This window comes from Coloeus monedula (genome assembly GCF_965178545.1).
Source record: "Coloeus monedula genome assembly, chromosome: 38".
NCBI classification, from domain to species: Eukaryota; Metazoa; Chordata; class Aves; order Passeriformes; family Corvidae; genus Coloeus; species Coloeus monedula.
In genome coordinates this window covers 637114-709202 of record NC_138818.1, presented here as the reverse complement: position 1 = coordinate 709202, position 72089 = coordinate 637114, and the positions used below count along the sequence as shown (strand labels likewise).

The window sequence follows — 72089 nt, the reverse complement described above, 5'->3', positions numbered from 1 at the left end:
GGCGGCCACCCCCCTGCTAGCTACGGGTGCTACCGCTCCCCCAGCCGCGCCGGTTATGGCCGTAGCTGCCATTATAGCCGGCCCCCTGCAAAGCCAAGCGGCGACCCTTCTTCCAGCCCCCCAGGTCCCCCTTGCCGCCACCGACACGGCGCCGGTGGTAGCTGATAGCCCATCCGCGTCCGTCGCTGCTGCGTCTTCACAGTCTCCTGCCGCTCCCGAACCACCAGTACCGACAGCGCCTGTCACGACCGCGCTGGGGCCCCCGGTGCCCCCTGTGCACGTTGCCGCGGGAACCCTGCCCCCTCACCCTACCGTTCAAGCGCACACAGCACGCCCCGAGCTGTCCCCCGGCCCCGCGGCAGCACAGACGCCTATGTCTACTCCCGTCCCTGCCGGCGTCCCTGCGCAATCCCCCGATCCCGGCACACCATCGCTCGCGCTGGAACGCGGAGCGCCCCAGCCCCGCGAGCCACTTGGTGCCGGTGCCGCAGCGTCTGCACGGATGACTGGAGCCCCCTCCGTGCCTGCCGCTGCCCCAGCCCCGTCTCCCGGCTCCGCCGCTCCGGCAGCGTCGTTCCTGCCCGCCGCACCACCACCCACCCCAGCCCAGCCTACAAGCTCCCAGCGGCAGCACGCCGTGATCCAGCCGCCGGCCCTCCTGCCTCCCGCCGCCCCGAGATCATCTCCTGCCGACAGAGCAGCTCTGCCGCCGCCGCCCGCCTCCGTGGCCCCAGACCGCACCCTGCTGTATCCACCGCAGCCTCCCGCTTCTCAGCTGCCAAATAGTGCAGTCCCACCGCCACCGGCATCCATGATCGTCCCATCGCCCCCTCCCTCGACCGCGGCCGCAGCCCCAGCCCCTGGTTCTGCAGTCCTGCCATCTCCCGCTCTGCCCGAACCGCCCGCCACACGGACTGCCGCCATCACAGCCTGCCACGTTGCCCTGATGACGCAACCCACGCATGCGCAATTGCTGCAACCCCCGGACCAGCGATATCACTCCGCTCACACTCCTCCAGTCGCAGCACCGCTCCCGGGACCAGCCGCACATCTTCCCGCGGCTCCGCCGCCTGCCCCCCTGCCTCCGCCGCCGCATCCCGGAGCCAACCCAAGCAGCACCGAATCACGCCCGCACTCCCTCGAACACCCAGCCGCGCTATCGCCCTCCGCGCTCCTGGCACCGAATGGGACTACTTTGTATCACCAATCGATCGCACTGCCGCGGCCAGGCACACAAGCCGTGCAACGAGGAGGGGGAGGGTGGAATATGACACCTGCTTTTATAAATACAGGACAGACTGAGAACTATTTTGCCCCTGCAAATGCCAACACCTTAATCCCAATACAAAACAATTCCGAAAAAGAATTAAGTCTGTTCCCAAACAGGTTCACTGTCCCCCCAGTGTTTGGGACAGACTCCTCAACCCAAAAAGAGACACTAAACCCTGAAAATTCGCCTGCGTTAATCCCAAAAGTAGAAAACTCCCAAAAATGTTTTAATAATTTTCAATTAACAGATTGGCATGAAATAAGACTCCAAATCTATAAAGATGGAAGTCTTAGTCTATTAGCTAAGCCTGTGATAGCTAGCCAACAGCCTAACAGTCCTAAAACGTGGGCTCCCATCCCCACTCTCGAAATTAAAGAACTAAAAAAGGCTGTAAGATACAGTGGCATTTGCTCACCGTATCTTAAACAACTGCTAAAAAGTACCCTAAAAGGAACACATCAAACTTTAAAACGCATTTTAAATCAACAGAAAGGGGGAAAAGCCCAGGCTACACCTCAAAGAAGGTTGAATAAAGCCTTGTATGTTTTTAATTTCTTGAACAGCTCTGCAGAAGAGCCTGATCCCCCCATTTTCAGATATTTCTTGAACAATAAAAAAGCAAAACTGAAAAAACACCCCCCAGTTTTAATTAAGATTCTAGAATCAGGAAAAATAGAAAGACCATACAATCTCATAATGTGGGGAAAGGGATTTGCATGTCTCTCCACAGGTGAAGGAACCAAGTGGATTCCAGCAAAGAACGTGAAGCCGTACCATGCATCAAAGCCTGCTGTCGGTTCCACTTCAGCCAGTGACCCCGTGAGTGGAAGCCGAGAAGCCGTCACCCAAATGTGAACTAGGCAGAACCACTGAGAGAAGATCATCTGCCAGAAACAGCTCAAGAAAAAAATGGAGTTCTAGTATTATTTGTGTAGATGCATGTTATTTTTAACCTTTTGTTTTTGTTTTTGCAGTGAAGCTTTACCTGTAAATCAACCAAAGACAAATGTTTGGGTTGCTTTAGCCAAATCTGCAGGCTCCGATACCATCTGTCTGTCTGACACAAGCCCTGACAAACCTTTCTCAACTTATAGAGTGCCTTTCCCAGAAGGTTTTAGTACAGTTACAAAACCTAAGGGACCTAGCTAACCAAATTACAACAGATAACCCATCTTGGCTAGACAGCTTGTTTAATGGTTGGAGCTTTGCACCCTGGCTAAGGGAACTCTGTAAAATAGGCTTGATTATTCTAGTAGTAATAATTATAGTTCTAGTAGCAGTACCTTGTATACTTCAGTGTGTGCAAAAAATGATGAGTAGGACTGTGTCTAATATCTTAGTTGTTCATCGGAACGGGGGAGATGTTGGGAAAGATGAAACAGGAAAACCTTATAAATATGATTGCCTGACAAAAGATTTTGGGAATATGAAAACTATAAGCGACATCGAAATGAAAGCCACCTTTGAGATACCAAGTCTTAGTTACTGAACAACTGGAAAACAATGGTATGGCCGACTGAAGGTAATCCCCTCTTGATTGAACAATACCCTCTGCTTGCAGGCAGGTCCAAGGGTCAGAGCAGACCCTACTAGCTCAGCAGAAGGGGTCCAAAGAGTAGTTTTTAGAAGTTAAGATGTAACACTCTATGGTAATATAAGAACTCTTATAGGCTGTATGTAAATGCTATAGGATTTGTATCTTGTATTAGATTGGTTAGTGACAATTAGAATATTCAGTACAGAAGATGATTTATTGTATTGTAACCAGGACTTCAGACACTTTTTACTACACTCTTACTATACACTCTTACTGTAGACTCTTACTATTCTCTCTTTGCTTACCCGCTTACTCTCTTGCTCTCTTGGGCCTGCTCAGAGCTGCCAGCTGCAGCTCTAAGCAGTGCCTCTGTACCCACGCCCTTTGCAATAAACCGCATGTTCCAAGATCTGACTACAGAGATCTCTCGTCTCCATCCGTCACCATCCGTCCGTCTACACCCGGTCCAGACCGAGCACCCCCCTGCACCTACATTGCCTCACTTAAATTTTTATGGACACGAACACATCTAGACAAATGGTAAAAACATCTACCTTTACTAAATCTAGATTAATCCCAGAATGCTTACAAACTGGTGAGCAGTAGTCCAGTAGTCCAAAATCTGTTCTATTCTTGCTCCTCCTTGCAGAGAAATCAAAATAATCTCAATTTAATAAACATTTTTTCTAAAAATGTTAACATTATGCGGTTCCAGTTGGCAAGTTCCAAAAAGGAGGATTAAGTACATAAATGAAAATTTAGCACTGCACTTTCAAACTTGAATGCTTGGGGGAAGGCATATAATAAGATACCTAATAGTTAGAATTGTTATATCTGAGTTACTTTAACTGAAGAATTTGGGTCCCAGTTTTTCACATTAAGATACTGGAAATATTGTACATTATACTTGTGTCACTGACAACAAATATAAAAGGAATTAGGAAATATAGTGGAGCTAGGGCAAGGAATACCTGGAGAAGCTCAGAACTTCCTGAAGTCAAGATCATTCATTCTCCCAGAATTGCCCTCAATGTCAATGATCTCCTACTAATCTATGAAGAAGGATTCCCACAAACATGCTCCCTGCATGTCAGCAACCCGTGGGTACAGATGGGTCCTGCAGAAAGAAAGACTGGAGAACATTCCTTTCCCACCTGAACATATTTTCTTAGGAGGGTTAACAAAAAATATGCATTAAACAGTACCTGAAAATAAGGCTCCTGGAGATTGGAAGTACTTCATTCATACAAAGAAAACACATTGCTCTAAACTAAAGCTATAAAAGCACAAATGCTTCTTTTGCCCTTACATCAGCTTTGCTTCAATTTGGTTCAGGCTTTAGCTCAGTCACACCAAGGACATGGTGAACAAATGTGTGATGAAGGCCTGAGCTTTATAAACTCTTTACCACCAGCTCCACATTAGCACCCTCAGCTGCACACACTGTCAGCCTCCTCCCTGGGATGGGAATGCACCCTCTGAATTTCACTGAAAAGTGAGACAAAGCGCCTTAAACGACAGGTGATTAACCTGATAAATTAACACATTTTATTCTGCACTGAACAAATGAGGAATGTTTACACACAAAATTCCAACATCTCAAGTGAGAAGGCTGCAAGTCCCAGATGGGGAGCAATAACAAACAGCAGGATAGCGTTTTAAAGTCAGATTATCTTAATTCCCCATCTTTATGGTATTCACAGAAAAGTTTACATTTGTTAAACTAATTAAACATTAAGCTTCAATATATGTTACTGTGCCGGTTTGGCCAAATTTAGAAATATATCCTCTGAGAGAAGGCAGGTTACAAACCACCCCTCCCCCACCAGGTTTGGGAAAAAATAAATTTTCCTCGAAGGAAAGTGAAAGAGATAAAAGCTATTTATTTAACAAACACATTGGGAAAGGAAAATAATGCTAAATAATAAAATCTCTTGCTGTGGAGAAAAACCTGGGAAAGTGTCAGAGTCCTCCCTTTGGTCTCCTCGGAGCTGGGGCTTGGCCCAGGGCCAGGCCCTCTGCGCTCGATGGAAAGTCCTCCTGATGTGTTCTGATATTGAAGCAGTCCAGTAGAAAAGAGAGAAAATCATAAATTCCAGGGAAGGGAAAAAAATTCAGCTCCCAGTCTCTCTCCGGAGAAAAAGAAGCTGAAACTGGCCAAAAGCTGACTGGAAAGCAGCAAGCTGGGTGCTTCCTCGCTTCTCTGCCACAGCTGAAAAAAAAATCCCTATGTCCGTGTGACTTTGAACAAGCTGCAAACTGCTTTGAAAAAGTTTTGCTCAGTTTTCCTTCCCCCTCTCAGGCTCAGTTAAAAGGCATAGAAAGGCACAAAAATTAATTTCTGGGCATAGGCAGCAATATGGGATACACATCATAAAGTCACCCCAAGACAGTTACCTTAGTGGGTTTAGGATTTGGGGTGAGGTTTTTTCCCTTACATAACCTATATTAAGTATAATGGCTGAATGTGATAGTTATCTTGTCTTGTGTGGAAGAAAGAGCAATAAAAAAAGGTTTGCGGGTTTTTTAAATATTTGAGCAGATTTTTTCACAAGGATAGCCTCCTGAAAGTCTTTCTTTTATGGTACTTTCTAACACAAATTTTGAAATCTAGAAATAAAAAGAGTAGTTCATCCAAAACTTAATGACAAGGTACCTTCTGCAGAAAGAACAAACTAATTCTCTACAGAGAAATTACTCACTTCAAAGGCAAAAAGTGATCCCAAATGTTTTGTGCAACTCGGAGGAAAGAGGCTTTCAGGAGTCCCCTGCAGCACACCTTGTAAAAATAATGGTGGGAGCCACTGGCTCTAAGACATCCCGAGAGCAGAAATCAGTCATCTGCAGAGCACACGCTTAGGTGTTCTCTGGGTTTGTTACTCTGACTTTGGCTGGAAGGTTGAGAAAGACTCTGGAAACTGCAGACACCAATCTATTTTTTATTAAAAGTTTTGGCAGCAGGACGGGTGCGTGCTTTACAATAAGCGAAGGGTGGGGGAACAGAGCGCTGAAAAACCTCCAGTCACAGCACAGGGCTCCAGCACATCTGCTGGAGCAGCGAGGGCTGCGGTTTCTGAGAGGCTTGTGGTGAACCTCAGGGCACGGAATGAATGATCCCTCCAGCCCGGCCTTCGTTAAACCGCCCATCCTCGGAAGCGTGGGACGAAGCCGACACGTGGCCAGCCACCCACCGGCAAGGGGACGGTCCGTCCCCAGGATGCTTTCTTTCTGGCCAGGAGGGAACAGAGCTGTTCATCCCACAGAATTCTGAGCTGTTTCCACTGTGTGCTGCCCAGAGGTGTGAACAACTGCCGTGCCTTAATTCAGACAGCCCAAACACACACATCCTACGGGATGTCGTGCAACGCCTTGCGAGGGCGAGCTCTGCTCAGAGCCTGCAACTGCAGCCGCAAACACAAATCAGATACAAGGACTAAAGGTGTGCTCTTGGAAACGGCCGAAATGTCAAAGGGTAAGGGCAGCTTACAGTTAAATTCGCAAAACAAAACAGCCTTAACACACCATCTGGGCACCTCTGCATAAATTTCTGCAAGAGAGTCTTAGGACAGAAGTCATTGAAGACTGAAATATTTCGATATAAAAGCTTTTATGCCTCCTGTGTGGTTTATCTCTCTTGCGAGGGTCACTCATGGCATGAGTGATCATTAAGTGATTGCTACTATATGACACTCTGACTGGTAGAAAAACAGAGAAAGAAGGAGAGAAAATAGACATAATTGTAATTTTGACATATATTTGACAAATAAAAATGGCATGTGATGTTGGGCTACCATTTAAATTAAGGTTTTCCCAGATAGGATTATTTTAAAGTGTTCCTATGGTGAGGTCTGATTTGCTGGAGCACTTAGTTATTATTTGCAACAGGGATGAAGAAGACCTGGGCTGAGGTGCTATAAAACACTAAGTTCTGGGAGAAATCAGAAAGGCAACTCATCAGGCTCCTTCAGTCAGACACTTTGAGCACCAGAACCATCACATCTCCTTCCTCCAGAAGAGATCACATCATCATATTTTCTCACAGGGAGAATAGAACAAGAATAGAAACACCATGCCAATGAGGGAGCTGGAAAACCTCACAAGGAAATTGCTGAAACTGTTCTCAGAGCAACACTTGAATGGTATTAAATAAATAAGGCACGTGAGCTACAAGAAATAAAGCACAAGCTTAGTTAGCAGCACACTCAGTGAGCACAGACTCTCCTTGCAGTCTACTTGGAAACTGAGACAATCAAATCAGATAACCCTCTCACCAAGAGGCTGGCTGGAGAATCCAGGTAATCACCAGATCCAGAACTATCTCCATTATGGTTTAACCCTTTTTTGAAGTCTCAGAGCTCTTTTTTTTTCTCATACAGCATAATTTTACTCTTGATTCTGAAGAAGTCATGCTGTGTTGCTGCTGACTTAAGGAAAATAATTATGATTGTCTGAATGTTGGGGAACCTTCTTTGAGGGTCGCAGAAATTGGCAGTGGAGAAGAAATTTTAAAAGAAAAAGGAGAAAAAATAATTGGTGGAAGTCCAACAAGGATCAACAATTTCAGCAAAGAGTGGAATATTTTGCAAAACACATTAAGCGTTTGGTAAATACCTTTGTACAAGAGGTTGTTTCCCTCATACTGTTGGCAGGGGAGAACTGAACACATTTGTAGAACTTGAAGATTTATGGTTTGCACAATGCAGAGGGGAGATGGAATACAAAAGGGTATAATTGCTTAAAATAATTACGTGCCTAGTTCAAATTTTTTTTAAACAGAGCAATAGAAGCTTCAGGCATTTCAGAAGCCAACTACAAAGTACCTTAATTGCTGGCAAGACCAATAAGCTGTTACTCGCTGAGTTTGGAGTGGCGGGTGGTGGTGGTTTTTTTAAGCAGTAGTCACATTTTTTCCCTTTGTTTTTCCCCCAATCCTTAAACATAACTGTAGATTCAAAAATGCTGCTAGCAAGGATTTTCTTGCTATTTTCTAAGCCCGTGAGAGACTTTGCGCTCTCACAGAAGAGGTAGCAGAGTTATGTAAACAGCCAAACACCTGTAGCCTTGAAAAGTCTTGTTTATAGTACAGGAGAAAAATATTTTGACAATGGATGTTTTAGGATTTTGGCCAATCACCCCCAAGGGGTGGCTGATCCTTGTCCAATTAGACTATGAAGAAAAAAGTCTGTAAAAGAGTTTGTAAAATAATTAAATAAATCAATCTTGCTGCACAATTCCTGTCTGCTGGATCTTCTCTCCTCCTCCTCCCTACAGCTGTGGGACACGGTGATATATCCCAGGGTTGTGGTAATACATAACACCTAAAGGCTAAGAGAAAAGCCCTTCAGTGTTGTATGCAATGAATATATGGCACTAGAAGGAGCTACTATGATCTGACAAAATTTCAATCTGAAATCAATTTATTAGAAAATGAAGTTCCAAGCAACTTTAAATTCCATATATGCAGCAGTCAGGTTATCTATCACAACGAGGAGGTGCAGTCCTTGGCTGAGCTCTTATTTGAGCTTTCCTCCAGCCTTCTCCTTTATGCCCCCTACCCAGGTTTTTACAAACATGAGCTTGCATTACTGTAATATAAATAAAGGACTCCATTTCTTGACTTTTTTCAGTGTTAAACCTAACGCATAATAGATGGCTGAAAAGGTGTTTCAAAGGGACTAAACACCACTCTGAAGCTCAGGCCTGCTCATCTTTTTTTAATTTTGCACAGAAAAAACCCCAAAACACAAACATATATACATATATGGGGTGTGTGTGTGTGTGTGTGTGTATGTATTTATTTATTTATTTATATATAACAGCTCACATTTAAAATAATGCCCTGCATCCCCAATATCACCACTGGCTATTTGTCATGGCTTCAAATGCCTCTTGGTATGACTCCTCCTCTCAGTCAATAAAGGCAACCTATTGCAGTCCTGCATTGCCTCCCAGCTCTGTCTCAAATTTCAAGTTGCCAGAAAGAAGCTGTTCCCTCCTCCAGCTTCACAGATGCTAATCCTCAGTAATCACATCTCCTCTTCCCTTGCTTCACATTTATTACATAAGTCACTGGGCTAAAGGAGAGGCTGGTCAGGAAAAAATGGGGCGGTGTTATATTTAAAAAGAGCAGTAATGAACTCAAGAAGTGCACCCAGACGAACCTGAACATCATTATTATTGTAACCCTGACCCTTCCTCTCCCTGCTCTTTCCTGCCCCACACATGCACACAGGCTTCTCCTCTCATGCACTGACTTCTGTCTCCAGTAAGATCTTTGCTCCTAAGGACGGGGCCGTTGCTTTCACACAGTATGTAAAATCCTCAGCTCAAGTGCCCTCCAAGTAAAGAATAGTCTGACATCCAGGCAGATACCTGGATAAAATTAGTCTCATTCCCAGTAGGAAGGGATGCTCCTTAAGCAGTGCTTCAGTGAACACAGCCAAAAGGTTTTTCTTACTTATTTTGAGATGATCTTTCAAATAGAGACAGAGGTAGAGGAAACAGACTGATGAAGTGTGAATAAAACTGTAATATTGCTTCTGCTCATTACATATCCACTTCATAATGTATATGTAATGCATTATAAATTAAAATTCATAATCTACAATGTGCTAAAGCTCTCAGCTTTCCTAAGGACTATATATCACATGAACAAAACCTCCTTCTTATTTGACTTCTCTAAGACATGTCAAAATCATCCACTCATTAAAGAAAAAAAAAAATATATATGAATAAACAAATATGTTATTGTTGGCAGTCATTTCACAAAAAATATAAGCAAGTTGGTTCTTCCAATCTAACTGCTTCAAGGTAGTTATAAACTCAGTGAATTAACAAGCCCAATAAATTTTAAAAAATCAAACCCAAAAGTCACAAATTAAAATTTGTTTTGTATACTATGAAATACATCATCCTCATGTTGTTACTCAGGACCACGCAGGGATGACTTTGCTACCAATAAATAAACTAATGAACTAAGTCGTAGCTCCCCTAGAAAAAACAGACATATTTTTACACAGTTTGTCAGTGGGGATTATTTAGTTTGAGCAGAGCTCTGTGCTGATGTACCTGGATCTGGTCCTCTGAGAACTGAACTCTCTGAAACCACTGCCCTGCATCCAGTAAACCAACTTTCCTTCCATTTCCTTTAGCATTAATTTTTCCACATTTTTACTTTTTTTTTCCCCCTAAGCTACATCAAAATGAGAACTTCAGCTTCCAAGAGTTTCTTTGTTTCCAAACATTTTCAAAATTCAAGTATTTGTACACATTTTGCTTTATAGCAGATTACCTCAGTAGCTGAAGCTTTTCTGTGTTCAGGTGGTATCACTGAGTTTCCCTCAGCGGGTTCAAACTGAGTGGGCTGAGAGGGTGAAAGACTGAGACACAAAACAGCGGCCACAAAAGAATGATCTGGAATTGTTGTATTTGTACTTTTGCATTGCATTCAGCAACTTTAAGAGAGGCCCCACTCACCAGAAACAGTGCTAGGAGGGACAGAGAAAGCGTGGAGAGGAACAAGACTCTCCACTGCACGCAGAAATAAATCCTTTGGACATAAATTATAAAACATTTTTCTGCTGGGGTGAGAGTTTCTTCAGTGACACTGACCGTGCCGTACTTATGTCTCTCCTAATGGGAGAGAGTTTTTAAAGTTCTTGCCAGGAGTTTGAGAGACAAACGGGACTCTCAGTCTTCGCTGCTTCCAGACAGTTGTTTATTAAGTCTTATCAGAGAAATAGAGCCACTTAACGTGACCCAGACATAGCACAAAGCAGAGAATGCAGGAGAAAGCCAAATTATCAAGATTACACAGCCTTTTTAAAGGTAAATTAACCAATGGTTACTAAAAACGTACATTTTTTTTACTTTTCTACCAATTATCTAGTAACACAGCCAGGAACTGCGGAACTCTTTGTCCAATCATCCCAAACTACTTTTACTGCAGAATATGGAGGAGGAGTAGTAGAAGAAGAAGGTTTGGAGAACAACAATCCTCCATTTTGATGTTTTTTGCTTTTATCTATTTATTACATTAACAAACCCAAAACCACTAAATTTTTCACCCTGTGACAATCTTACATAGTATTCTATCATCTAGTTTACACCAGCGTAGATTCTAATTCTTCCCAGATAGATGGCAGTTTTTTCCAAGGACAAAGGTCAAAACAGTGTTGTTCAGGGGGGTAAAACCCTTCAAAAAAGGCAGAGAAATATTCTCTGCACTCTGGGTTCCTACATTCAGGGAGGTCTCACACCAGTTCATCTCACCAAAGACTGACACAACCACCTTCTCCTTTCTGTAGTCTCCATCTCTCACATTTATGGGCTCTGATGAGGCATCTGCCAAACTGTGAAGGGTGCATCCAGCCTGGTTGTGTATTATTCGGCATTACATTTCCTGCTTGCTAAACAGATGCATCAGGGGAAAAGATTACCTGTGACAGGCTGGAACTCCTTCAGAGGCAGGGGAGCATCTTCAGAAGAAAGAGACAGCAGCCTACAGCAGATGGGTGGTGACTGGGGCACTTCTGCAAGCAGCAGGGAAAAAAATCCAGACTCTGGGGCAGAGAGAAATTCAAGCTTTTTCTTTAACATCTTAGAGGGGACTTGTAGGTACAAAAATGCTGTTAGTGAGGATTTTCTTGTTATTTTTCTAAGTCCTTGAGAGACTTTTCTCTCTCACAGAAGAGGTAGCAGGGAATGTAAACAACCCAGCCACCTGCAACCTTGGAAAGTCTTGTTTATGGTATAGTAGAAAATATTTTGATAATGGATGTTTTAGGATTTTGGCCAATCACCCCCAAGGGGTGGCTAGTCCTTTGTCCAATTAGACTATGAAGAAAAAAGTCTATAAAAGAGTTTGTAAAATAATTAAATCAATCAATCTTGCTGCACAATTCCTGCCTGCTGGATCTTCTCCTCCTCATCCTCCTCCCTACGGCTGCGGGACACGGTGATATACCGTAGGAACCAGGCCTGCGGTAATATTTGGTGCTGCCCGAGGTGATTTGCACTCTCTGACGTGTCCTGCTGCTGCGAGCCAAGCCGAATTCCTGTAGAGGTACGCTGTTCCTTTTACCCCCCCGGGACCGGGAGGTCCGACAGGACTGAGAAATGGCGAACAGCGGCTCACAGAACGACGCTGTCGTACTGGTCTGGAAAGGTGTGTTTAGCATATTGCGCACCTCCATTCCTGAAAACTCAGTTCGGGAATTATTAGACTGGGCTGCTTTAGAAGGGATTTCCATGGACAGAGATACTGCCCTGGACTTTTCCTTATGGCAAGAGCTCGGATGCACTGTCCGACACGAGCTCCCGACTGGGGAGCCGGCAGCGTTAGAATTACACAAAACCTGGCGTTTGTTATTTATTCTGCTGACAGCCCTTGACTGTGACAGCAGGGCTGGATCGCCTGTCTCGGTGATGAGTGACGGAGGAATGTCCGAGGGGGGCCCCGCTGACTGGGCTTCCGGGGCAAGTGATGGTGGATTTGGAATAACCCCCCCGGCTCCACAGGCAGAGCCTGCGCCGGCTCACCCTGCACACTTGCAGGACTCCGCAGCCCCCAGGGACCCCGCGCCGCCAGAGGCCGGGGGGTCAGGGCAGAGGCAGGGCGCACAGCCTGCCTTGCCGTTCGGCTGGACGGCGGCCACGGCTTATCCAGGGCCGCAGATCAGCGGCTTAGCCAACTGGACCCCCTGAGTGGCTCCTAGTTCGGTTCCGTATGCACCTGGATCTAACTTAGCGGGCGTAGCGCCGGGCGTGCCCTTCCCGGGAATGCCTGGCTATGGCCCGCTGCCCTCCCTGGCGCTGGACTGTTCTGCGCAGTCGCAGAACCGAACCATGGACCTTTTTATGCAGCATTTGCCCTTTCTGGCAGAGCTACGAAACCTATCCCGTAGGATGGAGGACTTGCTCAGCCTGTTAGAGCGGCGAATGCCCGAGCCCGCGCCGCAAGCGGTGCCAGCGCCGGCCGTGCCCCCCCGCCAGAAGCGGGAGCCGCGGCTCCGAGCCGAGAAACGGCGCGGCCGGCGGCGAAACCGGGAACAGCGCTGCCACGGGAAAACCCGGAAGCGGCGGCGGCTGCTGAGCAGCGGGAGAGGCGGCGGCGCCGGGAGCGTCCGCAGAGAACGGGCCAGCAGCGGCGCCGGGAACGGCCGCAGAGAACGGACCGGCAGCGGCGCCGGGAACGGCCGCAGAGAACGGACCGGCAGCGGCGCCGGGAACGGCCGCAGAGCGCCGGCCAGAGACGGCGGCGCCGAGCGCGCCCGGGGAGCGCGAAACAGCAGCGGAAGCAGCGACTGCGCCGAACGCGGCTGCTGTGCGGGAGACGGCCGTGGCGCCGGGCGCAGCCGTAGCCCCAGAGTCGGCTGCAGCTTCAGTACCGGCTCGGTCGGATCTGGCCGAGACGGCCTCCCGTAAAGAGACTGCTGTAAAAACTGCCGCGCAGCCAGCTGCAGTCTGTCCTGTCTGTTCTGGCTCTGGCGAACTTAGCCAAGGTGCCCCCCCTCCCCGTACATTTCTGTTCTCTCCCAGCACCCCAAAGTTGCCTTTGCCTGATGATTCCTCGTCAGGCAGTGAGGCAGATGAGGTTCTGGCCCCAGGTCGTCAGGCGGCTGTAGCCGCGTGGCGAAGAAAGAGGCTGCGCCGGTCTCGGCCCTGGACCTTTCCGGACTGCACGGTAACAGTGCGTCCGACGCATCGTAATCGCTTCCTAGAGTCTCTTAAGATGCAAGCATTGGGGGAGGGTGACTGGAGGTTATTAGAAATCCTTGGCATGCCAAATAGATCTGAGGATTCTGGGGGTAACCGGGGAGCTGTTACACTCCATCCGCAGGCTGTGCCCGAAGTTCAGGATGGTACTGGTTCCCCAAAAGAGATCCAAGCTTTCCCAGTGTATAAGGCTCTCCCAGATTCAGGAGAGCATGACAAGCATGAGGTAATTGCTTGGAAAGTTGCCCAGGACCTCCAATCCAAGGTGGCACAATATGGGCTAGGTTCTGCTGAGGTGATGCAGATAATAAGGGTGATAAATACAGATTTGCTTTCTCCATTTGATATCAGACACTTAGGTCAAATTCTATTTCAACCTGTACAATTTGCAGTTTTTGAGACTACCTGGAGAAAGCTGGCCAACAAGGCTGCATTAACAAATTTGCAGCTCCCTGATGCCGATCCTAGATGGACAGCGGGAATGGATGCTTTGATGGGGACTGGTGCTTTCTCTGATCCCAGTCTAACAGGGTACCTTGTCCTCTAGCGTCCTGCAGCAAGCTCAGCAGGTCGGCATGGCTGCCCTGTTGAAAACCATAGAGTTGTCTGCGCCTAGAAAGCGATATACTGAAATAGTTCAAGGGAAAGCAGAGTCATTCCTCTCTTTTGTAGAGAAAGTCGCTGCTTCTCTCGAGAAGCAGGTTGAAGATGACGGGTTAAGGCAGTTGTTGTTGAGGCAGTTAGTGAGAGATAACGCAAACGAGGAGTGCAGAAAAATCATAGATGCCTTGCCAGGGGACGCTGAGGTAACAGACATGGTCAAAGCCTGTGCTAAGGTGGGATCTGGGAACCAGAAAAGATCAGCTTTGGCTGCGTTCCTGCAGCCTGTTCACACATCTTCTGGTCGTGAACCAAAGCAACCAAAACAGGCAAAAAAACGGAAGCGGCCTAAGCCGAGCCAAAAAGAGAACACACCGATCCCCCAGTGCAAGAGGTGTGGCAGGCCAGGGCATTGCTCGGACTATTGTAGATCCCTGACTCATGCCGATGGTCAGCCTTTGTCGGGAAACTTCCGCCGGGGTGCAAGGAGGGGGAATTGCTCTCCGATGCAGTCGCTCCCCCAGAGAGTGGCACAGGCACAGGCACAGGCCTACCCTGCCACCCTAGAGACAGCACCCAGGGATCAGATGGCACCCAGGGATCAGACGGGTTTGACGTCCACACCGCAGCCGCAGTCGTCTTAGACTCTAGCGGTATTTATAAGGTTCCCTTGGATGCATATGGACCCTTAGCCCAGGGATCCAGTGCGATGCTGGTGGGAAAACCTGATGCTGCCCATCAAGGAATCTTAGTGCACTCAGGAGTTATTGACACTGACTTTAAGGGTCAGATTTGTGCTATGGTCTCCACACAAAAACCCCCTGTAACTATTCCTGAAAAGACCTGCCTTGCTAAATTAGTGCCTTTTAAGTCTTGTGTCCCCAGGATAGAACAACAAACTCATGAAGATAACGGCAGTGGATCTATGGGACTTCCGCAGGCCTTCTGGACTGCAGACATCTCTGACCAAAGGCCACAGATGACATGTACCCTGATCCTGCCGAACGCCCGTCCACCCCGGACTCGGCTTTGAGGTTTGATTGATACGGGTGCAGATGTAACGATCATCTCCTTCTCTGCATGGCCTCCCTCATGGCCTTTAGCCCCTGTGGGATCGGCCATCGCAGGATTAGGAGGAACCACACAGAGCTATTTAAGCGAACGGCCTGTGATGGTGAAGGATTCAGAGGGGCACCCAGCTACGATTAGGCCTTATGTTACTACCACTTCCCTTAACCTTTGGGGACGGGATGTGTTGGCAGCTTGGGTGGTACGGATTGGGACAAATTTTTAGCAGGGGTCACTGTGCATAAGGGCGCACAGTATCCTACACTGCCCTTGAGGTGGTTGATTAACCTACCAATCCGAGTCAGACTCTGCTCAGTTGGTCGAATTAAGGGCTGTTACCATGGCTTTTCAGCGATTCTCACAGGAACCTTTGAATTTGGTTACTGACTCTGCTTATGTAGCAGATATCACCCAACGCTTAGATTGTTCACTTCTGAAGGAGGTGAACAATACAGCTCTGTTTTTGCTGTTGCAAACCTTGTGGTCTGCGATTCAGGCTCAATCCGTATTACATTCTGCACATTCGAAGCCACACCAATTTACCAGGGTTTCTAACAGAAGGCAATGCCAGGGCTGACATGCTGGCCAACCCTGCATGGGTAGGGCCTCAGCCTGACAAAATTGCACAAGCCAAGGCATCGCACGGTTTCTTCCACCAAAGTGCACATACCCTGCAGAAGCAGTTCCATTTAACGCCAACCGAGGCGCGCGACATTGTCAGCGCTTGTGCTGACTGTCACGGACTCGCTGCGCCTTTGCCAGCGGGGGTAAAACCCAGAGGGCTAAAAGCCTTGCAGATTTGGCAGACGGATGTAACTCACATCCCAGAATTTGGTCGGCTGAAATATGTGCACGTGTCTATTGACACTTTCTCCTCGGCTATGTGGGCTACTGCTCACACTGGAGAGAAGGGCCGTGATGTCATTGCCCATTGGAAATTGGCTTTCTCCGTCCTGGGCATGCCAGCTTCTGTGAAAACCGATAATGGTCCTGCCTACGCCTCGGAGAAGACGCGGCAGTTCTTACACCTATGGGGTGTAGACCATACCTTTGGTATCCCACATTCTCCTACTGGCCAAGCCATTGTCGAACACGCTCATGGTACCTTGAAGCGTGTTTTGGACAAACAGAAAAGGGGAATGCATGGAGAAACCCCACAGAACCGACTAGCAAAAGCTTTGTATACAATTAATCACCTTACAGTACCACAAAATTCAAATAATCCTGTTATTCTGAATCATTTTCTCTCATTGCAGTCTGCAGGCGACAGACAGCTGCCCCGGGCAAAAGTCTGGGTGCGGAATTTACTCACTAACCAGTGGGAAGGCCCTCATGAGCTTATCGTTTGGGGTCGTGGGTGTGCTTGCGTTTCCACAGATACTGGGATATGGTGGCTACCTTCAAAATGCGTTTGCCCTGACCTACGGCACCAGAGGCAGAACAGGCAACCTCCAAATGATGACCAGAACGCCAACCATCCAAATGGCGACCAGCATGTACATCATCAGCCTAATGACTCTTGTGATGAGGACCAGGATGTCGACCATCAGGCAGATGGTCCTTCTACAAGCAGAGACTGGGATGGTCCTTCCACAAGCAGAGACTGAGCTTTAAATTTCTTGTTATGGAGTCAGATAGTTAAAGCCTTAAGGACATATTTAGAATTAATAACTGATGTAGATTTCTATTTAGGATTAATAGTAGGGTTGTTATCTTATAAAACAAAAAGGGGGAATTGTAGGTACAAAAATGCTGTTAGTGAGGATCTTCTTGTTATTTTTCTAAGTCCGTGAGAGACTTTTCTCTCTCACAGAAGAGGTAGCAGAGTATGTAAACAACCAAGCCACCTGCAACCTTGGAAAGTCTTGTTTATGGTATAGTAGAAAATATTTTGATAATGGATGTTTTAGGATTTTGGCCAATCACCCCCAAGGGGTGGCTGGTCCTTTGTCCAATTAGACTATGAAGAAAAAAGTCTATAAAAGAGTTTGTAAAATAATTAAATCAATCAATCTTGCTGCACAATTCCTGCCTGCTGGATCTTCTCCTCCTCCTCTTCCCTATGGCTGCGGGACACGGTGATATACCCTAGGGCCCAGGCCTGCGGTAATAGGGACTGATTAGAGTTTATTATAATTCAGATAGCCATGAAAAATTGGTGGACAGAGAGCAAGGAGTGAACAATGCTTCTGCAAGGACAAGCGGGCAGAGAGAATATCTGTTCTCAGACTTTTTTACCTTTATTTTGACGTACCATGTAAACCCAAAGTTTTGAATTTCTGAAGCTTGTTGTTCTAGCCATCTAGAACGGAGAGATTCCAAGTCAAGCTGGTAGATATGTAGATACAAAAATGCTGCTAGCAAGGATTTTCTTGCTATTTTCTAAGCCCGTGAGAGACTTCTCTCTCTCACAGAAGAGGTAGCAGGGTATGTAAACAACCAAGCCACCTGCACCCTTGAAAAGTCTTGTTTATAGTACAGGAGAAAAATATTTTGACAATGGATGTTTTAGGATTTTAGCCAATCACCCCCAAGGGGTGGCTGATCCTTGTCCAATTAGACTATGAAGAAAAAAGTCTGTAAAAGAGTCTGTAAAATAATTAAATAAATCAATCTTGCTGCACAATTCCTGTCTGCTGGATCTTCTCTCCTCCTCCTCCCTACAGCTGTGGGACACGGTGATATACCCTAGGGCCTAGACCTGCGGTAATATCTGGTGTGGTAATATTTGGTGCTGCCTGACGTGATCTGCACTCTCTGACATGTCCTGCTGCTGAGAGTCAAGCCGGATTTTTCTAGAGGTACGCTGTTCCCCTTCCCCCCCAGGACCGGGAGGTCCGACAGGACTGAGAAATGGCGAACAGTGGCTCACAGAACGACGCTGTTGTACTGGTCTGGAAATGTGTGTTTAGCATATTGCACACGTCCATTCCTGAAAATTCAGTTCGGGAATTATTAGATTGGGCTACCTTAAAACGGATTTCCATGGACAGAGATACTGCCCTGGACTTTGCCTTATGGCAGGAACTTGGCTGTGCTGTCTGGCACGAGCTCCCGTTTGGGGAGCCGGCAGTGTTAGAATTATACAAAACTTGGCGTTTGTTATTTATTCTGCTGACTGACCTCGACTGTGGCAGCAGAGCTGGCTCGCCTATTTCGGTGATGAGTGACGGAGGGATATCCAAACAGGACCTTGCTCACCGGGCCTCAGGGGCGTGTGGTGCTGGATCTGAAGAAACCCCCCGGCTTCATGGACAGAGCCTGTGCTGCCTCACCCTGCACAGTCACAGGACTCTGCAGCCCCCAGGGACCCTACGCCGGCAGAGGCGGGAGTGTCGGGGCAGCATGAGGGCACAAAGCCTGCCTTGTCGTTCGGCTCGGTGGCAGCCACGGCTTATCTAGGGCCATGAATTAGCAGCTTAGCAAATTGGAACCCCCATGGCAGCTCCTAGCCCGTCTGCGCATGCATCGGCTGCGCCAGGAACACTTGGATCTACCTTCTTGGCCGGCGTAGCCCCAGGAGCACCTGCACCGAGACTGCCTGGGTGTGGTCCATTGCCCTCTATGATGCTGGACTGTTCTGCAACACTGCAGAACCGAGCCATCGACCTTTTAATACAGCATCTGCCTTTGCTGACAGAGTTACTGAACATATCCCAGCAGCTGGAGGAATTGCTCAGCCTGCAAAAGCAGCTGCCACGGACGCCAGCCCCGCCCACACCGCCCGCAGGCGAAGCTGCTCCAAACCAGGACGTGGCGCGGCCAGCAGCAAACCTGGAAGTAGCGCTGCCGCGGGAAAACCTTGAAGCGGCCAGGGCTGCAGAGCGGCGGCCGGGGGCAGCGGCGCTGAACGCACCAGGGAGTGAGAAACAGCAGCGGTTTCGGCAGCGGCGCCAGGTGCTGACGCGGAGCAAGCAATGAGCGCGGCGCCGGGTGTGGCTGCAGAGTGGGGACCAGCGACAGTGCCGAACGCTGCCGCAGAACAAGAGATGAGCACAGCGCCGGCCGTGGCTGCAGTCCCAGAGACGGTCACAGCAGCTCCAGTACTGGTTCGGTCAGAACCGGCCGAGACAGCATCCCGTAAAGAAGCTTCTGTTCAAACTGCCGCGCAGCCAGCTGTAGTCTGTGCTGTCTGTTCTGCCGTTAGCCAACCCAGCCAAAGTGCACCTCTCTGTCCCCCTCTGTTCAGTCCCAGCATCTCAGAGTTGCCTTTGCCTGATGATTCCTCATCAGGCAGTGAGGCAGATGAGGTTCTGGCCCCTGGGGCGTAGAGCTGCTGTAGCCGGGCGGCAAAGGAAAAGGCTGCTCCGGTCTCGCCCCTGGACCTTTCAGGACTGCACGGTAACAGTGCGTCCAACCCACTACAATCGCTTCTTAGAGTCAGTTAAAATGCGAGCATTGAAAGAGGGTGACTGGAGGTTATTGGAAACACTTGGAATGCCAAATAGATTTGAGGATTCTGGGGGTAAGCAGGGAGCTGTTACACTCCATCCACAGGCTGTGCCAGAAGTTCAGGATGGTAGTGACTCCCCAAAAGGGGAGATCCAAGCTTCCCCAGTGTATAAGGCTCTCCCAAATTCAGGCGAGCATGACAAGCATGAGGTGATTGCTTGGAAGCTTGCCCAGGATCTGCAATCCAAGGTGGAACAACATGGGCTAGGTTCTGCTGAGGTGATGCAGATAATAAGGGTGATAAATACAGATTTGCTTTCTCCATTTGATATCAGACACTTAGGTCAAATTCTATTTCAACCTGTACAATTTACAGTTTTTGAGACTACCTGGAGAAAGCTGGCTGACAAGACTGCATTAGCAAATTTGCAGCTCCCTGCTATTGATCCTAGACAGACAGCAGGAATGGATGCTTTGATGGGGACTGGTGCCTTCTCTGATCCCAGTCTAACAGGGTAACTTGCCCTCTAGCGTCCTGCAGCAAGCTCAGCAGGTCGGCATGGCTGCCCTGTTGAAAACCATAGAGTTGTCTGCACCTAGAAAGCGATATACTGAAATAGTTCAAGGGAAAGCAGAGTCATTCCTCTCTTTTGTAGAGAAAGTCGCTGCTTCTCTCGAGAAGCAGGTTGAGGATGACAGGTTAAGGCAGTTGTTGTTAAGGCAGTTAGCGAGAGATAATGCAAATGAGGAGTGCAGAAAAATCATAGATGCCTTGCCAGGGGATCCTGAGGTAACAGACATGGTCAAAGCCTGCACTAAGGTGGGATCTGGGAACCAGAAAAGATCAGCTTTGGCTGCGTTCCTGCAGCCTGTTCACACATCTTCTGGTCGTGAACCAAAGCAACCAAAACAGGCAAAAAAACGGAAGCGGCCTAAGCCGAGCCAAAAAGAGAACACAGCGATCCCCCAGTGCAAGAGGTGTGGCAGGCCAGGGCATTGCTCGGACTATTGTAGATCCCTGACTCATGCCGATGGTCAGCCTTTGTCGGGAAACTTCCGCCGGGGTGCAAGGAGGGGGAATTGCTCTCCGATGCAGTCGCTCCCCCAGAGAGTGGCACAGGCACAGGCACAGGCCTACCCTGCCACCCTAGAGACAGCACCCAGGGATCAGACGGTTTTGACTGGTGTGAATTCTGCTGGGCACATCCCCCTGCGGCTGAGCCCCATTGATCCCCTTCTGCTGGAACAAAGCCCCCTCTTTCCCAGCTGTCCCCAGCCACCACCACGGAAAGGCTGACGGCCCTTCAACAGTTCTGTGTCAGGGCCAAGCTGAGGCAGCCCAAGGATCAGCCTGGGCAGCCTCCACGACAGGAGTTCAGCCCACAGGGAGAGATGGAGTGGACTCAGGCTTACCTCATTCCTTGAGGAAGGGCAGGCCAGAGAGGAGGAGGGTGCAGAGCCTGGAGCAGCTCAGCCTTTTATGCTGTGTCCCAGAGCCCTGTGGGGCCACAAACATTCCTTGTTTGTGAAACATCCAACCTCCTGGGAGTGGCCACTTGCAGGGCCACCTTACTGACGAAGTCTCTGCCTCTTTCATCTTAAATGTTGTGCTCCCACTTCATACAACCCAGAATCCTGCAATGACTCTTAGAATCACTTGGGGATGGAATGGACCTTAAAATCCTCTAGCTCGAGCCCCCTGAAATGGCTTCTACAAGTGTTATGAATGGATGATGTAAGTTTAAATCAGCTCTTGCCTTTTCCCAGGCCTCTGGCAGCAGGCAGTAGCTGTATTGAGGTGGCCAGCACCCCAAGGATCCACTCTTATTTGCAAGTTCTTTAATAACAGTTGGTTCGGTCTATTATAAAATGGATTATTTATTAATAGACACAAAACTAACAGACATAAGACTTAAATCAGACTATTACTACACAGGGATAAAACAAAAGAAGGTACTAGTGTATACACGTGGAACTAAAGGTACCATTAAAATTACAGCTAGCTAAGAAAAAGTGTAACTTAGGATTCTGTGTTTCTTACCATCCAATTCTTGATGGGGTACACATCAAAGTCCTTTCCCTCAATTCCCAGAAATGTAACCGCAAAAACCCGTGTCTGGACTTAAGGGAAGAAATCTTCTCACACATTCCAAAAGGAGTGTACAAGAGACTTCTGCTCTATGATAATTTGTGGGCTTTTATAGACATAAGAACCGTGTCTTTTGGTCACTGTTATAAACGACCCCAATCTGATATGGAAATGAGTTATTAAAATTTATTGAGAACTCAATACAAATGGCAAAGCAAAAGGGGACAGCGCTGGGAGCATGGCTGGGTGCCAGAGGCTCGCCCACAAAATGGCCATCCTGCCTTTTCTACCCCTGTGATTGCATCAGCCTGAGGCATATTTATTTACTGTTTTGCATAGTCCCACCCCCTTGTCAATCTTTTGGGAGCCCGCGCTGTTCTGGAGCTGTGGCCCTCAGGGTCCTCACTGGTTGGAGTCCCATTCCTTTTGTGGTGCTGCCTTCCAAGTCTGGCTGGCAACAGCCCGGCCCTTTGCAAACCCCACAGAACTGATGTTACAGCACACAGATCATACAGCCCCTGTAAAAACCAACCCACAACCAGAGCACCCCAGCAACCATTAAACAGCTCTTACCATGCAATATTAGAACTCATGACATAATTCATAGCCCATACAACATACAGCGAAAGCCAACTCTCAATAATTCATCTATAACAGTGTTGGGGTTTTAGGAGTTCTCCTCTTTTTTCTCTTAAAGAATTTTCCCCATACATGTTGCCAGGGGGAAAAATTACTGGGTGCTTAAGAAAAACAAAAGACCTGACCACCAGAGGAGGGGTCCAGCTGGCTAATCTTTTTCACCTGGGCTTGTGGGCTGTTAGTTCCCAGCATTTGGATGGAGATAGAGGCTGGAAGGAATTAGCACTGGAGACTTCTGCTTCTTCGGCTGCCTTCCTTCCTTCTACCAGGGAAACCCCAGGATTCCCAAGCAGGGGAACCATCGCACCTGCCCTGCTCACCGGGAGCCGCCAGCGCCCCTGCCGGCTGCGAGTGGAACTGCACCCGAGGGGAAAGGGCCTGACAGCCGAGAAGGCTGGGACTGGGTTTATGTTTGCTGTTACTGCCAGAGTTATTGCTCTCTGTTTGCCTTGTTATACACATATATATATATATAATAGTAAAGAACTGTTATTCCTATTTCCCATATCTTTGCCTGAAAGCCCCTTAATTTCAAAATTATAATAATTCGGAGGGAAGCGGGTTGCATTTTTTTTATTTTCATTCCAAGGGAGACTCCTGCCTTCCTTGGCAGACACCTGTCTTTCAAACCAAGACAGATCTTGGTGCCCAATGTGCGGCCTGAGGGCATCAAGAGAAAGGGGTGAAAAAGGAATAACAGTTCCTGGGTAACTTAATTTTGTGTGCTGGATATAGGGACCTTGTTAGGCAGCACGATGTGGTCTAGTTTACCCTGGTTCGGGTGGCATTTGGTCATGGCTATATTCTTCCCCTTTGCAGCTCCTTACCTAAACATGGGTCCTCTGACTAAGGCTACCATTGCTGTTATCCAGTTTGCACTATGGGTCGATAAGGTGAGGAATTCATGGGTTTTAAACTTCCTCTGGAATGTGGGTACATGGATAAAGGGCTATCACACACTGAGTGCATGTTTTTGGGGTTATGTTAAGAATGGTACCTTCTGTGAGGAAATGACACCGGGGAAGTTTTCTCCCAACCCCTCAACCAGTTCTTTGGGCCCACCCCACCGATTTTTGAAGGGTTTAGATTCCCTCTGGGTACTAACCAACTGGTGCTGGTAGGCCTACTCTATTTAGCACTCAGGGATAAGCTGAGATTGGCTTGGATAGCTACCCAGACACCGGCCCCAGACACTAGAGATGCTACCCCAGAGCCTGATACTGCCCCAGAACCTGACACCGCCCCAGACACTAGAGATCCTACCCCAGAGCCTGATCCAGCCCCAGAGCCTGACACAGCCTCAGACACTAGAGATCCTGCCCCACAGCCTGACCCTGCCCCGCAGCCTGATACTGCCCAACAGCCCACCTCAGAAATGGACTACCCGAACTGGGTGGGGGTACTGGTGAAGGGGATGCAGGAGATGTGCCAGAAGATATGCCAGGAGATGGGCCAGGTGCGCCAGGAGATATGCCAAGTGCTCCTTGACATATCACCTCCTCAGCTAGTGAAAAACCCTCTCCCTGCCCCAAAGAGGGTGAGTCCGATGGTGCAGCAGTGGAACCCATGGATGTTACAACTGTCCAGGCTCCAGATGAACCACAAGGACAACCACAGCCAGCAGCAGTCGCCCCTGTGCAAAGGAGGAAGTGTAAGACCAAATCAGTATGACCAGTTAATGATGATGGGCAACCAGGGCCCTCACAACCAGCAGGAGAGTCAGAGCCAGAAATCATCACTGAGTCCCTGTCGTACGACAGTCTCCGTGCTATGCGAAACAACATTGTGCGAAGGGGGCATGAGCCTTATACCACCTGGCTGCTTCGGGTTTGGGACCTTATGGGTACAGGCGTGCAACTGGATAGTGGTGAGGCAAGGTATCTGGGATTGTTGACCCAGGACCCGGGTGTGGACCAGATATTTGTGAGGGAGCCAGGGCCCCTTTCTCTCTGGGAGTGGCTTTTAATGAGTGTGAGAGAAAGATTCATTCACAAAGAAAGAATGCAGGAGTACCATCATAACATGCAGTAGAAGACACTCGAGGAAGGGATCCAGCAGCTAAGAGAAGTGGCGGTATTAGACGTACTCTTTGGGAGGGATGGACAGCATGATAATGACCTCAACAAGGTCAAGTGCACAGGGCAGATGTTGTGGAACCTGGCAAAGCTAGGGCCACAGAAATACACCACCTTCATTGCAGCAATTAATGCCGAGGACAACCGAGAAACAGTGGGTTCCATCGCCAACAAGCTCAGGAATTATGACAGTATGGTCAATGGCCTGCTGAAAGCTCATGTCTCTGCTGTGGTCCAGGACCTCAAAGAGGAATTTAAAGAAGAGATTAGAGGTATGAGGGAGGAGTTGAGGAAGATCAGTGCGAGTCACAGGCCCTCAAGTCAGAGCCCGTCGTCCCCCGGCTAGAGAGAGAGAGGGTACACCCCATGAGCTGAGCTGTGGTCTTTTCTGTGCGAGCATGGGGAAGACATGAGAAGGTGGGATGGGAAACCCACCTCTGTCCTGGCAGCGCGGGTGCGTGAACTCAAGGAGGGAGGCACTAACTGAGGGGGTTCCACTAAAGTGAAGGTAGCCTCAGCCTCCCGTGACCGAGCTGCCAGGTATTACAGAAGGGAGGATGATATGTCGGATCCCCTTGAAGGTACCTTGAGCATGTACACCCAGGGAAAGAATGATAACCAGGGCTAGAGGGGCCCTGCCTCTAGCCAGGAAGAGGCATGGGAGAACCGGCTTTTCTGGATGGTGTGGATCTGATGGCCTGGCACATCAGAGCCACAAAAATATAATGCATTGGTTGATACTGGGGCACAGTGGACTTTAATGCCATTGGGACATGTGGGGGCAGAACCTGTATCCATAGCTTAGGTGACAGGGGGATTGCAGCAGTTGACCTTGGTGGAAGCCGAGGTGAGCCTGACTGGGAAGGAGTGGCAAAAGCATCCGATTGTGACTGGCCCAGAGGCCCCGTGTATTCTGGGCATAGACTTCCTCCGGAATGGCTATTACGAAGACCCAAAAGGACTCAGGTGGGCATTTGGGATTGCTGCTGTGGAGGCAGAGGACATTAGGCAATTGAGCACTCTGCCTAGACTATCTGAGAATCCTTCTGCAGTTGGGCTCCTGAAAGTGGAAGAGCAACGAGTGCCAATTGCCACCTTGACAGTGCACCGTCAGCAGTATCGGACAAATCGAGATGCTGTGATCCCCATCCACAAGATGATCCGTGAGCTGGAGAGCCAAGGGGTGGTCAGCAAGACCCACTCACCCTTCAACAGCCCCATCTGGCCTGTGCGCAAGTCTGACGGGAAATGGAGATTGACTGTGGACTATTGTGCCTTGAATGAAGTGACTCCACCATTGAGCGCTGCTGTGCCGGGCATGTTGGAGCTCCAGTACGAGCTGGAGTCCAAAGCAGCAAAGTGGTACGCCACTATTGACATTGCTAATGCCTTCTTCTCCATCCCTCTGGCAGCAGAGTGCAGGCCTCAATTTGCCTTCACCTGGAGGGGCGTGCAGTACACCTGGAACCGACTGCCCCAGGGGTGGAAGCACAGTCCCACCATCTGCCATGGACTGATCCAGGCTGCACTAGAAAAGGGTGAGGCTCCAGAACATCTGCAGTACATTGATGACATCATTGTGTGGGGGAACACCGCAACCGAAGTGTTAGAGAAAGGAGAGAGAACAATTCAAATTCTCCTGCAAGCTGGTTTTGCCATCAAGAAGAGCAAAGTCAAGGGACCTGTCCGAGAGATCCCGTTCCTGGGAGTAAAGTGACAAGATGGACTACGTCAGATTCCCACCGAGGTCATCAATAAGATCACAGCAATGTCTCCACCGACCAATAAGAAGGAAACACAAGCTTTCCTAGGTGCCATAGGTTTCTGGAGAATGCACATTCCCAAGTACAGTCAGATCGTGAGCCCTCTCTACCTGGTTACCCGCAAGAACAATTTCCACTGGGGCCCTGAACAGCAACAAGCCTTTGCCCAGATCAAGCAGGAAATCACACATGCTGTAGCCCTGGGCCCAGTCAGGACAGGACCAGAAGTGAAGAACATGCTCTACTCTGCAGCTGGGAGCCATGGTCTGTCCTGGGGCCTTTGGCAGAAGGTGCCTGGGGAGACTCGGGGCCGACCACTGGGATTCTGGAACCAAAGCTACAGAGGGTCTGAAGCCAACTACACTTGCACAGAGAAAGAAATCTTGGCAGCTTATGAAGGAGTCCAAGCTGCCTCAGAAGTAATTGTCACTAAGGCACAACTCCTCCTGGCACCCTGACTACCAGTGCTGGGGTGGATGTTCAAAGGAAAGGTTCCCTCCACGCATCACACCACCGACGCTACTTGGAGCAAATGGATTGCCCTCATCACGCAGCGCGCCCGAATTGGAAACCCAAGTCGCCCTGGGATCTTGGAAATAATTATGAACTGGCCGGAAGGTGAGACTTTTGGGTTATCTTCTGAAGAAGAAGAGGAGCAGGTGACGCGTGCCAAAGAAGCTCCACCATATAATGAGCTACCGGAGAGTGAAAGATGATACGCCCCCTTCACTGATGGTTCCTGACGAATTGTAGGCGCTGGCTGGAAATGGAAAGCTGCTGTATGGACCCCACACGACAAGCTGCACAGGCTACTGAAGGAGAAGGTGGATCGAGCCAATTTGCTGAGCTCAAAGCTGTTCAATTAGCTCTGGACACAGCTGAAAGAGAGAAGTGGCCAAAGCTCTACCTCTACACTGATTCATGGATGGTAGGCAATGCTCTGTGGGGTTGGCTGGAAAGGTGGAAGAAGGCAAACTGGCAGCACAGAGGAAAACCAATCTGGGCTGCGGAGGAGTGGAAAGACATTGCCACTCGGGTAGAGAAGCTATCCGTGAAGGTCCATCATGTAGATGCTCACATCCTCAAGAGCTGGGCTAATGAAGGACATCGTAACAACAAACAGGTAGATCAGGCTGCGAAAACAGAGGTGTCCCAGATAGACTTGGATTGGCAACAGAAAGGAGAGTTGTTCCTAGCTCGATGGTCCCATGATGCCTCAGGCCATCAGGGCAGAGATGCCACCTATAAGTGGGCACGAGACTGAGGGGTGGATCTAACCATGGACAGTATCTCCCAGGTGATCCATGATTGTGAGACATGCACTGCGATCAAGCAGGCCAAGCGGGTGAAGCTCCTGTGGTATGGTGGGCAATGGTCCAAATACAAGTATGGGGAGGCCTGGCAGATTGATTACATCACACTGCCTCAAACCCGCCAAGGAAAGCGCTGTGTGCTCACAATGGTAGAAGCCACCACAGGATGGCTGGAGACCTACCCTGTGCCTCACGCTACTGCCCGGAACACCATCCTGGGCCTGGAAAAGCAAGTCCTTTGGAGGCATGGCACCCCTGAGAGAATTGAATCTGACAGTGGGACTCATTTTAAGAACAGCCTTATAAACACCTGGGCTAGAGAACATGGCATAGAGTGGGTGTACCACATCCCTTACCATGCACCAGCAGCTGGGAAGGTTGAGCGGTGTAATGGATTGCTTAAAACCACCTTGAAGGCACTGGGTGGGGGGACTTTCAAAAACTGGGAGGTGCATTTAGCAGGAGCCACCGGGTTAGTTAACACCTGAGGCACCTGAGCAGGCCCTGCCCAATCCGAGCCCCTACAAACAACAGATGGGGATAAGGTTCCAGTGGTGCACATGAGAGGTATGCTTGGAAAAACTGTTTGGGTTAATTCTGCCTCGAGCAAAGACAAACCCATCCGTGGGGTTGTTTTTGCTCAGGGACCAGGTTGCACCTGGTGGGTGATGCAAAAGGATGGAGAGATCCGATGCATACCTCAAGGGGACCTTGTTTTAGGGTGAACTACCCATGGCTCTGTACTTGTATCAGTATCAGCATGTATATATATATATAATTTGGGTGATGCATGTATGTATATGGTTCAAAAGGTTAAGTTTCATGTAACATGTTAGTATGGGAAAAATTTGGGGTGGATAATGTTAGGGTTTTAGGAGTTCTCCTGTTTTCTTTTTCTCTTAAAGAATTTTCCCCATACATGTTGCCAGGGGGAAAAATTACTGGGTGCTTAAGAAAAACAAAAGACCTAGCCACTGGAGAAGGGGTCCAGCTGGCTACTCTTTTTCACCTGGGGGCTTGTGGGCTGTTGGTTCCCAGAATTTGGACAGAGATAGAGGCTGGAAGGAATTCGTCAGCAAGGCATGCTTCTGCTTTTTCAGCTACCTTCCTTCCTTCTACCAGGGAAACCCCAGGATCCCAAGCCCACCTTCCCTGCCCCACTGGGAGCCAGGCTGCAGCCGCCCTGCCCCCGCCATTACTTCGAGCCTTCGCTACTCTGTAGCCCCGCACACCCTGCCTGCCCACCCCTCCGGGGGTTCCCACTGCAGCTCCGCAGTTTGGATGCATCTTGTCTGCCACCCGGGATTTGTGCTCATCCCTGCTGTTCCAGCCTGCCGTTCCCGAGGATACTGGGATTGGCTGCCCAGGGATTTGTGAGGCCTTTGTTCCATCCCTTCCCGGGATCCCAGGCCGCCAGTGCCGCGTGTTTCCCGAGCTCGCTCCGGAGCGCCCCCTGCAGCCGCGGGGGAACCATCGCACCTGCCCTGCTCACCGAGAGCCGCCAGCGCCCCTGCCGGCTGCGAGCGGAACTGCACCCGAGGGGAAAGGGCCTGACAGCCGAGAAGGCTGGCACTGGGTTTGGGATTGTTTGCTGTTACTGCCAGAGTTATTGCTCTCTGTTTGCCTTGTTATACACATATATATATATATAATAGTAAAGAACTGTTATTCCTATTTCCTCATATCTTTGCCTGAAAACCCCTTAATTTCAAAATTATAATAATTCGGAGGGAAGCGGGTTGCATTATTTTTTTTCATTTCAAGGGAGTCTCCTGCCTTCCTTGGCAGACACCTGTCTTTCAAACTAAAACAAACAGTCACTCATGTTTATTTTGCTTTATCTCTTTCCACATTTGTTCTCATACCAAGATGTTTATTCAGGGCTTGGTCGCAGACTCTCACGGGCCTGGGGGCAACCTCCTGCTGAGCTCTCTGGCTCTTTGCTGCGCTATTAGTCTGGCCTGAGTTACCTCTTCCAAATGCCCCAGCCATGAAAGAGGGGAGATGTCCTGCCACATGCTCCTGCTGAGAAGTTCAAATCTCTAGATTTAGAGACCTTTACTAGAGTATGATGGGTCCACCCGTATTCAGACGTCCTGACTGCTGTTCTTGCAGTCCTGGTTGGATATTATGAACAGCAAAGACCAAAGGCAGCATCTGTGTTAACAGGGCTTCCTGTCAAATAGATTTCACAAGACACAGTATTCTGGCCACATACCAGTTTAAATATACATCTTCACCTCCCCACCACATTGAAAATTAACAGGGTAACATCAGGAAAATTAATCCACAAAGACCAGAGGTTCATGCTGAAAATTCAATTGAATGCTTCCTTCAATTGAACCCCATAAAATGAAGGAACAGGGGGTGTTTATTTCTACTTAAACCAAAACAGTGGAAAATAAATGGGTTCCCCCCTTTAATACAATCCCCTAAAATATTTGAAAAGGAGGGGTTTTCCTCACTTTAAATCTCTTGATGGAAAAAGGAGGATTTTTCCCTCAATTCGAACCCTTAAAAAGGAGGGAGAATTGAGCTTCCCCCTCAAAATAGGGAGTTACTCTCAATTCAATCCTGTAAAATAGCATTGTCAAGGGTTTAGCCCTCCATTTAACTGGGAAAATAATGGAAAACGGGGGTTTCCTGTCAATTGATATCCCTAACAGCATGGAAAAGGCAAGGTTTCCTTTAACTGACACCTTTAAAATTGCAGGTGAAGGGGTGTTACCAGAGGATAAATGGTCTACACCTGGTGAACTAACACAATGCTTGTTCTACCAAACCCACTGGCCTATGTTACTGCACAATGCCCATTGTGTAAGAAGGAGAACTGGAAGCTCACCAGCCCCAGTGCCCTGCCAACTCAGCCAGGTCGGCTGAACACTGGGGTCTATGACCACTAGGGACCACCAGAGAGACCCCCAGGACAGAGGAATGCGTGCATAAAGGGAAAGGGAAATACATTAATGATTTTTGGGAAATTATTATCATATGTATGTTTAGTCCAGGACAATCAATGAATATGTATGTGAAATACAGTATATAAACAGAAACTTCCCTGTACTCAGCATGCACAGCATTGGGAGGAGCTGTCCCCCTGTGAATCCGGCCGAATAAAGAATGCCTGATTCTTAATACTACATTGGTGTTAAAGAGTTTTTTTGTTTTACTGAATTTTTGGTAACAGGTGGAACCTCCCCAGTTTAAACACAGACAATACCAGAAGAGGAGTTTCTTCCCTCAATTTAAACCCCTTTTATCCTCATAAGTCCTCTTTTTTCTCAGGGTGCTTGAGAGGGACTGGGGGTGCTGGGGAGAGACTGTCAAGATGAAATCAAAAGCGGAAAGGAGAAAGATCCCCCTGCAAACCCATGTGCTGGCTCACCTGCTCAGGTGCTGCCCCTTGCATGAGGGTCTGTCTCTTGGCACCTTCTTTAAGCGATGCTCCATGCCCAGGTGCATCCAGGTGCTCCCCCGTGTAGATGCTAGCAGGGCCTGACAGAAGAATTTTCCTGTGAAATTTTCCTTTCTCATAAGAAAGCAGTTAGAGAAATCCAGTTTCTCACAGCTTCTTACAGCTTTGCTGTGAAAGCTTTCGTTCTCATGAGAACTGGATGGACAACAGTTTGTAAGAATGTAAACCATTTCTGCACCTGCAGGTTGTTGTGAGAACATTAGAATTGTTTTCTGTCTTGTAAGAATAATATTTGGAAATGGGTATCTTACTGCTCAACCTATCACCTTGGGAGGTGGTGGGCTAATAGGCCAATCATGTAATTTCTCTTTTGCAAACCATAGGTTATGGGTGATTAAACGAGGTTGCCTCGGCCATACCTTGCAACCTGGACTTGTGTCATGATTTGCCATTCTCTGGGGAATAACAGTGACACCCCTGGCCCCTGCAAGATGCTCTGAACCATCATTCCTTGAGAGACCCCCAGTATCCCCCGCATCTGCCTCTCTCCTCCAGCAGCTTCCTGTGCAGGTGTGCCCAAGTAACCCCCTGAAAGCAGCCTCCAGCAGGACATGCCCTCTCCTCATCCTCACCAGTCACACCTGGGGCTGCTGCACCTTGGAGTGGGTGGGGGGGGGTGTGCAGAAAGGTCCTGCTGGTCATTGCCACCCCTGCACAGCCCACTGTCTGCTCCTGAAACACTGGGGAATTGGGCTTTCCTTTCTGTGGAAAAGAACTGGCCTTCTCAATCAGATGCCCATGGCCAAAATTGGGATTCTGCCTCCAAAATTTCCTACGTCCGAGGTTTGTAATTATCGAGGAAATTCCCCACAGAACATAAGCAATTACTGGTAATTTTTCCTCTGGGATCATTACTGACTTGGATTTCTGTCAAAGCGTTTGACACATCCCTTGAGGGGTCACAGGTTTGGTTGGGTTGTTTATGGCCTGACAGGCCCAGACTGAACCCAAGCACTCCCGTCACTGCTCCACCCTGTTGTAGTGCCAGGTTTGGTTTAGCAAGCTGCAGCTTTCTCTGAGAGCTCAGCAGAGCTGCTTAGGGCAGTGCGACCATTTCGCCCTCCCTTTTCGGACGGCTCCGCAGTCTTGCTCTGGCCAGCTATCAGCTCTACAACACAGTGACAGCAAAGGAGGCGAGAAGGGTCTCTCCATAAGGGTTTCAGAGGACCTTTAATGGTTACATCTTGTCCCAGTGATCCCCAGAGGCAAAGAGACCTTGTGATCCGAGAGCAGGGGGGTTTTGTCAGGGGCTCAGGGGCACAACGTGAGCAGAGTTGGGGTACAGGAACCAATAGGGAGAGCCCGAGGGAGTGGCCAGGGCTAGGGGCAAGGGAAAGTGGGGGGGAACAATATAGGATAGGAAAAGCAGTGGATAAACAGATCACCACACCACCCTGAACTGATATATTGAAATATTGATATAGTTTATAAATACTCCCATTGCCTGCTACTCAGTCTTTCCCTGTGCATCTGGGAAGCAGATTTACTCCATCCTTTGTTCTCAACCACAGCTCTCCAGCCCAAATCCTAGTTCTCACAGACACAAACTAAACAGAAAACTACTACAAGTGTTTCTTTTAAAGTAAAATTCTTTGTACATCTGGCTACATTATTAAAATAAATTAATAAAAATAATTAAAAATTATTAATTTATCAATAAATTAATAAATTATGTGTATTGATGGTCATCAAGGCAAAGCTTTTCAGAGGAGAAAATACCCAATTTGGTAGCACAGATCCCATTTTCAAAAGAAGGCATTTTTTGGGTATGGGAATCCTGAACATCTAAGACATCTGAAAATTGGTATTTTGGAATTTGACATTTTGAAATTGGGTTTTTTTGATTTTTTGGAACTTGATTTTCTGGTATTTTGAAACTGAGGTTTTTTGGTATTTTGGAACTTGGTATTCTTGTATTATGAAACTGGGTTTTTGAAAGCTGGTTTTCTGGTATTTTGAAATTTGGTTTTCTATTGTTTTGAAACTAACTTATTCTGGTTTTTTTTTGTTGTTGTTTTTTTTTTTTTTTTTTTTTTTTTTTGTGGTTTAGAAACTGAGCTTTTGTATTTTGTGACCTGAGTTTTTGGTATTTTTGAAACCTGTTTCTTTGGTATTTTTGTGTGCTGGTTTTTTTGGTATCTTGCAACCTGGGCTTTTAGTATTTTTGTAACCTGGTGGTTTAGTATTTTGTAACCTGTGCTTGGCAGGGGCCTGGGGCATCCTAGTCCAGACCCTTGCCTTCATTTGCCTTCTTCCACTGCAATTATCCTGGCATGGGAACTGTTTAATTGCAGACTATACAATGAGACACACTTCCTGAAACAAATTCCAACTGCGGAAAATCTCACTGCCACTTAGAAACACTTCAGAAAAGACCTTGGAAAAAGCAAAGGGGCCCCAGGAAACTGAGGAGAAGGTGGGGAACAATCAGACAGTGAACACCTTCTACTGCTTCTCACTCCAGTCACTACTGTAAGTGCAGCATCCCTGGAATTTCATGTTCAGTGTGTCTCTTCCAAGCTCAACAGGTGAACAAACAGATACTCCAGAATTTACTTCCTTGGTACTTCAGGCAGCACAGACTCACTGTGAGGAAGTGGTATCCAAGGGCAGATTTAAACTGGTCCTTCCTCCTGCTTGCCACTCTCTCCACACTTTCTTCTTCCAGTGGGATGCACTCTAGGAGCTGCAAAGAACATACAAATTGTCTTTCTTCTAAAGTGTGGCAAGTTGTTCTGACATACCATTATGCCATGATATTATCCTGATTATATTATGCTGATCAATCAGAACACTGTTTAGATAACATTATTTTAATGTCATTGTTGTCCATTGAGATGGAAATGGATGATATCTCAAGAAAAAAAAAATCTTATTTAAGTTGTAAAAGTAACAGAATATATCACAACACTGCAGTATTGGTACTACTTACCGATGATGAGGCCAACACGGAATTTGGAGACCTTATCATGCCAGCTATGGAATGACATATAGTGTCAAATCTTGAGACTTTGTCCTTCTCGTCCCAGGAGAAGGGCAGACTCTCCAATGAAAACAAGCAAATCTGTATGATAATTGATTTATTGGAGAATGTGCAATATACATTTCTGAAATTTATGTAAATAAAAGATAGGGGCTGAGCTTCTACTGAAACAAGACAGGAAGAGTCAACATCAGCAGGATTAAGCTCAGATCAATTTAACTAGTTACAAATTCTATATTTCCTTAAATATTTTGTGGAATTAATTTAAGTATGAAGAAAACTGAAATTATTTTATACCCTAAAAACAAGACACATAATTCTCAGTTCTTCTGAAATACCTGTCATTTTAAATTAAATTAAAAAAAATCAATGATTTGAAAAGACAGAGTTAAAAAAACCCACACAGTAAAAAACTCCACATATACACATTATCCTTAATCAATACATGTTTAGGGTTTTTTCCTTTTATTAACATGTTCTTCTCTAACAACACACTACCTGTAAATATTAGTACAATCGGGGCAAGTAATAGGATCCATCTCTCTTCTGGCATTACTGTAAACCGTAAGTGCAGCCACTGTCTGGATTTAAAATTATGTAAGAATAGGACTCTGACTAGACACTGAAACAGCCTCTAAGCATCTCTAGTTCAGCAGAAGGTCTCATAAGGTCTCATAAGGTCTCAGAAGGTCTCATAAGCTGATTTAGTCCAAAGACTGTATTTTTCTTCATCTCTTACTATCAGCTCTCAAAATTAGTAACAATCTTAAAAAGAAAAGAAGAAAAGTACTTTTAACATGGGCAAACTGAGTTTATTGCTTGTAAATCACCTTCAGAAACAGCAAAGATTTCGGTGAGTACTCGCAAAGTAAATAAACTTCCGCAGAGAAACCACACATTAACAGGCTCATTCTAATTAGCTATAGGTTAACTAAACTGTAAAAAAACAATAATGGAGAGAGACTACAACTGTTTGCCAGTGTTACAAAGACAAATTGCTTCCAAGTTTCCAGTGTACATCTCTGATAGAAGAAACCAAAAATCTCATCATGTAATAAATGCAGCTTCCATTTCTTCCAGGTCTTTCAAACAAGCAACGAAATCTATTCATTCTGTACTCAGATTTACCAGCATTTGAAAACTATTTCAAAATACATTTTCTTTCACAGGATACAGATTAAACATTATCTTAGCAAAATAACACTATTTATTTGGTAGCAAAATTCTGCCATTTGCCCTAATTTGTATGCTACTAAATAAAAGAGTGCAAAATGGAGTCAAATTGTCAAAAGTCTGCTAGGGAGTGCACCCATCACAGAAATACTCATTAACCATGTGCCTACTTACCCATCAATAACATTTTTATACCTTTAATCAGACTCAAGGAATATAGTATACCAAAGCATTTAATTTTAATAAAACAACTCTGTTCTGAATCCTGATTTTTATTCTTATAATGCTGCTGAATTAAATTGCCTTCACAAAACAACCAACCAACCAACCCCCAAAAACCAAAAACCAAACAAACCCAGACAAAACTCAAACAAAAAAAACACCTCCTGCAAGGTGGGGGTATCACCAAACCTTTCAAAAGTCTCCACAATAAGGGTGTTCTGAGTGCACAGCAGCAGCAGACACCTCAGAGATGGAATCGTGTAGCCACAGGGGCACCCTAGGGTGGTGGTGGCATTTGGGAGGCCCCCACCCACCAAGTTCCCCTGCCATCCTCAGTGGCCACTCAGGTGACCTTGGCCTCAAAGTGCTCCAGGAAAGGCATCGGGAAACAGCGGCTGCTTCAGGCCCACCCAGGTGGGACTCCACAAAGTCGTGACAGTGCCGGGCAAAGTTGTGAGTGGCCACCCATGCCTGGCGCCAGCATCACTCATGCCAGCCTGGCGGCGAGTGTGGGGGGGAGAGCCCTGGGGAGGGGGAGAAAGGGGGACAAAGGATGAGGGGGGATGGCCTGAAAACACCTGAAAATTCATCTCAACCCCACCCAAATTCACCCAAATCCAACCTCGGTCACCATGACCCTCCCCAGAGTTCCCCAGAACCACCAAATCCACCCCAAGACTGCTCAAATCCCACCCTGACCCCCCCTCACCGGAGAACCAGCGTGGGGCCTCGACATAGGCAAGCAGGGTGACATCGCCTTCTGACTTGAGTGGAATCGGGTGCACCCGGAAATAGTCCAACATGTCAAAGATGCTTGGGAATAAGAGGTTCTGCACCCAGCACCGGCTGGCCTCATTCAGGGACACCAAGACATGCTGCAGACCCCAGAAAACAGGGCTCAGGGACCCCAGAATTGGGGACAGGGACCCCAAAAATGGGAGATCAGACCCAAAACCTGGGGACTCAACTAAGAATGGGGGTTAAGAGACTAGAAATGGCTCTTAGACACCTCCAAAATTGCACTTTATTGGCCCAAACCTGGGTTTTGAGCCCCCAAATCAGTTCCTGACATCCCAACACTGGCATCGGGACCCCAAAACTGACACCTGGGACCCCAAAAGTTGGGTTTAGGCTCCAAAACCTGGCCTTTAGCTCCCCCAAAACCAGATTTTAACTGCCCAAGCCCCCATGCTTTGAGCCCCCAAGCCTGTGTTCTGCACTGCCAACCCCAGGGGTCCCAGCCCCCTCACCCTGGCCTTGCCATGGCAGTTGAGAGTCAGCACGTATTGCCCACGCCGGGTCTCGCTGTGCCGCAGCAGGAACAGCCCGTGGTCCCTTGCGCCCCCCGACAGCACCAGCTGGGCTGCACGGAGCCTGGACAGGGTCCCGTGGAACCATGGAAACGCAGCCAGCGGGTGCCAGGGGGGCTCCCCCAGCTCATAGGGGGCCAAAGGGGACCCTCCCCCAGCTCTGGGTCCAAGTCCAGCACCACTGCCTGGAAAAGGAACAGCCCTGGAAGGATGTCTGGGAGGGCAGTGGGAGGAAAGCCAGGATAGGGTGGTCCTGTGGCAATTTGGGGGATAACTCGGGGTCCTGGGGAGGGAGAAGTCCCCACCACCCTAAGAAGCCCCAAAACCTCTCCCTAAAGGACCCCCAAACTGGGATAAATCACCCCCAATCCTCCCAAAACTGAGGTACAGCCTCCAAATGCCCACTGGGCACCCCCAAGCCTGGGATAACCCCTGCTCTCCCCAAAACTGGAGTCCAGCCATACAACAGCCCCAAAACTGGGATAAATCCCCCCCAAATGGGGGTGCAGTCCCCCATTTCAGGTCCAGTCCCCCCCAAACTAGGTCAAATGCCAAAATAAGCCCCGAAATCAAGATAACTTCCCCAAAGAGGATGTCCATTTGCCCCGATGCCCCCCCAGTTCAGGGTCCAGCTGCCCCCCGATGTGCTGCATCAGGGGGCTGGTGAAGGGCAGGGCAGCGGGGCTGTGAAGGGTCCTGCGGGCTCCTCATGGGGGCATGGAGGGGCAGTTCTAGGAGGGGATGGAGCGGAGGGGCCAAGCGGATCTGACGGTCCCCGTAAGCACCTGGGGCAACAGGGGAGGGCAGGAGAGGGGCCTGCGGCAGTCTGAGGGCGCTTTGGGGGTTACCTCGAGCCAGGAGCTCCATGTTGTCCCTCTGACACAGCTCTGCATCCAAGAAGGGCTCGGGGTCGTGCCTGGGGTGCACAAAGTGGGGCCTGGAGGGGGTATAAAGAGGAAGTTAGTGGAGGGGAACGGGGGAACACCAGAGGAAAATGAGGAAAAAAGAAAAGGGAAAACTGGGCGGAAGAGGTTAAAATGGATAAAAACCCACAGAAAATTTGAGAAAACCACACAAAAATTAGGAAAAAAAAGGGAGAAGAGGAAAAAAAAGGAGAAAAGAATGGCAATATGGGAATGAAACCAACAGAATTGACAAAAGAAAACAAAAAAATTAAGCAAAAATAGGAACAAAAACTTGGAAAAGTCAGGAAAGAGAAGGAAAATAAAGGAAAAATAATTATAGAAAAATGGCAAGAATTGACAGCAAAATGTCAATAAAGAACAATAGAAAAGTGTGAAAGTGGAAAAATGGAGCAAACAATGAAGAAACTTGGTTTAAAATGGAGTAAAATGGGGAAAGGAATTTAAAAAGTGAGGGGGAAAGGAAGAGTGGAGAAAAAGGACGGAAAATGAGAAGAAAAAGTGAAAATGGGAAGAGAAACACAGAAAATAAATAATTGGGGCAGAAAATTATAAAGCGGGAAAAAAAGAAGAAATACAAGGAAGAACAGATAAAAATGGGGAAAATAAAGGTAAAACCTGTAAAAGTGAGGGAAAAGTGGGAGAAAAAGGGGGGAAAAGGGGATGGGAGCTGGGAGAGAGGGGAAAAGGGGGTCCCTGAGGACAGGGAGACACCACAAATGTGTGGGGGGCTCACACTGGGGGCTCGGACAGTCTCTGAGGTCCTCGAGCCACTGCTGCTGCTGCCATGGGTCCAGAGCCTTTGGGAGCAGCTCCTGTCCATATGGGAATGGGAACAGCAGGGTCAGGATTCCCCCAAAAACCTCCGGGGGACCTCCAGAGTCCCCAAATTGGGATAAAGCACTAAGTAAGTCCCCAAACCAGGATAAAGCTCCGAAGTTGGGGTCCAGCCCCTCCCAATCCCCTCTGAGGACCCTTAAAACTGGGATGCAGCCCCCTCAAGCTGTGGCACAGCTGCCCAACTCCCCCAGAAATTGAGTCCAGCCCTCAATAAGCCCCAAAGCCAAGACATAACCACCCAATTCACTCCTAAAATATGGGTACAGACCCCATTTCCAGCTGGATCACAAAGGTGCTGCCTCTGGGATCTGCTGGATGCGGGGCTGCCAGCATTACACACAAGAGCCTCAGCAAGGTCTTCAAGGCCTTTTGGGGGGGTGGGGGGAGCCACTGGGGACACCCAGCTCCATCCATCCATCCATCCATCCATCCATCCATCCATCCATCCATCCATCCCACTCCCTCTTTTTTCCTTGTTTGCTCCACTTTTCCCTCCTGTTTTTTTCCCACAATGACTCCTGCAAATCATTTTTTGGTTCCCCCTAATTTGGGCCTCCCCCAAAACCTCAAACCGTCTTTCGGCCCCTCCAGTCCTCTTGGGGAACCCTCAGCCCCCCTCAAGGTGCCGCAAAACTTTTTCAGGGCCTGCCCAAACCCTTTACAAGGCCCACCCTGTACCTGTCCCCCAGCTCCCTCTGGGTCTCCCTCAAACCCGCTTTTGGCTCTCACAAACTCCTCTGGGCCTCCCCCCAAGGAGTAGAGCAGCCCTGAAACCTTCCCCAACCCACCTCTGGGGGCAGGAACAACTCCAGGGCTGCACTGCTGCTGTCGCGATGGAGCAGGAGGTGACACCTCTTCCCCCCCTACCGCAGTTTCTGGGGTTCTCCAGCCCCCAAGCACCCCCCCCAGATCCTCAGGGAACAGCAGCTGCAGGAACTCTGTGCACTGTTTTTGGGAGGGGATTCCCCTGGTGCAGCTGCTCAAGGGGAATCTGGGGATTTGGGTGGTCTCTGGAGCCCCACAAAGAGTTGGAGTTTGGGGGGGATGGGAAGAGCCAGTGGTTGGGGCACGGGGTTGGGGTGCCTGGGTGGTGGGCCCCCCCCCACTGGCACCTCCCTCTTTCAAGTGCAGGATGCCCCGAACGCTCTGGACGATGCTCTGGAAGAACTTTTTGCGGAACTTCAACTTGGGAAGGGGGGGCGGGGGGGAGTCAGGGGTGTTTTGGAGGTCTTCCTCTCCCTCCCCATCCTCCTTCAAGGCGGGGGGAGCACCACCAAACCCTCTGAAACTCCCCCCAAAAGGGGGTTCCAAATCTGAAGCAGCAGTGGACAACTCAGAGCCAGAGTAGCATTGCAACTGAGGTGCTGAGTTGGGGGGGGGGGGGGCACCCTTTTGGGGTCCTCCCCCACAATTTGCCCCCCCCGTTCTCAGCGGCCCATCGGGTAACCTTGGCCTCAAGGTGCACCAGGAAATTCCTGGTGAAGCATTGCTGGGATCACTTGTGCCAGGCTGGTGCGGGGAGCTGGTGGCGCAGCCCGAATCCAGGCCCCCCTCCCTGTCCTGGGGCGGCGTGCGCAGGATGGCAGAGTCTGGTCTGGACTGCCCCTCCAAGGGACCGTTCATGCTGGGGGGAGGGTGCTGGCGAGGGGGAGAAGGGGGTGCAAAGGGTGAGTGGGGGCCCGGAATCGCCTCAAAATACATCCTAATTTCCCCTTCAGTTCACCCGAAGTCCAACTTTGATGACCCCGACCCTCCCCATAGCCCCCCAGAACCACCAAATCCCACCCTGACCCTCCCAGGATGCCAAATCCCCTCTGGGTCGCCCCAGGAAGCCCCCTCCGGCCTCTTAACCCTCTCCCAAAGCACTCCCATCCCCTCAGATCCCCAAATCTGCCGCCAGCACCCTCCGTATCTCATTCTGACACCACCAAACCATCATAAACTCCCCCAAACCCAACCATGACCCCCCTCAATCATGGCCCCCCAGGACCCCTCAAATCCTACTCGGACCCCCTCAAGCCCCCCTAAGCCTATAAACCCCCAATACATTCCATGTACATTTAATAATACAGTGTGAGTGAGAAAGCAGATCTCAAAGTGTTCTAAATTTAAGCCGAGCTACTGAAGACAGTTTACAGTTTCTCTGAACCGCGAGCACAGTGGTGCAGTCAGATTCCGAACAAATCCGTGTTCAGTTGCCAGGCCAGCAGCGGGCACGCCGAGCACGCCGAGCACGCCGCGGCACCGGCACCGGCACCGGCACCGGCAGCGGCAGCGGCGCCCGCTCCCACCCAAGATGGAGGAGCGGGTGAGCGACAGTAACGCGAGGCCGCACCACAGACGGCGGCGTCGTGCGCATGCGCCCTTGGGTAGGCACGCAGACGGCGCCGCGGGCTCCTCGCGCCTCAGGGGGGGCGGCCTCCGTGTGTTCGGCTGCCTGAGCCCGCCCCGCGCTTTCAGCGCGGCTTCCTGCGGCGTTTGCGCTGTGGGGACGCGGGTGGTGGGGTCAGCGGCGCCCCCGCCGAGGAGCCCCCCGGGAAATCCGAGGCACGTCAGCGTTTACGGCAGGTTGCGGCTTTAAACACTCAGGGTTCAGATGCCCCCCCTTGAAATCCTCATCCCTCCTATTACATAGGACAAGTGTTCCAACTCTTGATCCTCACAAACTCCTCTGGGATTTTAAATAGTTGGGAAATATCAAAACTGAGCAATATGCAACAACAGTATGATAGGTCATTTCTTCTGGAGGGTGGAGGTGGCTTTTCCATCTAAGGATGTTGCTGTGGAGGAGAGTTGGCCAACGGGCTCCATGTGGGACTGGAGGATCCAGGCATGGGACAATGCTTGGGAGCCTGGCAGACGCTCTATTTATGCCACATAGATATTTTTCGGTAGTAGGAAGTGGGGCATTTTCAACCCCAGGGGAGCTTGAGCCTCTTGCTGCTGCATCCAGAGCTAATGGCTACTTCAGGCAGGCTTTGCCAGTAGCTGGGGAAGGGATGAGCAAGGCGCCTGCCAGGAGGAGACAGCAGCCATCCTTTCTGAGGGCTGTCCAGCAGCAGCAGTGCCCCACTCCTGCTCCATTTCTGATCATCAAAATGAATAATTCAAAAGAGTTAAGGGTGCATTGAAAGCCTTTCACAGGCTTTATTTATAAATCATGCACCCCCACGCTAAATGAACTTAATTTTTGAACACCTGTTGGTGACCTCATCAGGACAGCTGCTGAGACACCAGTCTTTGTCTCCATAAGGCTCCTTGGTTGGGATGGAGATTGCCATGGAAGCATCCCTGCCTCCTCTGATTCTTCATGTGCTGCTTATGGATAGTTATTTTGTGGAACAACAAAAAAAGAAAAACCAAAACAACCCACCCCCCACCACTAAAAAAAGAGAGGTTGTCTTCCCCTGCATGCTATGCTCCTACCTGGCTGCAGCTCCAAGAGGAATCAGTAATCTGCTGGTGTTTACACTAAAGGACTAAAAGCTGTGCCTGTGTGAAGCAATGGGAATCAATCAAGCAAGGAACATCTCCCACAGCCCCAGCAGCCTCTGCTTGGCCTGGCTGGCAGATGTGGAATGGGGAGCTGGTCTGAACACCAGAGTCAGCTTTACTCAGCAGAGGGAGCTGCTATGCCTGAGATTTTTTTGGTTGTGTGTTTTTAAAGGCTATTGAATGGTTTAGTGGGATGTTTCATTGACTTATGACCCTTAAAATCTACCTGGTATTTGGCTCCTGAGAAGCCAAGCATAGTCCACTTTGGAAGAGAAATCACCATTTTCTAGAGCTAGATGGGCTGAGATATCTGTGGATTATAAGGGATATGAGGATGCACAGGGACTGGATAAATCCCATACGAGCAACTCACTGCTCTTCAAGGGTCTTACACAGCCATCCCCTTGGCCTGACCTTGGGTGGGAGAGAACCGTCAATATGGGGGTTTCTTCCCAATAAAAATGAAGCATGATGGGACTGGGCCCTGGTCTGTGTGTGAACACGTAAATTAATCCAGATGTCTCAATTTCTTCATAGTTCTCTAACCACTGGGACAGTCTTTCTTCTTTTACAACATCTATTTGGGAACCTGCAGTGTCTTTTTAGGTATTGCATAGCCTGTTTTAAGGATCAGACTTTTTCCTCTCTTGGTTTTCTAGAATGTCTGAAGAGGCCCTTAAATGCATGCCCATGTGTCAGCAGCAGGACCTCAGAGGCCGAGGTAATTTGTATGCTTTGGTTTCTGCCCAGGGATCAATGAAACAGCGCTGGAGGGAGAGAATAAGACATATTTTGTAGCTGGAAAGAAGATTCTGAGTTTCTGTAGGCAGGAGTAACACACAGATAATGCATGACCGCAGAGTGTTCTGCCTGGCAGGGACAAGATGCCAGCTGTGGTGCATCTGGAATTCCAGCCTCCTGAGCAGCTGGGAGGAGCCCCTGGACCTGAGCTCCCGGTTGGTTGTCTGTTCATCCCCAACAGGGAGAGAAGGAAGGGAGGGAGGGAGGGAAGGAAGCGAGCAAGGGCCACTGTGGTCTGCAGACCTGACTGGGAGGGTCTGGTGCCAGGCATAAAGGGTGGCATGCTCCAGCTGGCCGCACTCCCTCTGGGAAAGCAGAGCAGGGTGGGCTGCCCAAGGCAGCTGGACACACACGGCAGAGCCTTCCATACACTGTTCCGTGGGGAGATGCAGGGATTGGTGTGGCTCTGCAGGGCTCAGTGTGCCGGCAGTCCAGGAGGGCTTCAGCTGTACTTGGAAAGGCTTCTGCAAGCGTAGGGGCTTGCGTGAGACATGAGCCATCTCTCTGGCCTGGCTGGGGGAACTGAAATCAAATTATTGCTTCCAGAAGTGCTTGGTTCAGCACTTCTGAAACCGATAATTGCACCACATTTCAAACAGAACAGTCGGAAGACAAAAAGCCATTTCCAAACAAGAAGAATGGAGGGCTGGGATGTGTTTAGCACTTCAAGTTCACAGCCTTGGTGAATCAAGAGTCAGTGCCTGCCAGGATCTTGGGTGACATTGAGTGCATGGGTGGCATCTAACCAGCACAGGTGGATGGTCTGTGGGGGACTCGGATGTTTGCACAGAAACCAAGAGTTAAAATGTTCCTCCAGATCTTCTGAAAAAGAAAACTTGCAAGTTTTTTTAAATAAAAAGAGAGAATTATACCACCTATTTTAAGACAAAATATAGTAACAGAAATATAATTATGAAAACCCAAGGTCTTAAGTTTCATTTTTATCCCCTCTCTGACTTCTTTTCTCAGCAACAAATACTAAAAAGAGAAAAGGTCAAAGGAGGAACACAACACCTGTGAGTGTGTGTAGGGGTGGTTCCTGCTTGTGTTTCATTCTTGAAAAGCTCAGTTTTAAGTTACATTTGGCTGAACTTCATGTTCAGTGACACTTCCCTTATCTTCTGGGGAACATGATCACTAACCTTTTGGTCGCCCTTCCTGCCAGCTCATTTCTCCTGGCCTTGCTCATGGACAACAGGTCTCAGACCTGCCCTCAAGATGCTTAACATCTGGCACTGGTGTCTCCTGCCTAGCACCAGGCTCTACACCTCCAGCACCATGTTTGCTCTCACCTTTGAAGAAGACAATCTTGTGGTTCTCTCATAGACTGTGTCCAGGCTGTGCAGGTTGAGTGGCAAGCCCTACCAGAAACTATGGATCTGAGCTGGCTGGAGGGAGACCAAGTGCTTATTACGAGTCAGTCTCCAGAAATACTTGCCTGGAGGGACAGACTGGACATTACTGAGCCACATTCAACCCACCTTTGCTGGGGGGTGAGTGCCAGGTGGGCAGCAGCATCAGGAAGCAAAGTGTGTGAGGTGGGAGCCGTGATTTAGAGCCATCCTGCTTTCCAGCAGCAGCTGTGACTGCTTTCTATTTCTGGCAGTCATTAGAATAAATCTCCTTTTTTTTTTTTTGATTAAAATAATCCTCTGGACATTGCACTGGAGTTGTTATACTCCTGGCCACAGTGTGAGGCTGCGCCGCTGAGCCAGGGCAGGAGAGAGAGAGGAGCCTTTCATCTCCTCCCTCCTCTCTGCATGGGACATCCTGCGAGCTGGTGGGACAAGGCACCAACAGCCTTAGGCAAGAGCGTCCAAAAAAACATCCCTGTTCCTCCTCTCCTGGAGCAGCCACAGTTTCCTGCACACAGGATGTCCAGCTGCTTTCATGTTTGGAAATGTCTAGGATGTTACAATGAAACACAGAAATACCAGAGGAGTTTTTTTGTAATGAAGAAAGGGAGCAAGAAAATAGAGGAGGAGGAAACCATCAGAATAAATCCAGAAGGACTGAGGTGGGGAAGGAGCCACAATTAAGGACTTTGGTACCATCTAGAGGTGCAGGATACTAAACAGGGACTGCAGTCCTGCAGAGCTTCCAGGATGAATGTACTGGTGGTGCCAGCAAACACACTTCAACACCTGCAGCAGCACTGCCCCAGCTAGGAAAGAGTATTTTGGGGATTTCTGAAATATTTTGCATGATGGAAAAGGAAACAGATTTATCCTTTGTGGGAAGGATGACAAACTTTTTCTAGCTATAAAAGCCTTATGTGGGATTTCCTGAAGAGTCTTAATGGTATTCAGGGCAACTCCAAACCCAACTCTGTGCTGGCTCTGGGATTCTCAGCCTTTTTGCGGCACTTTTCATGCTGTGTTTTCTCCAGAGAGCTCCACAGAGTGATGTGAGCTGGAGCAAGATGTTTAAGAGGCAACTCTCAACTTTGTCTTGTATTTGTTATTGCCTGTTAGAAATTATTGCATGTTATTTGCATCTGGTCTTGCATGGATTTCTGAGGGGAGATAAGCAATAGAAACCAAAGCTGCATCTTTAGATTTGTATTCCCCACACGCTCAGCTCTTTCTCCAGAGCTGGCAGACTGTGACACCAGCTTTTAAACTTTTATGAAAATTGGATTTTAGCCTTATAATACAGGAGGCAAAACACTAACATTTTAACATCTGCAGAGAGGGAGTTTTATTCTAATTATAAAGATTTATATCATATTCTTGTTCTTCTGCTCCAGTTTGCATATTTGCTCTGTCTTACTGAAACATAAATGAATAATACATTCCAATATGGTAGGAATTTCATAATTACAGATTCTTTTTAAGAATGTAAAAAGATCCTAAGATTCAAATTTGGTGGCCATATACATCAACGGAAACATATGTAATTAAATAATGATGATATCTGCCTCTGTGATTAGCAAGGTACTAGACGAGGTCTGATTGTCACTTTTTAAGCAAGAAATAAAGCTCAACTTAATTCCTTCTTTAGCAGATGTGTATCTGAACTTTGAAGTGCCCTGGGCTCATTGGAGACGCAAAGGGAAGCCTGAGTACTTTTGACATTTCATCCCTTCGCAAGTGATGGGCTCAGCAGGTGAGCAGCTGCAGCAGGGAAGCCTTAAATCTACCCCCAAAGTCAGGAATAGCCTGAGCTGTTGGTTACTTTGGCTGGGTTTTTATAAGCTATCAGGAAAAAGAAAGAAAATAAAGCACTTAAGTAGCAAGGAATTCTGAACGTGATGGCCCCAGGCTGCCTGGGCTCATGATTTGCCACGGCCCAGCCAGTGCTGCTGCTGCATGGATGATCATCAGCCAAAGCCAGATCCACAGGGGAACTGCTGCCTTTAGCATGCAGAAATAATTTAAAAAACAAAATCCCAACCCCATGTTTGTTTAAAAAGCTCAATTTAAACCCTGCTCTGAGCTGGCAAAGTGAACGTGATGAAAGCCAAGTGTGAGGTCCTGCTGCGCCAAGATGTGGGTGATGGGCTGAGGCAATTGCTTTCTTAATTCCAGGTAATTTTGATCCCACCTGTGTTCCACACTGTCCAGAGTTTGGTTGCATCTGGCAAGACTGCTGCACACACCATGCAGACACACATACACAGGGCAAAGGCGTTTAAAACTTCAGGAGTCTGTAGTGAGGCACCTACAAAGCAAGCCGTGATTCCAAAGTGCAGATAACCCACCATTGCCTTCAAAACAACAAGCCTATGAGCTCCGGGGAGCTCCAGTCCCAGTGCCTTCGCATTGGAAGAGGCTTCTTTCCATCTAGGGAACCAGCTGGAGCAGCTCAGAATAAAATGCCTATTGAGGGACAGAGCTCAGCACTAGGGATCACTTAAATCCTGCCCCAGAGGTGATATCCCCATTTCTTGGTGCACAGGATGGTTCGGGGGCAGCAATGGGGGCTGCAAGGAAAGTGCTGGGGTCTAGAGGGAGACATGCAACTGGCATCCACTGACCCTGTGCTCTTGACATTTTCTGTTTGGCCTGCAATAAATATATCCAAAAACAGACACCAAGATGGATTTCTCTTTACTTCATCACTTATTCCCCTCTGAGAGACAGACAGCCATTTATCCTCACACCAGTTCATGTCTCTGGGTTTCCCTTCTTCACTGTGGCTTTTTGGAGCTGGCATCAAAAGAAATAATGTTGTAGAACAGCCTCCATATTGTGCTTCCCTCAGGGCACAGGCAACACCAAATTCTCTGGAGCCCTTTTGCTGTTCTTGCCTGTGACCCAAGGCTCACACTGTGATACCCAGATGCCTGGATGCTGCCGCTCATCCCTGGGGCAAACGCTTCTGCTTCCCTGGTGGATGGCTTTGGGGTGGCCAAATGGTGGCCAGGGATGCAAAGAAATTCCCCTGGGCATTTTTACATCTTGGATAGATGAGAAAACAAGCCCAGAGAGTCCAGCCTACACAGGCTCTGCACAGCTGAGAAGGCATCAATGGGATCCTCATCAACAGCTGGGCAGCCCGGGAACACACTCCCAGCAAGTGTTTGCTGGCACGAAACCAGACGGTCCTCAATTGTGTACACATTGTCTTTGAGAGACGCATGGCAAGCAGCATTAGGGAAGGTGAAGCATGGGAGGAAAGGAAGGCTGGAGGTATCCAGGAAAAAAGCAGTGGAGTGCTCTTGCTGCTCTGCTCATCCTTGGTTCAACCTCAGTTTTGACTGATAGCACAAATATTAGATTTTAGTTCTTCACCTGGGCAGTCCAGTGCAATGGATCAGAAAAAAACTGCTGTGCTGGATTGTCACTAGTCCAGCCACACACTCAGGTAAGTGAGGTGTCTCCCTGGGTCTGTGGGAGCAGCCCACAAACCCCAGCCAGCTCATCCTCACCACCCACCCCAGCCTGTCCCACACTGTGCTGCTTCTGGTGCTGTCACACCAAAGCCACCACAGGGTGACACAGACCCCTGGCGCTCACCTTTGAAGAAGAAAGCCTCTCCCCAGATCTGGGCCACTGCATCGAAGTGCGTGCTGCTCCTGTTGGCCACATCCTGCCTGAGCCTGTGGAGAGGTGCCCAGGTGAGCAGGGCCCAGGCAGGCAGTGAGAGGCTGTGTCCCCCCGATGCCTCCTATCCCACAGACTTATTCACCCCTGCTTCTGGAGAAGACTACGGGCTGTGCCCATCTGTCACTCCTCATGCTCAAGCCCAGCCACATGAACGGGGATTTCCAAGGTTAACTCAGGCAACCCTCAGCCTGAAGACAGCTTGGGCTGACAACCCTGGGCCACCAGATGCCATTGCTGGGAGTCAATCGAGGACACACTCTATATCCACCAGCTCGTGTAGCTGGTGAGGGCTGAGCTGGCATCCCACTCCCAGTGGCACAGTGCAGCTTGGCCAGCTGCCCCAGGGCACCAGGACATGGAAAACAGCCAAGCAGCCTCTCACTCCAGCAGCTCAGGATGCTGCTGCTCCAGGGCTGAGCTCCAAAGTGCCAGTGAGAGGTGACAGATCTGCAAAGCAGAAAGCAGTTGTTGAGAGTCTTTCTGAAGAATGGCTAAAAAGCAAAGGTCATGATAACACAGGAGGCTTAGTAAAGATGCAGACACTGAGTCCTTGAGCAAGAAGTTGCATAGATAACAGAATGTGCATTCAGATAAGTAAGAAGACAGAAACCATATGGAAGAGGAAGATAAGACCACCGTGTTTGCAGATCCCACGGAATAGCTCCCACCAATGAGGAGCTCGACTTTTGCAATATGTATGAGCTAATTAAAGGTACTATAAGTAAGTGTAGTTTTGAAAAATAAATCGAGACTTGCTGAACATCATGCCTTGAGTGCTTGTCTCCCGCGACTCCACCCAACATCTGGCGCCCGAACAGGAGAAGTTGCCCTAGCCTTATGCGACGGGGGAGTTGCGTTGGGGTCGGGTCCCGCAGCTAGACGGACGGCGAAAGAGGTCTCGTATACTGCAGCGATTTCCTCCGCGCCCGAGCGACCGCACAGGCGGGCTCGCCGATACGTGCTGCCGAAGCCTGGAGGGGCTAGCAACGGTACCGTCGTAAGTATGGAAAGGCAAGCAGCACAGGAACTTTTTAAGGCTTTTTTGCTTAAGCGTAATTTTAAAGGGATTGATCTTGATAAAGACCTCCCCGCTCTTTTAACGCATGCGCGCTCTTACGGTTTTTTCGCTGACCCCCACTCCATTCATGAATTAAGTCAGTGGTGCGCGTATAGTGACAAACTCTGGGATCTTGTCTTAGATGACGATAAGCCAGCTAAAAAGATAGCTAAACTATGGAGAGTTGTTTATAATGAACTTTTAATGGTACAGGCAGAAAAGAAAGCCGCAGAAAAGATTAAAGTTGCACAGGACCGTAATCGTCTTTACGGGGAACATGGTCCCTCTCCCTTCTCTGGTCCGCCTAATCCCCCCACCTTTGCTACGGTTCACGTACCCCCTGAGGCCCTTGCCTCTGAGTTGCCTTCCGCGCCTTCCCCCCCCCACCTCCTGCTCCTCCCACGCCTTCCTTGCCGCAGCCTGCTCCTCCGCCCTTGCCTCACCCGTCTCCGCCGGACTGTTCTCGCTCGCGAAACCCCTTTGTTAGCCCTGAGCCTGTCCCTGGGGCAGAGTCTGACCTCGCGGAGGCCATGGCTAGGGGCCATCGAGAACTTTGGGCTGCGGTTGCTCGTGAGGGCTTACAAAAGGGTGATTCTGACATGCTAGCGGCTGCTCAGGACAGCATAGCGTTCCCTGTCTTATTTGTCCCTAATCCGCAAGGGGGCGGCAATATCGCGCAGGTGACTAATCTGGATTGGAAGCTGTTAGCTCAGCTACGAGCAACGGTGGGGAATTACGGTGTCACCAGTGAACCAGTTAAACAGATGCTTGATTATATTTTTAACGCTTTTACCCTTCTTCCTGCTGACATTAAAGGCATTACTAAGCTCATGTATACCCCGCATCAGCGACTGCTTTTTGAGGCTCGCTGGAGGGAGGAGGCAGCTGTTAGTGCAGATCTCGCTAGACCCCAGGGAGATCCGTTAGCAGATATCACTGTAGATGAACTTCTAGGACAGGGTCAACATATGAGAGTAGAAGCTCAAGCGGCACTAGGACCTGCCAAGCTACGGGAAGCTATGGCAGTTGCTAAGAAAGCTATGGGTAAAGTCCGAGCCCCGGGTGGGATCCCGATGTATATGAACATTAAGCAAGGCAGAGAGGAATCTTTAGGCTCTTTTGTTGACAAAGTTATGGAAGCCATTTCAAAAGCTGGGGTGCAAGAGCACATGCACGACCCATTATTAAAACAATCTCTCCTACAAAATGGTAACCAAGCCACTTGTGCCCTTATTACTTCCACCCCAGGGGATTGGACTGTCCAGCAACTTTTAGAGAAAGCTGCGACCATGCCCACTGGCTCGCAACTATTCTTAGCACAAGCCTTAGCAAAATTAGATGAAGGGCTTAAAGAACAGGCTATTAGCTCTCAAAATCAGGTTATGGCAGCCCTTGCTCCTCTCCAAGCGGCAGCAGCACGTCCCCGCCCAGCTCCAGGTGGCCCCATGAAGTGTTATCGCTGTGGGACACCCAGTCATATTCGTCGCGAATGTACAGCCGCAAGAATTTAGCGACCCAGCGCGAACAGCGGCCGTGCGATGACACAAGTAACCGCTCCAGCACCTCTACCTGTCCCCGCCCAGCGACAAGCGGAAGTCTCGGCCTGGACCTGGCAGCCTCAGTAGATACCGAGTTGCTAACATCAGAAATCCATCGCATTCCCACTGGTGTCATCGGACCTGTGTACATTAATGGCCAAGCTATGGAAGGACTTATTGTAAGTCGTTCATCTGCAATTACAATAGGACTCCTAGTAGAGACTGGTCTTGTTGATGCTGACTCCGCTAGAGAAATTTTTATTTTAGCACATACCGATTATCCTCCCGTTAAGATCCCGGCAGGACAAAAGTTAGCACAACTAGTACCATTACCACATCTGGCTTCAAGCATTCCGCCTGTTTGTGATGCACCTAGGTGTCAGCCAAGTCCTGGCTCTACTGGATCTCTGACCTTACTCACTATTGATCTCACCTCCCGCCCACGGAAGCGTTGTCTCCTGCTGCATCAGGCAGAGTCCATCACCTTGGAACCTATCCTCAACCCCCGACGCCCATGCCTTGGGTGCGCTACAAAGACCCCAAGACGGGACCTTGGCAAGATCCTGTAAAAACCTTGTACTGGGGAAGAGGTTACTTATGTGTGTCCACTCCGACAGGTCCCCTATGGGTTCCGGCCAAATGGACTAAGCCTGTTGTCACTGATGAGCAACCCACAACAGAAGAAGAAAAGAAGGGTACAGAGGAAGATCTCACAAATCCTGCAGGAAGTTGAGCAGCGGTTTTACATTACCTTCCTTGTGGACTCTGAACAGGAGATAGAGGGTTATCTCCTCCCACATTTGCAGAGACACTTTTTGCGCTTTTGCCAGTCTAGTTGCTTTGCATGTAATTGTAATAATCATAAGGCGTGGGTAAGATTGCTTTGCGGAGGCTGTAATTTACAGTGGTGGGTCCACCAGCGACATCTATCAGAAGGGTTTTGGTGTCAGTCTTGCAGTTTTCACTGGCACCGTGAGACGGCTCAAGGAGCATTAGTACAACTCACAGGCAAAAATATCATTGACAGTTTGCAATTAGTTGAAAATCTTGAAGATCTGCGGCTAAGAGAATTAGCGTGGTCAGTACAGCATTTAGCAAAAAAGATCTTAGCCGATAGCTACTCTGTAGTTTTGCAATCCTCGTGCCAACCAAATATCGGGGTCCCCATTCAGTGGCAAGTTGACCCAAGAAAGTGGGATCATGTTTGCCGGCGGTTTAAGCATCGTGCTGCTAATCGCAGGCTCAGTAATGGGTCACCCCCTTTCCTACCCTCCTAAGGTGTTTGACCCTAGAGATAATATCTGGGTCTCCTTGGCACGTGAATTGAACACCACAACATTCTGTGCCTCCCTAGCCACACCCAGTACCCCATTTTTGACATGCTTAGTTGGAGTACCACTAACAGATAATACATGGCGTAACTTCGTAATCGAGACCCAGAACCAGTTCAAAATTATTAGACCATTAAAATCCACAATGAATATTACCGCTGGCCTACAAGAGTATGATAGCTGGGATGATAAACTCCCGGTGGGCCCTGAGCCACAAGAGATAGAACTAGTTGATTCTCTTAACGCTACAGCCTGTATTTATATTAATAGTTCACGTAATTTATGCCAAGAGGGCAGCCTTAATGGCTGTCGACTGAATGAATCCAACCCCACCTTGATTTATCCTATTGGCAATGCTTCACAGTGGGATTTAGAATGGTGCAACGTTACCGTGAGAAATCGATCTCTTGCAGCCCCTGGAACGTTTTTCCCTCGAAAGTTACCCAGAGGGTTTTTCCTAATTTGTGGGAATCGTGCCTGGTCAGGTATTCCATCCAGGCCTGTAGGTGGGCCCTGTACCTTTGGCCAACTGAGTCTTGCACTTCCACAGCACCATCCTAATGCTACACACCGAACACGATGGCAGAGGTCTTTAACAGAAACTATAACACCTGAATGTCAGGATGACCTCACGCTATGGAGCAAATCAGAAGTGCTTTTTACCTCCCTTTTTGTTCCTGGTGCAGCTGCGGCACGAGCCCATCGTCACTTAGAAAAACTGGCATGTTGGGTAGTTAAACAGGCAAACGGTACCAGCCGAGTGTTGTCTGAACTTGCAGAAGATCTGAGTTCAGTCCAACACGCCCTGCTTCAGAATAGAGCAGCTATAGATTTTCTACTCTTAGCCCACGGCCATGGCTGTGAAGACTTTGAAAGAATGTGCTGTATGGATCTTGAGGATCATTCTAAGTCCATCCACGCCGAAATTAAGAATTTGATTGAACACTCCCAAAAAATAAAAAAAAGACTCCGGATTTTTCGGATTAGAAGGACTTACAGAGTGGATGGGCTTAGAAGGATGGATGAAAAGTGTGATTAAATCCTTAATGCTGTTGCTAATAATTGTTTTGCTTGGTTTACTTATGCTTAGCTGTATAATGTCATGTGTAAAAAATTTAATTTCGAAGTCAGTCAATATGACTATGATCATGCAAAAAGAAAACAGGGGAAGTGTTGAGAGTCTTTCTGAAGAATGGCTAAAAAGCAAAGGTCATGATAACACAGCAGGCTTAGTAAAGATGCAGACACTGAGTCCTTGAGCAAGAAGTTGCATAGATAACAGAATGTGCATTCAGATAAGTAAGAAGACAGAAACCATATGGAAGAGGAAGATAAGACCACTGTGTTTGCAGATCCCACGGAATAGCTCCCACCAATGAGGAGCTCGACTTTTGCAATATGTATGAGCTAATTAAAGGTACTATAAGTAAGTGTAGTTTTGAAAAATAAATCGAGACTTGCTGAACATCATGCCTTGAGTGCTTGTCTCCCGCGACTCCACCCAACAAGCAGTTAAGCCTAAACAGAGGGACCCGAAGGAGCCATGTGATACTGTCACGATCCGCTAATACAAGTGGGGGTTGTGATGGTTCGTTTATGATCTCAGAGTGTAAAAAGACACAAAGGATTTCAGTTTTAATCAAAACAGTGCACCTTTATTAAGTGCCCACAACACAGTAATGCGATAGAGGAGAGAAAGAGAGAGAGAGAGATAAAGAAAACAAAGTAAAAGAGTAGAGAGGAAGAAAGGGGGGGGAATAGCTACCAACGGATGAGACGAAGTCCTCGTGCTCTGCTGCCAATAGATTGGTCTGCTTTCCGTGGGGAGATCTCATCTCAGTTATTTCAGAAAGTCTCTTTATAACCCTTTTTAGAAGCGAGGGGCAACTGGCCAAGAGGTTGGGAAATCTACAGCCATTGTTATGGGGCCCGTTGCTTTGGGAAGCAGGTACAGGACAGGTGTACAGGACAGGTGTACAGGACAGGTCATTCCTTTCCGCTTCAGCGCAGTCCTTCCTGCCTGGGCAGCAAGAACGGCGCAGTCCTCTGTGACCTGCACTAATTCTCCTCAGGAATGCGTACCAGTTCCCAGTGGGCACACCCGTAGGCAACAGTTGGCAGACATCCCACCTCAGCCAGGCCAGGACTGCTGTGTTCAGTCTCTGTCCTCGGCGATGATCGTGAGGCAGATGCTTTGGACTGCCTCTTACACCACCCCATGACTCATGATTGTCATCAGGAAAGCTCCATCAGCATGATTTCAGTGTTGTTGCGAAGTCTTCAGGACTCGTCAATGTTGGTAGCCTATCCCGGAAAAAGGGTAGAGAAAATAAGAAAAGAAAAGAGAAAGAAAAGAAAAGAGAAAGAAAAGAAAAGGAAAAAGGAAGGAATAAGTAATTTTAAATCAAAATACAGATGTAATTTTTTAATCAAAATACACATCTAATTTCTTATCACATCTTATTTTAATACTCATGTAGTTCGTCTTGTGTCAATAACCTTAGGGGTGTCCACAGTGGATGGGATATTTTCCGAATTGTGCACATCTATTACAGATGTCAACCGTTTCATCATTCTGCAATTCATGATGTGTAAGATTGCTGATAAAACAAACCCAATCAAAACTAAAATCAAGAGAACAAGGATGGGATGACACAATTTGTTCAGGACACCTGTAGCAGTAGGTGACCACCCAAAAAGAGTATCCCGCCACCTGTGTTCAGCATCTTTCTTTCCTCTTTCTAGAACACAATGTATTTCTTTCACATTGTGATGAACAGTTACCAAGGTTTTCTGTCCGTTTTTCTTGATCTTTTCCAAAATTTCGATTAAATCTTGGTGGAGCAACGAGTGCTTTACCAAAGTAAGGTTCATTCCAATGGGGGTAGGCAATAATTGGTGGATCAGTGTGTAACTGGACTGTAAAAGGTGATAAGAAGTAACTGGGGCTAAAGAACAGAAATCACGTCCTGTGATTTTAGTAAAGTTACAAACATAAAAATTTGAATGATTCTTAGTATCTACTACTAAATTTCCTATAAATACCTTATCACAAGCAGTTCTTAAGCATGCACATCCATTGCCTATATACACAAGCACTGTTTCAGGACTCTTGTTAGGATGAATTTCAAAATGACAGCTATTTTGTTCTGTATCCAAACAAATGTCTTGAGCTCTAATTGTATTACTTTCACAGATGAACCCTTGTTGTTGTCCAACAATACAAGTTTCCAAATTAACAGTTTGCCACTTCTCATCAATTTGACAGGCCCATTCCCTATGCTGGAAAGGATAGAGAACAGCTCCATCATGGTTCAGCCCTAATGCAATGATTAGAAAATTTCCAGTGATTGCAATGGTGGAAGCTTTCTCGTAAAGAGATCCCTCTACTTTTCTGCATCCTACCTTAATTTTTCGCCAATTGTTCCATTTAGGATTCTATGGCAGCTGGTATGGGGTCAGTAGCTCTGACCGAGGAAGCTGTGACCGGTCTGGAGAGATGGTCCCAAAAGGAATCGCCTTCCGGAGGCCCGGTGTCTTCCCTCAGCTGCTGGCTGGAGGGCCCGTGCAGGAGCTGTCAGCTCTTTAGTGATTGTCAGCTCGTGATTCCAGCTCAGCTCTGCAGGGCAGCCTCCAGGCCAGACAAGGGAGAGAGACAAGAGGCCCGTGTAGCTGTTCCACACGAGGTAGTTTTATTGGTCTGTACCCGGCGAAGGGAGGCCAGGGACGAACATCTCTCTGCCCTCGCAGGGACAGGGGGCTAGCTCTTATAGGGATACAGTGGGTGGGTATCAGAGGGTAAAGGCCAATGGGCTACAAACGATCTGCATAGGGTCTCCCCGAGGATTCTGGGTTTGTCTTCTCACCGTAACTGCAAAGTGGTTGCCTTTCCAGGAGAGTTCTGCTGGGAGATTGAGCACTCTCCTTATCTCAGCAGATGTCCCTCCAGGGCAGTGGCTGGGCATACCCTACAGGATTCTAGTCAAGTCCTTCAAGTCCCATCCCCATTCACTTGGACGGTATACCTCAGAGTCGTGCAGTGCTACAGTGGCTGGGTTCGGGCGACGATCTCTGGGATAGGATCCTAGAGCACTAGTGTACCTAATGGTAGCTTCAGACCATGGCCACTCAGCTGGTTTTTGGCCCTGGTGTTGTGGTAGGATGCAGAAAAGTATCACAAGTCTTATCATGGTTTATGTGGTCTTCATGTCCCTCGGAGTTCTTCTGTGAAAAGTGAACACAACAGAGTCTGCCACTGAAAGGCAGAAAATTAGAATGATGGAATTATGCAGCGTGTATGTATCCGATGCTCTCTCCCTAGGGCATCAGAGGCTACCCATGCATATTTATTCAGAGGGCGTTTTAGCACTAATGGTACTTCTCCTACGGTAGGGAGATCTACTGAAACAGGTTGTCCAGGATAGTGTGCAGGATTCTTAGGATCATTTGGTCCCTGCAGTGAGAGAATTATGCTTGGAGCTGTTGGGCAAAAGGCAATGATTGTGGGACTCCCGTTTACCCCCCATCTATCATTCACACCTTTCACAGCTTCCCATAGCCAAACATCCCAATTTCCCTCCTGTGGTTTCAAAAGTCATTTCAAGAGACCATTGGTCCTTTCTACAATGCCGTTATCTTGAGGGTAGTAAGGAGTGTGAAAAGTCCGTTTAATCCCTTCACCTTTTGCCCAGTCCTGTACAACTTTGGCAGTAAAGTGAGACCCATGATCAGACTGAATTTCTTGTGGTTTTGGGAAAGTTCCAAACCATCCCTGCAATGCTTTAACGGTATGATCTCCTGTGGCTCTTTTAAAAGCATCGGCCTGGACTAACCCAGATATACTCCTACCAGCAATGAGGAGGTATCTTTTCAGCTTTTTACCGGCTAGTGCTTGTAGTTCAATGCCCTAGAAAGCCTTGAGCAACCCAGAGAGGTAGCACAGGCAATCTAGCATTTTAGTAGCTCTAAAATCGGTACCTGTATCAGCTGCAAAGCAAATACCACCAGCAGAAGCAAGGAGGGAGAAATATAGCTCTCTGCTCGCTCAATTTTCCGCAATTAGAAGCTTTCAAAAGAAACAGACAACAAGAGATGTTCGCAGAAAGGGTAGCAGAGCCAAGAAAGCGCGGGGCCTCCCTCGACCATCTCTTTTATTCGGAGAAGGGGAAAGGGGAGGACTGGGGGCGGACCCGGGGTGACCGGCCAATGAGACACTGCTAAAGAGTTTGAGTTATATTTGGTTTTGCCCGCGCTTAGAACAAAGGGGCTCAGAGCACATGGCAGGGGCAAGTGTCTTGGGGAGGGGAAGCTCAGAGCCGGCAGCAACACAGCACAAAGTGTTTACCTCCTGACTTTTTAAAGGGACAGATATAATCTACCTGCCACCCGTCCCAAAAGCCTTTACCCTTAAATGCAGAGGAGAGGGTCATCTTCCAAAGGGTGTCTTTCTAGCCGTCTGCGACGTTGTTCACAGGCTGATATGCATGTTTTACACATTTCTCTGGTAACAGACCAACCACAAGGGCTTCTTTGTACAAATCTTTTGCACCTGTGTGTTTCTTTACATGCAACCATTCTAAGAAGTCCTCTGTAATTTGATCTTTTTTCACAGGACTTAGTCTTGCTAATTCATCAGCTTTATTTATTTATTTTATATATTATATAAAAATAAATTTTATTTATTTATTATTTATTGTTCCACCCTCCTGCTGGATTTCCAGCTGTCTGGTGAGAGGCTACCCACCCCACAGCAAAATTCCCTTGACTTGCAATATTTAGAATTTCTTTCCACTTTTCCTTTTGCCATACTGGGATTCTGTTAACTTCCCAGTGATTTTGCTGCCAAAAAGGAAGCCACATCCCTTAAACACAGCATAGGAATCAGTGTAGATACAGACAAGAGAAGTATTCTGTGTCTCACGTTGGAAAACACTCCAAACAGCTATCAGCTTGCCAGCTTGGGCGCTGCCTTCCCCCTCTGTGATAATTCCTTCACCTGAGGAAGTGTGGAGGGCTACAGCCTTATGTTTCCACACCTTTCCTTCTCGCTTGGCAGAAGCATCCGTAAGCCAAGAATTTGCTGACTGTTTGGGGGAAAAAGGAGGGGCTACTTTAATGTCTGGGGCAGGTTTGTCCTGGCTGCTACCCAAGTTTTCAGTTTCTTGGATTGCCAGATTTTTTACAGCTCCTTCAGTTACTGAGAAGATGCTACAATCATGTTCAATCTGAGCATACCACTCCCTTACTGAGGCCCTCTGGGCCACTCCGTCAGGTGGGGTGGCTCCCAGTAGAGGCTGTCTTAATATCTTTGAAAGGGCCTCTCAAAACAATTGGTTGTTATTGTGCAATCTTCTCCACTTCTAGGAGAGCTAAGCTAACCACAAACAATCCTTTCTCCCAGGTAGTGTACCTTTTTTCAGCATCTTTGAAGCCACGGGAGTAAAACCAACAGGCCTCGTCGGACCCTCAGGACCCCGCTGCCATATGTGTACTGACAACCCTGAGGAGGCAAACCCCCATTCCACCTGGAAAGGATCTGTAGGGTGAATAGGGCCCAGGGCTTGGTGAGCTGTTGCTTCAAAAACCAACAATTGCAGTGCTTCTTGAGAAGCAGTCCATTCCCATTTTGTCCCTTTTCTCAACAAGTTATAAAGAGGTCTGGCAATTATGGAAAAATCTGGGATGTGTTTTCTCCAGAACACTAATAATCCTAAAGCATGTTGGAGATCTTTTTTGGAGTCAGGCATTTTAATCTGATCTAAAGAGGTTAGGGTATCAGGTGGGATACATGTCATACCTCCTTTCCACCAAATTCTCAAAAATTTCACTTCATGTGAAGGGTTTTGGATTTTTTTCTGGGGGAATTTTCAAATCAAGGCTTTCTAAGTGGGAGATTATTTTCTGTTGGGTATCTCTCACTTCTTCTATTTCATCTCCTCCCACAAGGATATCATCAATGTATTGATAAACAGTCACATTGTCAGCTTTGGGTATTTTTTCTAACTCTTGGGCTAAAGCGTGATGAGCCAGGGTGGGGGAATGTTTGTACCCTTGGCGAAGCCTAGTGAAAGTGTGTTGCTGTCCTTCCCATGTGAAAGCAGAACAGTCCATATCTTCTGGCTGTAAAGGTGTCATAAAAAACATGTCTTTGACATCTATTGTTGCCATGATTGAATGATCCTTTTCTTGAATCAATGTTATGAATTCTGCTAGATTTGGGACTGCTGCTGTAAGAGGGTCTGTGTTAGCATTTAGCCTACGAAAATCTATTGTCAGCCTCCACTTCCCATTAGGCTTTGGCACTGGCCACACCGGAGAATTGAAAGGAGAATGGGTATTAAGTATTACTCCTTGTTGTCGTAGCTCCTGTATCACTGGCTTGATGCCCTCTTTGGCACCCAGGGGAAGGAGGTATTGTTTCACATTAGTTACTTTGCTGAATGGTAGGGAGGCTGCAGCTTGGAGCAGTCTGATGTTAAAATGTGGTGTGCCAAAAGAGCACAGAAGACCCTCTGAGTCCTCCCACTGCCTCCCAACGAGAGCATTCATCCCTAATAAGTTGGTTGGGATATCCCCAATCACCATATTAATAGAGAGTTGGTTTTCCTCTCCAGGCAAAGTGAGCTTGACTAAGGCCACATTCATAGAGTCTGTCATTCCCAAGGCATTTAAAACACAATATCGGTTCTTTGTTGGAACAATTCCACACCTCTGGGCATCTTTCTTTGTCAGCACAGAATTTGTGCCCCAGTGTCAATCAGAAAAGTTACAGGTGCCCATTTAGGGCCTGTAATAGCTGTGATCGTTATATCTCCTGTTTTATTTTTAGTGAGCCTTCTCAGGTATACCCATGCTCTGTCTCTTCACCCACTGACAAGAAACAGAGGGTCTAGTTTCCCTGGTTTTGAGGAAGAAGTTACTTTGGCTCACTGCACAGACTTTGAGGGAGAAGTGGCTTTGACTCACTGCCCAGATTCTGAGGGAGGAGGGGTTCACTGGGTTGAATTGGATTTGGTAGAAGGGGGTTTTGGCAGTGCCAGTTAGACACTACCTTACTCAATTTATCAAGGGGTAAGCCATCCATCACATTTCTGGGGACCCCCTTTTTGATACCTAATAACCACCAATGCTGACGCTTAGGGATCTGTTTTACATTCTCTGGTTTTTCACTATGAGGAGCCCTAATGTACCTGACACCTTTTGTTTTGTCTGATTTTTCCTCTGGGATTTTTATAGGTCCATATTTTCTACTGTAATTAATCAGATCTTCTGCAACCTCACTCCATGTCCAAACTTTGCAATCACCGGCAGCTGAATTCGATTGTGACCCTGGCGGCTGAGAGGGGGTTGAATATGGAGTAAACCCAGGATCGGTAGATGCAGTTTGGTCGCTCGGGTTTCCAAGGAATCTGTCCAACCTCTCTACAGGACCTGCAGCAGCTATGGTTTTTTGCAAGACAGCTGCTGTAGATTGGAGTGATTCTGGAAGGCCTCGAATTAAAGGGGTCATCAGTTCAGGTTTCACAGGTAATTGCGTGGGGGATTCACATCCAGGAGTTAATTTCCTTTCATGGATCATTTGCAGACAGGCGGCTTTGTGGACGCTTTCTAGAAGTTGATCGGGGGTACCAACTATAGCTAAAGGGTCTCCCCTTTCTAAAGGATTGAGTCCCCCGGCCCAGAAAGCTGCATGCTGAGTCAGGGACCATGTGCCACGTTTGTCTCCTGTTGTCAAGAAAACTCCGTGTCCCCAATATCCACTGGCCTCCTGTTCAGTTAATTGAATTTGGTCTCCTCCAGTGAGGGACACTCGGAAGACATATTCCATCTCAGATTCGTGGGGGAGCCGCCCATACTCCTTTTTTAACTTAGCCAATTTAGTAGCAGTGTATGGTATTTGTTTAGTGGTAATATGCGGTTCAAAATCTCCATCATTGCTATAATTATATTCTGTTTTAATCAGAGGTCTCATATGAGGGCAGCAGTTTTCCCCACAATTTTTCACTAGCTCTAGTTCTTTCTGGGGGTATATTTGGTTAATGTGAGGAGTTTTCTTTTCCTCTTTCTCTTTTGGTGAGTCAGCATTCTTTGAATTCTTAAAATACTCCTCTTTTAAAGCAGCCCACAGCAAATGATTTTTATTCTTCTCTTCATCTAATTGTTTCTGTAAAATTTCCACTAGGTTTTGAAGGGAATCTATGATTGCTTTCTCTTCACTACATGGCTTAAAGCGATGGTCTATAGCTGCTGTAAGGCATGCTCCTGAAACAGAGCAGATTATGGTTTTATTTCGGCCAAATTTAAGCTTTTTCTCATGTTGTAATGAACATATTCTATCAGTCACACTCTCCAAATTAAACCAGTTATTTTGAGCCCATTCTTCCCCTCCCGGAGAGGGCCGGGCATTATGTTTTGCTAGCAGAGCATAAAATGCAGCTTTAACTTTTGCACTAGGGTTTTCAGTCATTTTATGAAGGGATCAAAACCACCACAGGGAGATAAAAGTGAATTACACACTGCGACACACACAGCTTCACTGTGTCTCCCTTCGCTTCCCTGGGTGGGTGAAGAGACCAAATCTGCTTGGGAGGTACTCCTGAAGTTACTTATGGTTGTCTCTTCGCTACAAGCAGTCCAAATTTACACACACCCACCAAAACAGTTCCCCCTTTTACACTAAGAGATCTTTTTGTGAAAAATCTGAAGACAGAGCCCTCAGTTGAGTATGGGGTGCTTTTCACCTAGGCGTGTGCAGTTTGCGGGAAATTCGAGTCGCCCCCCTTGCTTTCTAGACACCGCTCACCCTTTGCGGGGTGTCGGGCTAGGTGTGGCTGGAGTGAAACGTCCTTCCCCTATTACAGACTACACACAACCTTGCAACCCCTTCTGTCTGTCAGAAATCCTGTCCGTGACGCCAGTTTAATGTCACAATCCGCTAATGCAAGCAGGGGTTGTGATGGTTTGTTTACAGATCTCAGAGTGCAAAAGGACACAAGAGATTCAGGTTTTAATCAAAACAGTGCACATTTATTAAGTGCCCACAACACAGTAATGCAATAGAGGAGAGAAAGAGAGAGAGAGATAAAGTAAAAGAGTAGAGAGGAATAAAGGGGGGTATAGCTACCAACGGATGAGATGAACTCCTCATGGTCTGCTGCCAATAGATTGGTCTGCTTTCCGTGGGGAGATCTCAGTTATTTCAGAAAGTCCCTTTATAACCCTTTTTAGAAATGAGGGGCAACTGGCCAAGAGGTGGGGGAAATCTACAGCCGTTGTTATGGGGCCCGTTGCTTTGGGAAACAGGTACAGGACAGGTGGACAGGACAGGTGGACAGGACAGGTGGACAGGACAGGTGTAGAGGACAGGTCATTCCTTTCCGCTTCAGCGCAGTCCTTCCCGCCTGGGCAGCAAGAACGGCGCAGTCCATTGTGACCTGCACTAATTCTCCTCAGGAATGTGTACCAGTTCCCAGTGGGCACACCCGTAGGCAACAGTTGGCAGACATCCCACCTCAGCCAGGCCAGGACTGCTGTGTTCAGTCTCTGTCCTCAGTGATGATCGTGAGGCAGATGAGGGATCTTCGGACTGTCTCTTACAGATACCTGGTGAAAGATACCCAGTGAAAGCCACCTGGCAAGTGGTAGCTGAGATACTAGGCTGCTTTAACAAGGTGGTGGGGAAGGCACAGAATGTGAAGGACTGAGAGAGCCACAAAGCCCACATAAAAAATGATGACTGAGGAGGAACAAGGAGAGGACGCTGGGAACGTGCACAGAAAAGCTGCTGTGGGTGACAGGGAAGCATAAATCTATTCTGCTGATAGAAAAATTGTGCCAGCACCAGCTTCACAGCCCTCTTTGGCCACAAAATGACAGATGCAGAAGCAAACCCCACCCACCCTCCTAGCATGCAAGGCAGGAAAAAGGGGTTAGCATGAGCAAGTTTCCTGCTGCTCCTGCTGCTGTTGTGAGATGGTGGCCTCCCACAACAGAAGGGAGAAAGGCTCTCATATTTCTACGTCCAAACATGGCCATAAGGAGCCTGGTGGACAAGTGCCACTAGAAGCTACACACGGAGAAATGTAACTAATGGCATTCAGCATGTTCAAACAAAAGGAGCATGAGGTGAAGGTGACCTGCTCCATCTCTGCCACTCTTACTTGGGGCGCTCCTGGTGTCTGGCAAAAATGTTTGTGACCATCACCTCCTGCCTCTTTGTTCAGTGTCCCTTCTTCTCTCAACTGTCATGCTGTCCTGGTCAACATTTATTAATGAGCGATATCCAGCACTTCCCTTAATGAGGCCATGCTGGTTGCTTGATGACACTCAGAGTAAGCAGCCCTTTGCCAATGCTAACCTGCATTGGAGTCAGGCTATCAGTCCACTTGTTCCAATATTCACCCCCTCAGGTACATTAGGGAGTTGCTCACTGGGGAATGATTTAAGTAAGTTATGCCTGTGCAATTCAGGATACTAGTGAGGACATTTGATTAAAATTCCAGCAAGGATGGATTTACCTAAGAGTGATGGTGACAAATTTCAACTAATATGAGTAAAAAATTTGAGTCTTAGCAAAATATCCAGAGGTCCAGAGAGAAATATCAAAGCCAGAGTGAGCAGGCAAGATACTGATGAAGTAGAGCTTCACTACTACACGTCCTTTGCCGGAAAGGAAGAAATTTGACTTACAGGACAGTGGAGTGGTTCTCTGGTAGCTCTGGCAGGATTGGATGGTCATCAGTTTCACTTACTTCAGGCTTGGCTGTGGGGGACACAGATTCCCTGACTCCTGTGTAGAAAAGAAGCAGTAATGGGGAACACCATCACCCCCACCAGCTCCACTCACCCCAGAAAACAGCTGTTCCAGTGTGTCCTGCCATGGCAGGAACAGGCTGTAGCCATATGAGGGACACAAACTGACCACAGAGTTGCCAGATCCAGACTTTGTCTTCGTACAGCAGGTTATACTTCAGAGGATCCCCCACTGGACCTTGGTAGTAGGGTCTCATGATAGACTCTATGGCAGAGATGTGGGTCAAGCCAATGGCATGGCCAAACTCATGGACAGCTACAGCAAATAGGTCCATCCCATGAGCATCTGGAGATAGGGACAAAACTAAAATAAAAGTCACTAAGTGCTGATAGTAATTGGGGGATTTGGGTGGGCTGCAAGGGCTGTAAGTGGAAGTGTAGGTTTATGTTGGATAAACACGAAAGAAGAGCTTTGGAATAGGTAAAGTATGAAAAAGACATTTTTTTCCAGTTGGAGACTGGAGTGTATCATATGAAAATGGAAAGCAAGCCAGACTTCAGCCCACACCAGCCTGGGTATCACCCCTCTCATTTCCAGATCACTGTTGGCACCTGAGAAAAAGCTGGACAAAAGGCTGAAACAGCAACCACATCACAACCATCTGCTGACAGGCACTGCAGAAGCTGGGCCAGAGCAGTCACTCTGCATCTCACGTCTGCTGCAGCTGCTGACACAGCCTTTGCATTGCCCAGAATACCAGCTTTTTGCAGCCACCAGCCAGGAGCTTGTCACATTGTGACAATGACCCAAGCCATGTGCCAAGGAGCCAGGGAGCGCCGGCAGTGCCCACCTGGCCACAGCGCTCTGCGGGGCTTTCCCTGCCTGGCCTTGCACGCTGCTGCCCTGGCCAAATGCATCTGTCAGCCTTCCTGTATGCACACAAACGCAGGAATGTTCATCTGCTCATCGACCACCAACCTGCTCATCTCACTGCTGCCCTGACATGGGTAGGTGACTGTGTCCAGCTTGTTTTTAGAGGATTTACCATCTTCTCCTGTTACACACCTTGTGCTGGCAGGGCTGCAGCTCTGGTGTCTGCTCCCTTGGACAAACACTTTGATCCTCACACACCACAATGGGCATCAGGGAGACGTTGTTGAACATCAGTACTTTGATGACTTTTTTATTTCAGTCTGGGCTCTCTCTACCATATTCTCTTTTCCCAGATTTCCTTATTTGAAATCCAGCTCCCAGTGCCTTACACCACACCCACAGACACACCCATCTTATCCTCTCCAGAGCCTGAGACACTCATGTAAGGGGTTAATGTTCACTTCCAAACATACACCACTGCTACCAAAGCAAAGGAGGAGCTGCTCCCAGGAGCTGTATGGGACTGAGCCTGCTTGGTGCATTCCCACCACCCAGCTCCAGACAGGCTGGGCCACATGTCTGTGCAATTTCTGCCCCTCCCTGCGCGGCAATGTCCTGCAGAGCAGTACCAGAGGGCAGCAATGATTTTAAGTGTGGTTGTTATAAAGATCATGATGTGAAGTATTGTAATAAAGAGGCAGTGAGGTTGCAAAGGTCCCTGTGGAGCTCAGGGGACTGTCACATTCCCTGGGAATGGTTGGAGATGAAGGAGATGGCTTCTCTGCCATCTGAGATGGCTACATTTTTGCACAAAAAAAAGTGAGATCCTGCACAGTCCTTAGTGCTTCTCACCAGGCTTGGAGTGTTGAAGCAGGGAGATATCCTTTCCTGATTTTTGCCTTTTCCTTCATGACTATTACTTACAGTGTCTGTAACCAGCCAAGATTTTTATAACCTGTGCTTTTTTCCCCGGCGAGAGAGAACAAGGCGCATACTCGCTGACATTTTAATGCCGGTCTGACAATCTTGGGGATATTTTTATATCACCTACCAAGTTGTTGTTTTTGAATTGGTAGGGAGAACAAAATAAATAAAAGATGAAGATCAGATAGCTCCAAGATCTTCAAAACAGAGGGCAGCTTTTCGCTGTCAGGCTCATCCCCTCATCCTTCAGTGGTGCTTGGAGGGACACTCCCTGTGGGAATGCCAGCCCTGAGCTCACTCCTTCACACGAGTTTGTTTCGCAATGAGCATTTCCAACCACCAGCTGCAAAACTGACTCCATCACTAACACATCCGCTGTGGCAAGCTACGGACCACAGCACGTGCCTCTGCCCTGTATGTCTGCAGATCAAAACTGCTGCTTTTTTTTTTCCTTCCTGATAAGAGACATCAGTTGGGGCTGCACAGCAGCATGAAACAAGGAGCAGGTATAATCCTGAAGGATCAGCCTGTCCAGACCTTTAACCTTCACCTCAAGACCTCCTTCAGCACCCCTGGTGAACACTCCTGCCCATAAACACTCAGGGGGATGGATGGAGGTCAACCGGTGGGCAGGAAGAAGGTATTAGCTTGTTTCAGAGAAGACAGTTAGGTTTAAACAAAGTCATTAAGCTGAGGTAGCAGGATCCCCCTAGGAGGCTGGTGGAGGAGATGGCATGACAGGTAAATTAGCAGCTGGTAGCTGCAGAGAAGACATTCTGCCAAAACACGCCTGACACAAAGGCTGAGGACCTGATGCCCACTGATGGTTTTGCAGCTGAGGAACACTCACTTATGATACTCCCTCTGCTTATTAAAACTCTGCTTTATCTAGATGAGATTAAGATAAAAAAGAACAGAACTGCACCTTAGAACCATCTGTCGTGGTTTGACACTGGCCCAATGCCAGGCACCCACGAGAGCCACTTGCTTACCCTCCCCTGCCACAGCTGGGCAGAGGAGAGAAAGAAAGAAAAAACCACAAAGGCTTCATGAGTTGAGATAAGCACCAGGAGAAAACACTTCAAGGGCAAAACAGTCTTAACTTAAAAGTTACAAAGTGAATTTATTGCTAACAGAATCAGAAGAGGATAATGAGAAATAAAATGTGCCCTTAAAAACACCTTTTCCCCCCCAGCCCCTCCCTCCTTCCCACCGACAGCGCAGGGAGACTGGGCATGGGGATTTGTGGTCAGTCCATCACCGCAATTTTCTTCTACTGCTCCAGGAGAGGAGTCCTTTCCCTGTGGTACCGTGGGCTCCCTCCCACGGGAGACAATTCTCCATGAACCTCTCCGACGTGGGTCCACTCTCAGGAGCAGCAGTCCTACCACACCCACTGCAGTGTGAGTCCCTCCCACGGGCACACAGTCCTCCCAAAACTGCTGCGCCATGGGTCTCTTTCCACGGGGTGCAGCCCTCCAAGGACAGGCTGCTCCAGCCTGGAATCAAGGGCCCTCTCCCTGCACCGGGTCTTCCACTGCATCACAGCCTCCTCCAGGCACCCACCCAGCCCAGTGTGAGCACCTCTCCCATGGGCTGTGGGTGGATCTCTGCATCCCCTGTGGAGCCATGGGCTGCAGGGGCACAGCTGCTTCCCCATGGTCTTCACCACGACCTGCAGAGGAACCTCGCCTTTGGCACCTGGAGCACCTCCTCCCCCTCCTTCTTCACTGACCTTGGTCTCACCATGTTGTTTTCCCTCACGTGTTCTCACCTCCTCCTCTTCTCTGATGTTGGGGTTTTAGTTTAGTCCTAGTTTTTTTTCTGTTAAAGGAATTTTTCCCTATGCATGTTGCTAGGGGAACAAATAGCTAGGTGCTTAAGAAAGACAAAAGACCTGGCTGCTCCTTTTGTTTCACCTGGGGGTGTGGGCAGTTGGGGCATTCAGACAGAAAGGAGTCTGCTTGCTTCGGCTGCTTTTCCTTGTGCTGGAAAGCCCCGGAATTCCAAAGCCGCCTTCCCTGCCTCGCTGGAGGCCGGGCTGTGGCCGGCCTGCCCTGCCGCGGCTTCGAGCTTTTCGCTGCGTTGTAGCCGTTGTAGCTGCCTGCCCAGACCTCCGGGGGGTTCCCCGCTTGGACACATCGCGTCTGCCACCTGGGATTTGTGCTCATCCCTGCCGTTCCAGCCTGCCGTTCCCGAGAGTCCGGCCGGACACGGGGATCGGCTGCCCAGGGGTTTGTGAAGCCTTTGTTCCATCCCTTCCCGGGATCCCAGGCCGCCAGTGCCGCGTGCTCCCCGAGCTCGCTCCGGAGCGCCCCCTGCAGCCGCGGGGGAACCATCGCACCTGCCCTGCTCACCGGGAGCCGCCAGCGCCCCTGCCGGCTGCGAGCGGAACTGCACCCGAGGGGAAAGGGCCTGACAGCCGAGAAGGCTGGGACTGGGTTTGTGATTGTTTGCTGTTACTGCCAGAGTTATTGCTGTTTGTTTGACTGGTTATATATATAATAGTAAAGAACTGTTATTCCTATTTCCCACATCTTTGCCTAAAAGCCCTTGATTTCAAAATTATAGTAACTTGGAGGGAAAGGGGTTACATCTGTCATTCCAAGGGAGGCTTCTGCCTTCCTTAGCAGACACCTGTCTTTCAAACCAAGACATCTGACTAGAATCCAAAATCTCTTGTGACTTTGTTTTGATTTTCTTCTTAAATATGTCATCACAGGGGTGTTGCCAACCTCTCTCATTGGCCCAGTTCTGGCCAGCAGCATGTCCATCTTTCAGAGCCATCAGGGATTGGCGCTGCTCGACATGGTAGGAACTTCCAGGAGCTTCTCACAGGAGCCACCTCTGTGGCCTCCCTGCTACCAAAAACCAGGCCGAGCAAAACCAGTGCACCATCCTGATTTCAGGTAGAAGACAGGAGATGCCAGGAAAAAACTAGGTCTTCTTCCCAGCAGAACACAGAGCCCTTTACAGGTAGGTCAGATAATAATATACTTAAAAAATAGGAAACTGGGACCTGTGGCAGTGAAGCCACCCAAAAGCTGCCAGAGAATGCAGTCCCCATCCAAGAGCTCCAGCAGCCACATACCCAACCTGCAACCTTCCAGGTCCCAGAAGAGATGGGGACTGGGGTTGGGTGACGGTGAGTTCTGCAATTGCTGGCAGGATAAGGAGAAACGTGGAGACGCCACTGAGGCTTCCAGGAACTCAAAGTGTTACGTGTCCTCAACACTGCCTGGGTTGATTTTGCTAGCAAGGCTGAGAGAGGAATCAGAAGAAGACGGGATCCTGAAGCCTAGGCTGAAGGTGTGGCAGAAGCTAAACTACTCCAGCCACCAGCGAAGAAGAGGGAAATTGTGAGCCCTTGTGTTTGGCTGCAGCTCTCCCACCTTGATGTACCTGATAATTGGAGGGTCCACTATTCATCATCATCAAAATGAGTGTCCCCTGCTGTGTGATGGTCTCCAGGGAAGAAAGCATGTGCCACTGTCCCACTAGGCCTGTCAAAGGGACAGCCATCATTGTGATCTGCCTTGGAGAAGTCTGTCTGGATGTCAGCATTGTTTCCTGCCACTTCGTGGAAATTCAGTGGGGTGATGTCACTCCAGACCTTCAGGGCATAAAACATCAGGGCTCGGACAGTGTTGTGGCCCAGGTGGGACTCTTTTGGGAATGTGAAAACTGTGAAATAAAGAGGGCAGAAAAGAGGATGGATCAGTAGCATGAAAGATCTCCAAGAACTACAAGGACTGGCTCTGTAGGTGCCTGTGCATCAGCATCTCAGTGAGGCCTTCAGACCTTTTGCAGTTTTGGGCTGAGCTGGAATGGAACAAAAGTCAGTGTTTCCTGTATAACCCAACTTTGAAAAAGAATTCCTAATATTGTTGATTTAATAGAGGAGATGAAAAAACAAAGATGCAACAAGGCACCTTGGCTTCTAAAGGAGTATATTTAGATAATCTTTCGTTGACAATATTGACAAAAATATACACACTTTCCAAGAAAATGTACTGTTGACTGAATAATTATTTACAAAAGCCAATTCTGATGGATAACTTCTGGCCAGCTCTACCCCAGTAATAACAGATACTTTATTTTTTGTGCACCAGCACACCAGCCAAAGTGTTCATGAAATATTCCTGGGTTTTTAAAAGCTGAAGCAACAATTATGATCACCTCATTTGCCCTCCTGCATAATACAGCTGTGGCAGCATTGCTGTCACCAACAGGCAGTGATGACCTGACTAAACTTCAGTTAGTAATTACAGGTGTCAGAAGGAAATGTCACACCACTCAAGCTCTTCCCGAGTAGTGATTTGAGTGCTGGGAGACACCATGGATCAGAAAAGGAGAGGAGGAACGACTTCCTTGCTGAGGTTGGGAGCTTTTGCTTTCACAAATATTCACATACATCCCACGCCCTCAAGAGACAGGCAGCCCAAAGTAGGCACCACCTTCAGGCCAGGACAAAACTAGTCAGGGTTAAATCTAGGATAGTGCAAAAACAGACTCGTGAGAATAAGCAGAAATCTCACTAACAGTTCCTCTGAAGTGCTTGGGAAGCTCATCCTAGAGATGGTGGGAATCAGTGGGTGAATCAGGCAAAACACATCACAGCCAAATGAGCAAAAATCATTCATATCTTCGCCTTTGCTATCCCTTAACTCTTTGGGCAAAGAAAAACCTTATTGACTAACCTAAATGAATTAACTTACATGTAATACTGCATGATTGTCGGACTTCAAAGAAAACACATTTGTAAAGGAGACAGCACAGAGGTACACACAGTATGAGCATGGGATTAGAAAAGACAAATTTCAGGCAATTTTTTAATTTATAGAAGAGACTGTGTCTGGATGTAATCCTCTACAGTACAGAGACAAAGGCTACCTGGATTCCAGATATTCATTAACTAGCTGTCTTCATCTTTCATAACACTCGTTGGGACTTAGGTAAACCCTTTTTTACCTAAAGCAAACCCTTTGCTCTTTTGCTGCTTTAATTTCTACTGTGTAAGTTATTAAATGTGTAAAACACACCATGTTTAGCCCAGGAATTATGACCTTTCTCCAAGATCATGGTGCCTAAGGCACAGAGTCACATTTGGGGACACTATCTGCTCTTTCCTCCTCAAGCCCCACTCACCACGTGAGCTGTTTTCCTTTCCTTCTCTTTCCAGCTGTAGAATGAGGATAATAAATCAGATCTCCCTTGTACAAGGATGGTGGATAAAAAGCCCTGTCTAAAGAAACAAATATTATTAATATTCATCCCAAGACCTCCCTCCAGAAACAGTAGATTAAGGCAGAAAAAGTAACAATACATATTTTACTTTGTATAAAAAGTCCTGCACCTCGGGGCTGACCCACTTTATTAATATGCTGCAGATGTAAGGTGAAAAGTCCCTTATCCTTTATTCATTATCACTGTCATTTTTCAAGAGAATCCCATCAGGGTTTTTCAATTCAGCATCTGATTTGATTGCTGGAGATCTGCTAATTGTTTTCAATGAGATTAGGAAAAGAATATTATGCTGATAGGATGTTTGTTGGCCTTGCATCACCCAAGTCCACTGAAAGGGATGCACATTTCTAACAGCATGCAGATAAATAAGCTTCCTCCTACCTTGATTTATTACTATTATTTGTAGTAAATGGTGCTTAGGTTCCCAGTGGAGAGAAGCACTCCTTCTTGGATGCAAATCCCTTCTGAGAGTCCTCTTACAGAGCTCGGATCTTGGGCAAAAGCCTGATGTGAGTAATTGGAGAGAAGGCTCTCTGCTCCAGACAGCCTCTGCCAAACCAGAGGGAGGCTGATGATGGCTGGGCTGCTCAGTCCCTCCAGCCACTCCACCAACACTGCCCTGAGCTGTAGGGTCAGTCACATCCCTCTGAAAATCACATTCTGGGACATCCTGAGGAGTGTCTATTCCTGTCGTGGATGGGGCTGCAGGAGGAGCACCAGCCACAACATGGAACTGGCATGTGCCAAGCAGGATGTGGTGCTGAGGGGCACAATTGGATACCAAGGAGAAAATCTCCCCTCTGCATTTAGAGCTCAGCCAGGCAGCAGCACTGCTGTGCAGACAAATGAATGCTGACTCACACAGCGCTGTCAGTCCTTCTCGTGTCCCCTGAGTCACCTCCTTTGCTTGACCCCCCCAAACAGACTTTGTGTCTGGGGTGGTTCATAAGGAGAGACCAGAGAGGACTGATCTGCCTCTGCCGTTGAGGGGCACCCACACCTATTTTGATTTCTGGGTTCCTTACTGGTTTTTGTCCTCCCAAAGACCAAAGAGGGAGAGTATCAGTGATGGATGAGAAATTACTAGCTCGTTAATGAAAGCACTCCTTCACTTTCTGAGCCCTGAAACTACAGACAAATAAAATAAATGCAGAGAATTACCAAACACAGCAGGCTTGATAAACCCACACTGATTTTTCTTGGGAGAGGAGGGAAGAGGGAATAGTTGAAAGGGTGGAGGCTTGCTGCCTTGGCAAAGGTGCTTTTCCAGCTTCTCAGAGCCATCCATGGCACAGCAGCCCTGATCCAGTGCTACTTTGGCAGTGCTGCAACACCCCACTGTCACAGGAGGAAAGCAATGGGTGATTGAACCCTCCATCACCACTCTCCCAGCACTTAGACTATCACCCAAAAATGTTCAGTTTTTTCATTCTCCTGCTCTTTATCACACACAGAATGCCAGCCACCACCAAGCCACTGTGCCTACACACACCTGCCTTCTCTCTGCTTCAGCTGCTTGGGGATTTTCCTATGAGGGTCCCAGCTGCCTGTGATGGGGGCATTACAACAACCCTAGGCAGCCTGACACTGAGAGGTGACAGAGGTGACAGTCTGAGCATCTTGCCACACCCC

The 72089-nt window shown here is 48.2% G+C and overlaps 1 pseudogene across 1 annotated transcript; it reads right to left on the bottom strand.

Moving 5' to 3' along the window:
- Nucleotides 1-35798: 35798 nt before the first annotated feature.
- On the bottom strand, nt 35799-70292 carry LOC309584241 (matrix metalloproteinase-17-like; annotated as a pseudogene). The gene is made up of 11 exons: nt 70253-70292; nt 68613-68894; nt 63582-63758; nt 63350-63449; nt 47646-47728; nt 43977-44122; nt 38285-38363; nt 37474-37562; nt 36566-36810; nt 36025-36190; nt 35799-35839 (listed from the first exon to the last, which is right to left on the bottom strand). The product of its transcript is annotated as a matrix metalloproteinase-17-like (transcript).
- Between the last annotated feature and the right edge of the window lie 1797 nt (nt 70293-72089).